General features: G+C 40.7%; 1 protein-coding gene across 2 annotated transcripts; it reads right to left on the reverse strand.

Annotated features, from left to right (window-relative positions):
* Nucleotides 1-7,669: 7,669 nt before the first annotated feature.
* Nucleotides 7,670-24,811, reverse strand: LOC129329685 (interferon-induced protein 44-like). Of its 2 annotated transcripts, none has more exons than XM_054979227.1 (8): nucleotides 24,602-24,811; nucleotides 21,512-22,016; nucleotides 21,380-21,431; nucleotides 16,566-16,761; nucleotides 13,142-13,294; nucleotides 11,914-12,085; nucleotides 9,105-9,205; nucleotides 7,670-8,071 (listed from the first exon to the last, which is right to left on the reverse strand). In XM_054979227.1, exons 2-8 carry the CDS (start codon nucleotides 22,008-22,010, stop codon nucleotides 7,874-7,876), a joined length of 1,371 nt encoding a protein of 456 aa, XP_054835202.1. In that variant the 5' UTR covers nucleotides 22,011-22,016; nucleotides 24,602-24,811; the 3' UTR covers nucleotides 7,670-7,873. The 2 variants fall into 2 exon arrangements, with proteins under 2 accessions (XP_054835202.1, XP_054835203.1); XM_054979228.1 differs by lacking the exon at nucleotides 24,602-24,811 and adding an exon at nucleotides 23,162-23,241.
* Nucleotides 24,812-72,089: the final 47,278 nt, after the last annotated feature.

Genomic DNA, 72,089 nt, shown 5'->3' on the forward strand with positions numbered 1-72,089 from the left:
TCAGGATAAGTGAGTATTCCCCACCATCGTTGGGAACCAGCTAATGCGAACGTCTCTGTATTTCCTACTCTGTATTTCTTAGATCTTGTATGTTCTCTTGTATGCTTGTGCAAGTTTAGGCTTACGCCACACTAAATACACGTGTTTGGAACTTATTTGTAGTCTGCCTCTTTTTCACTTGAGTGTCTGGAATCGGGACCTCTGTAGACATAGGTTAAGATCCGCGCTAATTTTAAGTTACAGACTGCTAAAGCTAATTTCCCCCTTATAATAAAAAGCAGTTCTGGTAACAACTGTTGAGTGCAATGTATATTAATTCTTTGTTAGTTTATCACCCATGTTTACAATGGAGTTTGACACCAAGGAACAAGGGCAACCCCCCAAAATGGAAACCTCAGAGCAGGATTGTCACAACTTGCCAAATCTACATGGGAGTTTTAGTGGGGGTCAAGAGCAAAAACTCAACACTGGGTGTGAAAGCCTCAGCTGCCAGGGTAATGGGAGCAGCCACCAGACTAACCCTAAGCTTACAAACCAAGGAACAAATTCTCCAGCCCTACTGTATATTAAACAAGAAGTTATCCATGGAAGATTAGGCACACCATGGGATGCTTCAGAGTGCTTGCAAAAATTCCTTATTTTTAAAAAAAATTTAAAGCACAAGCATGCACAACTAGGCCTATTTGACTATAACCTTTACCATGCCAGAGCAGAAAGTATAGTGGAATGTGGTAGGGCAAGACTTCAAATGTTTGTTTGAATACAACCCCTGATTGGTTGCCAGCACCAAGGCTCCCAAACAAGGCCATCCATCCCTCCATCTCTACATCTTCCTTACTCAGAAGTGGAAGACAGGCAAAGCTTGCAGTTGCTGAATGTTACAGCCTAATCAAACAACATATTGCATTACTCGCATTGAGTTCCAGCACAGTGTTTGGACACTGCTACGTGACATCCAAGGGAAAAGATGAAACTTAAAATAAAGCAAGTTCTTGTCAACAGTCTTGTGTAAAGCTGATGAATCATTAACGCAAACTATTCCTAACTCTAGAGGATGACTCTAGAGGAGTAAATTGTATCAATTGCTCGAATCCTGTTCATGTGTTACAGTGCATATGTGTACAATCTTCATACGGTGTTTTTCTTTGAATGCATGTTTTGTAAGTCATATGAAACCCAGATGTATCCAGGTACTGGTCCCTGTTTTTGTTTTTTCAGTGTATGAATATCAGCACTTTCTTACAAACAGGTGCATGTACATGCAGGAGGTATAAATATTTGCTGTAACATGTGAAGAGGGCTTCTAAGTTGCAATGTTGACAGGCTGACAGCCATTTTGCCATCATGTTCCAAAATATCATCATATAAATAATAGTGTTAGAACAGAAGAAAGACAACTAAAAGTAGGCACCTTCAGTTTTCTACTGAATGGCAGTTTGAATTGCAAGCCCTTCATGCCACCTAGTGGTTCTTGCAGGTTCCTAATAACAGTTTAAATCAGTGGTTTGCTCTTTGATGTACAGGCTTGCAAACATTTCCAGCATCTTGACATATACTCCTGCTAATTTCTATTTGATTCAGATGCTTTTCAAATATCTATCCCTCCACCACGTGTGGAAGTAAACAGAAACTCCCTAAACCTATCCCGTTTCTATGAGATAAATGCTAGATAGTGCTAAAGAGAAAAGTACAATTGGTTTGTAGAAAAGCTTTTCATGATTTGGCTATAAAAGCTGGCAGAGCATATACAGTTTTAGATGCAGTTTAAGAGGGGTCACGCTTCAAGGAGCAGCAAATTACAAGGGATTTTTTTTAGTGACTTTGTGAGAAAAGTGTACTGTGCAAACTTAAATCGCTTCTTGTCATCAACTGCTTATTTATCAGTGTGCAAGCTGCTCACATGAGAAACAAGCATGCAGACATTACTAGTCCCTAAAAACACATCAATGCATCCCCTCCATAAAGAAACTGTTTCTGCCTATCAGAAACAGCCATTTTCCCTAGCACGTTTGTAACTCTCTCTCAGTCTCTCTTAGTTCAAATAGCAAAAACGTTTAAACCTGGACAGCTCCAGGTTTAATAGTCGCTCCATGCCACTTACCAAACATACCAAACATGCAGTTAGTAGAGTGTCAACCAACCAGTCAAAATAGTTTCTGATAGATAAAGAGTACTGGATGGTTGTTGTGGGTTTTCCGGGCTGTATTGCCATGGTCTTGGCATTGTAGTTCCTGACGTTTCGCCAGCAGCTGTGGCTGGCATCTTCAGAGATGTAGCACCAAAAGACAGAGATCTCTCAGTGTCACAGTGTCTTTGAGATCTCTTTTGGTGCTGCACCTCTGAAGATGCCAGCCACAGCTGCTGGCGAAACGTCAGGAACTACAATGCCAAGACCACAGCAATACAGCCCAGAAAACCCACAACAACCATCGTTCTCCGGCCGTGAAAGCCTTCGACAATACAAAGAGTACTGGATCTTTAATATTTAAACCCAAGATCCTATCAAGCTACATCCATAACCTGCCAGGTTCTCCCAACTGGCCAGGTTCCATTCCAGCTCTTTTTCTGACACACCAATTCAAGCCTACAAAAGCATCAAACATTGTCAACCAAATTAAATGCATGCCTGTTTTTCACCCTCAAGTCCGCACCTTGTCTCTAAGAGAGATTATTTTTAAAGTATGGCGTTAAGGAAGTAAGTTACTAAATGTTTTGACAGTAAGTAAACGAGTGAGCACAGCCAAATGAAGAGATGACCATCACATATTCTCGTACTTCTCCGCTACTATATTGTTTGGCCACGGGGTTCCCACATGGGAGGAAGGGTACTTTACTGGGGCTTAGGAGTCAAGAGGGGCCTGGCAGTGACCCAGCAGTTACTCATTTACATGAGGAAAAAAATGAGAATAAACTGTTGTCCAGAATGGCCACACACCCACAGCTGCAGGACCAGTAGAGCCAGGCCATGCTCCAGCCTGGCTAACCCAGGCCTTTGTGGCCATGGGTCCAGCCAGGAAGCAACCACTCCTGACCCCAAACATCTGGCATGCCCCGGCCGAAGGGTGGAAGCTGGGGAAGGTGGGGCTCAGGCTGCCTCTCAGGGGGGTTATTGTGTACAGGGGCCCAGGGGAAATCCAACCACCCTTGAGCAACAGACAATCACCTGTCACTCCTGCTTGGCCCAGGTGAGCCAGGGGGAGTGAGGTGCCTTGGGGGACTGGGAGCCGGGTCAAATTGCTATAAAAGAGGTTCCTAGTGAGGCTAGGGAGGAGAAAGCTGGTGTGACCTGGCAGGTGGTGTGTCACTGTGCAGCAGGTAGGAAGAGGAACCAGGTGGTGCAACCCCCTCCCCTACCTGCCTGGATCGGGCCCAAATTGGGCCACACTGAGTTGCACTGATGAAGAAGAGACAAAATTATCACTTCGTCTTAAGTGCCAGCATGACTTCACCTCCTAATATACCCAGTGTTATAGGTCCCAATTCCCCATGAATCTCTTGTCCAGATTTGGATGCCAGGATTCCCACAGAGTAAGCAATAAGCATAGAATGTTAACATAGCCCAGACAAGCTGCAGATCATTGAGAGTTTCTGTTGCTGAGACCTGACAACATCAAAGCAGTGATGCAACATGCCAATTCTATTGTCAAAATGCCCATTCTGACCTATTACAGCAAGCTGATATGGAGTGACCAGCTCAATCATGCAGGTAGTTAATGCAAGAAACTGCCTTTGCCTGGTCTTGGCTGTTTAAGTTTTTAATTCAGGTTTCTAGGTCTGGTAGAGTAGAGAGCAACTTGATCACATTTTTGTTTCTTCAAAAAAAGCAAAATTCTAATAAAAATACAGAATTTTATTTATTTCAAATTTGTACTCCACCCTGCCTGCAGAATATTATGCTATTTTATTAAAAAAAGAAAAATTTTATGTCACATTTCAAACCTTAGTGTGCCTCGTCCATCACTTACATACACATTTTATTTAATATGTGCAACACTGCTATTTCCAGAGTACACTGTTCTTTAGGAAGCGGGGATTCAGTGAATATTGCCCCCCTTCCCATTAGCAGAAATCTACCACTGGATTCAACCCCTTGTCTCCCAGAAACTCACACTTGTGGATTAACTTTAGCAGAAACAGCATAAGCAATGGCATGTGCCAGTGAAGCCCCATCAACTCTTTCTAAGCACCATATTGTCAGTCGTTGTTTAGTAGCATTAATTTTGTGATTCCCTGTGGGTAGGGCTTCCCAGATTTTAAATACGTATTACTGATTATGCTTCTCTATTCCTTTTCCTTGAGGCAATTGTTCTACAATGGAGTTTCATCTGTATTCTCTGCTCTACTCACTTCTGTGACTGATTCTGAGGCCAAATGTGTATTCTGCAATGCAACAGAAGACTGGGGCCTTGCCTCATCTGCACAGCAACAGGTTTAAGTTATTGCCAAAGGTTGAAACCAAACCACCATAACTATGATGGGGCCAACGAAGCTGGTCCAGTAGTCAGCACCTGCCTTGTTGTGGTAAAATATATTTAATGTACATAGTTTCAGGTGGGTAGCTGTGTTGGTCTGCAATTGAAGAGCAAGATCCAAGTCAATAGCACTTTAAAGAACAACTAGATTTCCATGGTGTGTGCTTTCAAAATTGAAAGCTACCTTCTCCAAGTTTAGTGTATACACTTGTGCCTCTCTCATTAGCCCATGATGTTTGACACACCTGGCCTTATGCCCAGTATCCCCACAATGCAAAAAGAGGACAAGCAAAAGTAGCCCTCGCACTGTGTAAGGCTGAGACTAAGCCGGTAACTTTAACTAAGAGAGTTTCAAACCTCTAGAAGACTTCTGGACTTCATTAAGTTTTCAGAGTAAAAAAAAATCTAAATAAATTAATTGTTAACTGCAGGAAGCTAAAATATATATATTACAGAAGTTTCCCCCCTAATTTTACTTGTAAAGAAAGTTGTAAGAAACAATATACCTACACTGATGCAGAGGAGTTAGCCGTGTTAGTCTGTGGTAGCAAAATCAAAAAGAGTCCAGTAGCACCTTTAAGACTAACCAATTTTATTGTAGCATAAGCTTTCGAGAATCAAGTTCTCTTCATCAGATGCCTGATACAGATACTGGCCAAATACAGAAGAGCAGGAGAGAGAAGAGAGGCGGCAATTAGGGGGGGGAGAGGGAGGGAGCAATCAAAACATTCCTTTGCTAGTATATGTAAACATCTCCTTTTGGTGTGTGTATCAGTTGGCTTCAAAGGAGTTTGCCCTGTTAGTTTGTAGCAGCCAAACAGCTAGACCATCCAATTCCAATGTAGTATGGGCCTTCGACAACCACAGCTCTCCCTGCCAGATGCATCTGACAAAGAGATCTGTGGTTCCCGAAAGCCCACACCAGGTGCCACTGAGCTCCCCCAGACCCCACCTCTGTAAAGGAAATCTGTTACCTGTGGTAATGTGATAACCATTCATAGTCCCTATTCAGTCCCAGCTTGACAGAGTCAAATTTGCATATGAATTCCAGTTCAGCAGCCTCCCGTTGGATTTTGTTTTTGAAAGGTTTCTGTTGAACTACAGTGACCTTTAAGTCTTTGATGGAATGTCCTGGTAGATTGAAGTGTTCTCCCACTGGTTTCTGGACGTTTCCATTTCTAATGTCAGATTTGTGTCCATTTATTCTTTTGCGTAGAGGTTGGCTGGTTTGTCCAATGTACAGAGCAGAAGGACATTGTTGGCACATGAGGGCATATATCAGATTGGAGGATGAGCAGCTGTAAGAGCCAGAGACAGTGTAGTTGATGCCATTGGGTCCTGTAATTGTATTCCCTGGGTAGATATAGGGGCAGAGCTGGCATCTGGGTCTGTTGCAGGGCCTGGTACCTGTGCTGGTGATTCTGCTGGCCGATTCATGATTGTAAGTGAGAAGTCATTTAAGATTGGGGGGCTGTCTGTAGGCAAGGAAACGTCTTCCACCCAGGGCTTCTGAGAGAGAGGTATCATTTTCCAGGATGGGTTGTAGCTCTACCTACACTGAATTCTCTCTCTAGATTTCACACATGAATATTTTTTTTAAACTTTTGAAACCTTCGTTCCCCTTCTCAACATATTCAAACTTTGGATTTTCCACAACCCAGTACCAAGTTCATTCACAGGTAAGGTTGCCAGGCTGAGCCAGCAGGAGAGTTGGAGGCAGGGACATGGGGTGAATGACATCAGTGACATCACCGATGTAGCTCTAGGGACTGCTGGAATCAGCAGAGTTTCTGCAGATTCCTAGAGTTATCCTTTTTCACTTCTGGGTTGTACCTGGAAGTGACACAGCAGTCCAGAGACCTACAGCATTTTTATTTTTATCCCACGGTCACTTGGAACAGTGCAACAAGCAATAGTAACACCCTGGCAGGAGGCCCCCTACCATAGGGCCTGGTAAGCCTATTCACAGGCAAACATAAACAAAACTTTGTAAGCAGTTGTGTGCAAACAGGCTACTGAATATAAGAATTAGTAGCATGGGTACGAATGCCAATCCTGAGTGGCATCAGAATGGACTGGGATTTCTTAAATCCTGTTCTCAAACCATATATAGGAAAACATCATTAAAACAAAACCATTATGCTTCTAGAGCTTCCTCCTCCAAAATTCTTTGGAGCAATAAAGATGCAATAATTCTCAAAGAAACATAGTACGGCCCAGTGAAAGATCTCTGCTGAGGGACATTCAATCCACCCACCCAGAGTATGGCCTGGAGAGAACATTGTTTAGCATTGAAAAGTTTACTGGGGGACCTTGGGGCCAGGCATTCCCTCACAGGGCTCTTATGAGGATAAAAAAGAAAAAGAAAGAACGATGTATGCCACTCCAAAGTTCTTGGAGAAAGCGTAGAACAAATATGCATCAGATAATGGAGGGGATGAGTCTACACCTCACTGGAATTACATATCCAGACTTCACATGGGGAATCCACTGCATAGTTTAAGAGCCGCTGATGTGTCATATTTAAATATGTTACAAAAATGGATGTCATTATATTATAGCTTCAGGTGAATTACTGTTTTGGTCAGCAGTAGATGAGCAAGGTTCAAGGCCAGTAGCATCTTAAAGACCAAAAAAGAGTTTCCAGGGTATAAGCTTTGGAGAGTCAAGCTCTCTTCATCAGATGCAAGTAGGAGTGGAGATCAGAGTCTTTTTATTCCAGTCAGAAGGTGGGAGGGATGTTGCAAAGAGAGAAGATAGGATTGGGAAGTACAATATGATACATAATTAGCTTGATTGAAGCAGGAGAGGAAATGCAGAAAATCAGCGTATGTAGGGAGAAAAGAATCCTATGTCCCAATACATCGGGGTGGGGGGGCGGTGTCCATTGTTCTGAATTTGTTAATGAATGTGAGATTGCTGAAACCGAGTTCATGTTTTGGAGTCTTACCACCCAATAGGAAATTTATTCATGTGGCACAATACACTTCTATGTCCTAGACTTCAGGACACTGTGACCACCCCAACAATCTGTGAATACATAAACTGGCCACTCCTGCTTAATGTATCACACTGAAAGGATTAACAGAAAATAATTCTAGTAATTTGTTTCAGCAAATAGCAGCTTTGGAAAAAGCAAAGATATTTGCAGACAGCCCTGGTTCCTAGTGGGAGAAACTAAAGAATCAAAATACTGAACAATTCAATGCTGTTTAATATTGCCTTACATTTTAAAATATATTTTCCTGAGAAACCACAGATAACTTTCAATATAATGCAGCAAAATAAAATGTGGACTAAGCAATTCTATAAAATTAGTAAAGCAGCATCAGGTCTGAGCATAATCAACCTGAAGACATCAAAAACAGAGACAAAACTAACTTAAGGCAGCAGAGTCATGGTTACTTGTACAATTCCAAATCAGAATTGTTGTCCAAAGGGACATTGTCAAGGAAGCTTTCAGCTAAGCGTAGCATTTGCCTCACTGCCATCAGTATGAGGATATCAGCATCAAACTTAATGTCCAGCTCCGAGGAATAATTTTTAACAGGAACTATCTGCGATAGAGGGATGCCAAGTCTTTCTGCTGTTAACTGCATCTGTGTAGGAAATAAAATATAGCTTGTTATTTCACTGTTTTCTTGCATTATTACCTCTCAAGGAAGTTAATCACAGTAGTGTTTGGCAAATGCTGTCAGAATTGAGCTATAGTAAGGCTCTTTGTAACTTGTACAGACCCTAATCTGCTACTTGCTTCACAAACTGGATCTTTTCCATATCTTTCCTATCAAAAGAGCAGGTACTTTCTGCTATAGATACGGAAGTCAAAAGAAGTTGGGAAATATTTGAAGCACATATACTGAAAACATCAGATGCAGAGCCATACATTTTTGTTTGACTCCTACCTTTTCGTTGTTGTAATATTCCAAACCCATTCTTAATATTCTTAATATATAAAAATACAACTATCTATAATTAAATACTTTCAGTTGAGTAGCTGAGCTGGTCTACAGTAGAAGAGCAAGATTCGAATCCATTAGCACCTTATTTATTTATGTCATTTATACTGAGACTCAAGGTGGATTACACAGTGTGAGATTAGTCAATATCAAAGACATTTCCATAAACAATGCCATAGAGTAAATAAACACAAGTTTAACAAGATTTTCAGGGCAAGAGCTTTCAAGAGTCACAGCTCCCTTTGCCCCTATCTGATTAACACATGTACATCACATTCAAATACAACAAAAAAGAGATACATGTACATCCTCACACATAACATACTGTTTCCATCACTGGAGGCTTTCCATGCAGAGAACCAATTAAATCTGACGTAGCCTGTATCAATCTCTAAGGCTCTGCACCCACCCCCAAAGAGAGTATACGCATCTTCCAGTCCTGAGATTCAGAATTACTGCTGAACACAACATGCAGTTGAAGGCATATAAATGTTTAGTTTGTGTGTATTCATCCCACAAGCAGCCTGCAAGAACACAGCTAAGTGATTAGTATTTATTTCATACAGCTCTGAGAATGAATGCAAAAGCATACTCAATGCAGGTATCAATACAGCCTAAGTGATTTTGCCCATTCAAGATTACTAAATTAATATCAAGAATAACAACATCTTACCTGCTTCTCAACAGGTTTACTTTTGTACACGTATGAAATATCTTCCTCAAGACAAGGACAAATTTCATCCACTTTAGTCATTATAACCAGCTGTGGCACACCTGTAGCAAGACAGTGGGTTATGCAAAGAGTTGTATAACACGATCAGTTAACTGCCAAGCTCTTGTGTTATGAATTAGTTTCATATTTTTGTTTAGCAAAGAACAAAAGAATCCAGTTCTTTTTAGGACCACTTATACCATTTCATCCCAATAATCTGTCAGTGATTGCGCCTAGGGTTTATAGATATAAATCTGGACATGCGTCTAAGAAAAATGAGAAACTTGACCTGACATACGCATTCTCCTTCTATACGATTGGAAGCAAATGGGTCAGACTGTGGATAGCAAGTGTATTTCCTTCTGTTGTAAAGAGGCTGAGGGAACAGGCCTTGAGGACGGGTGTGCCATGGTCCATCTAGCCTGTTGTTGCAGAGTCTGCCTCCAGGGCCAGAGGCAGAAAACATCCAGCAACTCTGAACCAATGACATTGAGGACAAATGCAGAAAAGAAACTATCTAGAAAAGTAAATTGGAACTTAATGTGGGCTCATTAGTTTTTCCTCAAGTCCAAGTAACGAGAGTGGGTAAGAACTCTGATCAAGGCTCCAACATCTTCAGATCATTTCCCTGGCCTCCAAAGCTGTTGTTGACCCCTTCTGGAGGAGAGAACCATGCAGGTTACCAATATGGGGCCTCTGTATTCCTCCTGCATGACTCATAGAAACAGAGAGGGATGTCAATGGGAAAATGGTGCTACAAAAAAAGGATTCAGTCTTCAGAGACTAGATTAAAATTTTATTCCTGACTTATTCAGATTTGATTCCTGCTTTTTGCATTTTTAAAAAATGGGATAGTCAATGCCATTTAATGGGAGTAGAAACAACTCCTTAAACATATTCCATTGTTCGGCCACAATATGGCTTAGATGTCAATACACTAAAGGGTCTATGGTTCAGGGGCAAAGTACACGCCTGTATGTACAAAACCTCAGGCTCAATCTGTAACATGTCCAGTTAAAGGATCTCAGGTAGCAGATGCCCGAGACCTTGGAGAGTCACAACCAGACAGAATATGATGGTGGTGGTGGTGCAGATGATGACAACTGCGCTTATATACCGTTCTAGACATATTAGTGCCCACCCAGAGTGGTGAACAGCGCAGTGTTATTATTAGCCCCACAATGCGGCTGGGGCTGAGAGGAGTGGCTTACTCAAGGCCACCTACTGAGCTCATGGGAGTAGTGGGATTCGAACCAGTAGAGTGCTGATTTGCAGCTGAACCACTTAAAAATAGAAGTTAATGTTTATAAAAATGTTGTACCATATGTTAAAAGTGGATAGACAGAACTTCTTTCTCTCCTAAAATACTAGAACAATTAAGTTCCCAATGAAATCATTGGGAAGTACATTTGGAGCAGACAAAAGTAAGTACTTCTTATACAATGTACAGTTCACTTGTGGAACTCACTACCACATGAGGTGGTAATGGCCATTAGAGCTTTAAAAGCCAAACTCATTAGCCAAATCCATGCAGAATTGGTCCATCAATAGCTATTAGCCATGATGGCTAAAAATCTCCATGTTCATAGAAACAGTATCAGTTACTGGGGCAAAGACAGAGGGAAGCATTTTGTCCCTGCGTTTGGGCCTTCTGGGGCCTTTGTGGAATGGGTTGTTGGGCAAGATGGACTGTTGGTATGATTCTCTTCTTATGTTATTGTGGGTAGGCAATATTTAGTTAGTTGGATCATTTGCGTGCTAGCTTCAGTTGCTGATATATTTACACAATATGCAATAATACCCCTAATCATCTAACTCTGGTTAAGCAGCCCATTACCGGTGGGAGTATTAAACTTTGGGTGGAATGTTAACACAAGATGTAAATCAAAAACCCATCAGCTCACAATATATGGATAGCATTCTGATACAGGTGAAGGGCCTTCTGTTTGAGAAGTGCTGGAGACTTGGTAACATTTTATCGATAATGCTTTTCATATTTCATGTCAAGAAACTGGCCTTAGACCATTTCTTGGCTTTTCAAATATTTGGTTCAGGCTTTTGGGGCAGTTTAGGCTATAGAAGGCCAGTCTCAGGAACATTATAGTCACTATGACATTCCAGTTCCCAGAGGGATACGGTGTGAGACAGAACTAAGGCACACAGGGGCAGATGAGATCATGGGAGGAAAAAGACTCACAGCTAGGGACCAGGAGGAAGTTTTGCACTCACCTTCCATCTCATTAGTGCAAGTGACCCTGGGTGAGAGTAAGTTGATCTGATTGTGAATTTCAGCTGCAGAGGAACATGGACACATATCCTAGTAATACCCACTGATTGGTCAAGCAGGATCAGGCCACGCTGCGGGCAGCCTGGCATAAAGCAAGGTCTTCATTGTAGTCTAAGTGCTTGTTGCAGCTAGTGGAATACCTGCAGCTTACCCACTGTTTTGTGTTCTAGACTTGATGACAACGATGAGAACTACTACCACTATTGTTATTGTTTATTTATAGTCTTGATTAGTAGTCAGAAAGGCTGGAGACTTTGTTCCTTGGTCTTCATGCTTAGGGTTAGCTAAGAGGGATTGGTAGTGGTTCCCCTACCCTGCGAGGCGAGGATTCTCCGCCCCCACCAGTAGAGTGTTTTGTTCGGGCTCCCACTTCAAATCCCTCTGAGAATTCAAGGGGCTGCTGTGACACTTCAGTTCTGTAACACTGGTTTATAGAAACATTTACGGATCAGGCAGTTTGAAACAGAAATATACAAAACTGACCTAGCAGATTTGCTTTACGTCGAATTTCTCTCAGCTTTGCCGCTAGATTTTCAGGAAGGATCTCCACCTTGGACCCATCAATTACAAATGCAACACAATGAATCTGGTCTTTCAGAGTCGGGTTCCTGATGTAGCCAGGCGCATTTGGATGTATGATGGAGGAGGGATTGAACTGAGAAGGAAACCAATAATAGCAACCATAATAAAAGTGCATAATAAGGTAGATAGGAGTGGTCAGTTAATTTTCCAGCATGACAAAGGAGCTGTGGTGCACGCTGAAGCCCAGATCAGTAAAAATCGCCCATTTTGCAATTTTCCAGTGTGGCAGGGGAGTAAGTAAGGAGGTAAGTATCCTGCTGCACCCCTTCATCGGCCCCTGGAGCCCCTGGCAACCCCACACACTGTTTTACCACTACAGTTATCTGAGTATTTAAAAACTGGTGCTTTTTGAAATCTAATAGAGGCCCACCTATTTTGCAATTTCCATTAAAAGATATTTCTTTTAGTATACCAAGATTTGAGTCCAGTGGTGCCTTAGAGAAACAAAAACAAAAACAGAAACAAAAACAAAATTTTCATAGTGTAAGCTTTTCAGAGTCAGAGCTTCCTTCTTCTTTAGTGTACTTTCCCCTTTGCTAATTTTGCACGATCCATGTATCTAGCAACTTATCTGGCCATGTAGTTGTGCAAGAATCTCATTATTTTTGTTCACATTAGCTAAGAACAAAGTACAATAGCCTTGCTACCAGTTGTTACAGAAAGAAGAAACATGTATCTACATTCCAATGTGCACATCTCATAGTGGCTCAAGAACTATGCATAGGAGACAGAATGAAAAACGCTACATTAAATAGCAGGATGCTACAGGATGGAACAGAGTTATAAGTCAAACATGTGAAAATGGATCCATGGGCAGGTCTCTCAATATGCAACCTCTTTGTGAGAGCAGGTTTCCATGTGGGTCCAATAATTTTCAACACATGCCTGCGAGCCACATAAAAAGAGAGAAGTTGGTGACGTGTGGAAGGAAAACACTGTAACCTCATAGTAAGCCATTTCCCAAAACACATTGCCTCTATCTCTACTTCGAAGAAGCCACCGGATGTGGCTACAGTGAGGATGAATACTGAATCAGAGGAATTATAAATACTTAAATTAGAAATATAAAACAAAAAGTCCTCAACAAACATCTTTGTCCAAAATAAAGTACAGAACTGATAGACCATACCTGGTACCTATCAGGAACATGTCCTTTTAATATGTTAGGCACTTCCTCAATTTCCAGTCCAGCTCCTTGTTTTTCTTCTAGTCCCATGGTGTCACAAAAAATGATGGGCACTGGATTTCCATCCCTTCCATATTTAATTTGATAGGTCCTATACTATTTTTTAAAAAAAGATATTGTATACATTAGGGTGGATTATTGTGTTTTTTCTTTCACTTCTTTAATCCCAGCCCCACTACATTATGTTGTTTTAGCAGAAATCTTTGCTGTTTGACACAAATAGTTATCAAATGTTATCATATTTTTTATCACGATACTGATTGACTGAATACTACTCATTTGCCTTGAGTCCCAGTGAAAAAGACAGACTATACATGAAAATAAGTATCTACTTATTTTTCTTTTGTATAAGCAACTGATATGTATCACCTATTGATTCGCATAAAAAACTTCCAACAAGTGAATCTGCTAAGTCCAGATTTGCTGTTGCAAGAACAGAGATCTAGAGGCCTGGGGGGAAAATGAGGAATTTTTGGTGGGATGGGAGTTTCAATTTTACTAAGAAAATACTGGGAAATTTGGGGGGACATTGAAAAAGACTCCTATGAATTTTTTCCCTTTGAAATGCATAAAAGTCCCTTCGTCTCAATGTGTCTTTTGGGCAGTACTGAAAAAAACTATGAACTGTCCCTCCTCCATTTCTCAAACGAATGAAATGCTTTTAAGATCATTCAGGAGCTTTTCCTTGTCAGTTTGGGATATTATAATTTGGGCTTCTCTAAATATGTGACCCTCATCTATGTTCACCACTAAGTCCAGCTATTAACTGTTATTCTGATTCACAGTTTAAAACCACATTTTTCATACCAAAACAGTTCCTAGGTGTGTAGTGGGTGTGTTTGTATATGCACGTGTGTGCATTTGTGTGAGAATTGCAAAAAAATGTATTCAATGCGAATTCCTGTTAATATTTTAAATTAACATCAAAATGACAAGTTCAATGGCAGAAAAAAGGAAACCAATCCTGGAAGTCAGCACCAAACACCTTCTTAAGACTGTATGCGATTAAAGGTATTTGAACTGACCTTCTTAAGAAAATCAATTTTTCATAATGTGTGAATAAGCTGCATAGCACTGATTCCAGTAAGATCACAAGACCATGCGGATCATAATAACTAAACATGTGAATCATAAGAACTTACCTTTTTTTCCTACTCTTCCCCTCTTGGTTTTGGTTACTAACGTTGTTTTTAAAAACCCCAGCAAGTCTAAGTAATGGATCCCTTTATCCTCAAATTTGATGAATTAAAATAATTCTAAAAGTGAATCAAGCATGCTGCAGAAGCCACACAGATTCTTTCTTAGAAAAACTTATTCTGTATGTTTATCCATTATAACCTTTAAAATTCCTCCAACATAGAAGTTAAAATCACAACTCTGTAATTTCATTGATTCTTCTAGAATCCTTTTTAAAAACTCATTGTATGAATTATCAAACTTCTGAGAAGGCTGACCTTAATGATAATCTATTTAACCTGGATTTAAGGTCCAACTATTTCACATTTTAATTATAAAGGCTTCTTAGGGGGATGAAATCTAAACTCATTAACTTTTAATTTGTCAGTTAATTTGAGAACTTAATTTTTTTCTGTATAATTTACAATGCAATTCTACGCAGAGTTACTATAATCTAGGTGCATGGCAATAAATGGGCTTAGAGTAGAATAATTTTGCACAGATTTACAAATAGTTTTTTTCAGATACTCTCCATGAAAGCAATGGTTCAAGTGGGGCATTTCTCCAATTTCCTCTGCAACTCCCTTGCAAAAAAAACCAGTAAAAACCATCAAGCAGGAACAAAAGGATGTAATAATACTGCTGAAATTAGTGGGTTTGAGACAGAAATTTTATGTACTGTTAAAAGTATTTATATCCCACCTCTCTTCTAAAACTCATGGGATCTTTATTAAATACACAGTTTTGTGGAGCCATTTATATTACAATAAAATCAATAATTCTCTGGATTCTCGACCAAACTGAATGCATTTGCATAATTCCATAATTTTGATTCTTTTATAAATAAGTACAATGGGTGGAATGGGACTGGCATTTGCAGAACAACAGTGCAATCCTATGGAGAGTTACTCCAGTCTAAGCCCATTGACTTCAATGGGCTTAGACTGGAGTAACTCCTCATAGGATTGCACTGCAAGTTAAGAGCTCTGGGATGCTCAACCTTGCTATTTGAAAAGCATGCTGGTGTAGTGGCCAAGAGTGCCTTCTGTCATCAAGTTCAACAATTCTCACCCTTCTTAGAATCAGCTGATCTGACCATGCTGATCTACATTTTTATAATCTCATGGTTAGATTACAGCAATGCATTCTTTGTTAGGATGCCCTTGAAAACAACCTGGAAACTTCAACTGGTTCAGAATGTAGCAGCTTGATTACTGTCAGGGGCTAGCCAATGGGAACATTTATCTGTCATCTTAAAACATTGACTGCCATTGTGTCCAAGCCCATATTCACAATGCTGGTCATGACCTTTAAAGCCATCCATGGTCTAGCATTCAAATATTTAAAGGACCATCTCCTCACATATATGTGCCAACTAATTTCCACAAGCTGAAACCTACTGGCTGCTTCCCTACTTAAGGTAGCCCAGGCGGAATCAACCTGAGTCTGTGCCTTCTCCACTGGAGCCCCACTTTGTGGAATGGCATCCCTGAGAAGGTGAGGGAACACAGACTTTACACATTTTTAGGAAACCATTTTATTTACAGTGTTTTTGGATTGGGTATAAACTGCAGGTTTCTCTTGAGGGATGGGTTTATTTGGAGTTTTATTTTGTTGGTTTTAAATCACGTTTTTTTTATTATGATTTGTAAACTGGCTTGAGCCATGAGAAAAGGCAAGATATAAATATTTTAATGAATATATAGGAAAAACCAGTTGAAATGGAGAAGAGAACCATGTAGGCCACCCAAAGATCCTTGAGTAGGATAAAAATTTATTAAGTAGATTTCACCTCTAAGGGAAAAAAATCAAGTATCCTGTTAATGATACTGAGACAAACAGTGCAATCCTAAGCAGAGTTACTCTAGTATAAGGCCATTGATTTAACTCTGTTTAGGATTGCACTGAAAGATACTAAGGTCACATCTTAGAAGCACAGAATGAAACTGAATAATCTTTAGACTTCTATTATGATTTTAGGTAGTTGGGAGATTATGGACAACTGATTAATCTGACAGGATGATGATAGGATAGTTGAGGTGAAATGGTTAGTACTGTCAAAAGCTACAATAATTAAGATCTGATCAAGAAAAATATTTGAATTTGAAACATCACCAAAAAGAGCATTTTTTAAAAAAATATCAAATGGTTGAACGCATTTTAATTTTAAAATTTACCAGCATATAGCTACCTGCATAGTCACACTTGTGGAATCTGATCCTGCTATGGCTTGGCTTGTCACATAACCCCGAAATGCAGAATTCACAGAGTTGAAAAAGCTGGATTTGCCAGCTCCAATTGGCCCAAGAATCAGAACTCGGAATTGTGGCACTGAATTCAGGTAAGGCTTGTAAGTTCTTATTTCTTCCATCAATTTCTCTCTTTCCCTGTTAAATATTTTAAAAGAACTGCATACATTTATCTCACAACAGAGCCAAATACATACATAACACACACCTCTGCATGTGTGTGTCCTCCATGTACCCCAGTAGAACAGTAATATATAATCTAAGATACAGTAGTCCTTAACAAAGAACTGTTAATTTACAAAAACTGTGTATTAGTTTTAGGGTTTAACTAGATGTCACAACTGGTGATCCATGATAGCTCTCCCCTACTACTTTTAAACTACCAAATATCAGTTGCAGGAAATGAATAATTTGGAACTGAAAAGAATAATTGGGATGGGGTCCACAGCAGGAGAGAACATTTTTTTGCAAGGGGTAATCATTTCCCCTGCATGGAAAACACATAGTAACATAAGGAAACCTGTATATTTCATGAGGCAAACAGCAGCAGTGGGGGAGCAGGGGAGGGACTCAATTTGTGAAAATGACTCAGGAAGAAAGGGTTACGTCCTCACTCGCCTCCTGCCAGTATTTGCCGTTTAGATTGACCAGTTAATTCCTGATCATCTTTTGAACCTACCTCCTTAGATGAAAGCAGAAATTGGCTATTCCACTAAGCAGTATATACATCTTGCTGATCCCCAATGCTGCAAAACTTACCATAAATCACACTACTGGGGGGGGGGGACAGTAAAACACAACCAGAAGCATTGGCTTTACAGCTACTGTAGTTTATGTGTGGGGATTTTGTTTGTCACTGCTACTTATTCTCATTGGCTACTTGTTTTCAAAATCAAAAAGAGTCCAGTAGCACCTTTAAGACTAACCAATTTTATTGTAGCATAAGCTTTCGAGAATCAAGTTCTCTTCGTCAGATGTATAGTACAGAAACTGGTCAAATATAGAAGAGGAGGGGAGGAGAGAGAAGATGCAGTTAGGGGGGGAGAGGGAGGGTGCAACCAAAACATTCCTTTGCTAGTAAATGTAAACATCTCCTTTTGGTGTCCTTTTGGGGTCAGTTGGCTTGGGTGAGGCTTCAAAGGAGTTTGCCCTGTTAGTTTGCAGCAGTAAAACAGCTAGACCATCCAATTCCTATGTAGTATAAGCCTTCAATAACCACAGCTCTCCCCGTCAGATGCATCTGACAAAGAGAACTGTGATCCTCGAAAGCCCACGCCAGAGAAACTATTTATTGCACTCTATTCACTGAATTACAGAACAAGAAGGAGAAGAAATTCTCAAAACTCCTGCATGTAACAGGGAGAAAAAACACTCTGGATCCACCAAGCAACATCATTAATCTCTCCAGCCACAAACTGAGCCCAGCAGAGGAATCTGTCCTCTCACGTGGACTATCTTTTTGCCCAGCCAGACCCATACAAACCATACAACTTTGTGGAGACCTGGAGGCCTATTTTAGACGTCTAAGACTGAAAGAATTCTTCGACTACTCTGCTGAACGAAACGATGAACAAAGCACTGAACAGACACCATCACAGCAGCAAGCACCCCCCCCCAACCCAGCAATACACAATCATCATTACAAAACTCCAGAAAAAAGAATTCCACATGGATACCCCCTGAGGGCCGCAACTCCTCATTGGACTTTTACATTGAATGCTTCCGTCGACGTACTCAGGCTGAGATAATTGACAAACAACAACACCTAAAGCAGAACCTCAGCCATGCAGAAAGAGAGGCCATAAACAGCCTCCAAAATAATTCTGACATCGTAATCAAGGAAGCTGACAAAGGCGGAGCAGTTGTCATCATGGACAAACATAACTACATACAAGAAGCAGAAAGACAACTCTCCAACACAACATTCTATAAAATACTACCTTCTGACCCCACGGAGCAATACAAAAGGGAACTCAATAAAATATTAAAAACACTCCCCATGGACATACAAGAATGCATCCATACGGATACACCCCAGGAACCACGACCAGGAAGATTCTACCTACTACCCAAAATCCACAAACCAGGTAACCCAGGACGCCCCATTGTTTCAGGAATAGGCACTATCACAGTAGGAGTCTCAGGATACATGGACCCTACCCTCAGGCCCTATGCCACCAGCACACCCAGCTATTTACGGGACACCACTGACTTCCTCAGGAAAATACAGTCCATTGACAACCTACCAGATGACACCATCCTAGCAACCATGGATGTGGAGGCCCTGTACACCAATATCCCACATGCAGATGGACTGCAAGCCATACGGAATATTATCCCGGACAAAACCACAGCATACCTCGCCACTGAACTTTGTCACTTCATGCTCACTCACAATTACTTCAAATTTGGTGACAACTTATATCTACAGGTTAATGGCACAGCCATGGGCACACACATGGCACCACAATATGCTAACATATTCATGGTGGACTTGGAACAACGCTTCCTCAGCTCCCATCCACTGGAACCACTACTATACTTAAGATTCCTGGATGACATCTTCATCATTTGGACCCATGGGAAGGAAGCCCTTGAGAGATTTCATCAGGACTTCAATAACTTTCACCCTACTATCAACCTAAGCCTGGACCACTCTACACAACAGGTACTCTTCCTGGACACCACTGTACAACTACATAATGGACGAATAAATACCACCTTATACCGGAAACCAACAGACCGATACTCATATCTACATGCCTCCAGCTACCACCCTAAACATACCACTCGGTCTATTGTCTACAGCCAAGCCTTACGTTACAACCATATCTGCTCCAATGCTCTCAACCGAGACTCACACTTAAAGAGATTTACAACAAGCATTTTTGAGACTACAGTACCCACCAAATGAAGTGAAGAAATAAATCAACAGGGCCAGACTAGTACCCAGAAACAGTCTGCTCCAGGACAAACCTAAAGGAACTAACAACAGAACACCACTGGTTGTCACCTATAGCTCCCAGCTCAAACCCATCCAACGTATCATCAGTGAGCTACAACCCATCCTGGAAAATGATACCTCTCTCTCAGAAGCCCTGGGTGGAACACCTTTCCTTGCCTACAGACAGCCCCCCAACCTTAAACGACTTCCCACCCACAATCATGAATCGGCCAGCAGAGTCACCAGCACAGGTACCAGGCCCTGCAACAGACGCAAGCTCTGCCCCTATATCTACCCAGGGAATACAATTACAGGACCCAATGGCATCAACTACACTGTCTCTGGCTCTTACAGCTGCTCATCCTCCAATCTGATATATGCCCTCATGTGCCAACGATGTCCTTCTGCTCTGTACATTGGACAAACCAGCCAACCTCTATGCAAAAGAATAAATGGACACAAATCTGACATTAGAAATGGAAACGTCCAAAAACCAGTGGGAGAACACTTCAATCTACCAGGACATTCCATCAAAGACTTAAAGGTCGCTGTAGTTCAACAGAAACCTTTCAAAAACAAAATCCAATGGGAGGCTGCTGAATTGGAATTCATATGTAAATTTGACTCTGTCAAGCTGGGACTGAATAGGGACTATGAATGGTTATCACATTATCACAGGTAACAGATTTCCTTTACAGAGGCGGGGTCTGGGGGAGCCCAGTGGCGCCTGGCGTGGGCTTTCGGGGACCACAGTTCTTTTTGTCAGATGCACCTGACGGGGAGAGCTGTGGTTATTGAAGGCTTATACTACATAGGAATTGGATGGTCTAGCTGTTTTACTGCTGCAAACTAACAGAGCAAACTCCTTTGAAGCCTCACCCAAGCCAACTGACCCCAAAAGGACACCAAAAGGAGATGTTTACATTTACTAGCAAAGGAATGTTTTGGTTGCACCCTCCCTCTCCCCCCCTAACTGCATCTTCTCTCTCCTCCCCTCCTCTTCTATATTTGACCAGTTTCTGTACTATACATCTGACGAAGAGAACTTGATTCTCGAAAGCTTATGCTACAATAAAATTGGTTAGTCTTAAAGGTGCTACTGGACTTTTTGATTTTGCTACTACAGACTAACACGGCTAACTCCTCTGGATCTATGACCATGGAAAGCATTGTTTTCAAAAATAAGTGCTGCCCGGCTGTATTTATAAACAACAACAAAAACATTCAATTTATATACCGCCCTTCAGGACAACTTAATGCCCACTCAGAGCGGTTTACAACGTATGTTATTATTATCCCCACAACAAATACCCTGTGAGGTGGATTGGCCTGAGAGAGCTTCTAGAAGCTATGACTAACTCAAGGTCACCCAGTTGGCTTCAAGTGGAGGAGTGGGAAATCAAACCTGGCCATAAAGCATATGGTATCAGGCAGTAACAGAGGGCTGAACTAGATGAATGAAAGTTTAACCCTCTCTTCTCATGCCTAGTCTACAATCTAAACCACCCCTACAATTAGCTACAGTTTATGGAGAGCTACAATTAGCTCTCCATAAGGGGTAAAGACTGGCAGAAGTGACTGAATCTTTCTTTTCTTCTATGCAGATCTAACTGTAGGTTCAGACAGGTGTTTAAATCATGAAACAGGCACAGACAGAAAGGATCAAATACTCTCTTACTCCACAACCCATAATCTTCTAAACACCTATCTGGGGCCCCCACCTAGTTTTTAAAAACACCCACAGAAAATCTTAATTACAAATCTTTTTGATTTATCATCTGGTCCAAATATATGCTGAAGCAGTTAACCTACCCAAGTGTCCATCCAATCTTCCTCCATGGAACCTCCATAAAATCTCCAACATCTATGAAAAAAATAGACTGTAGTGACAATACAAAGAAGCTGACTTGAACAAGAAGACATTTTCTTTCCTTTTCAGCTTACCTTCAACACGATAGACTTCACATTCTATAAGGACCTGGTCATTCCCATGTAAATCTTCAGCATGGAAAGTGTAGGAGGCAACATCCGTGTTTGTGGCAACTGCCGCTTTGTTTTCTGACAACAGCACAAGTGAGCCAGCTCCAAAATAAGGACCATATTCACCGTTGTCATACACAGCCTCTTTGGCAATTTTGACTGGGATTTTTAGTGGGCTGGATTCATTCTCTTTCCCTTTCAACCGAAAGAGAAAAGCTTTGTCATCATTTAGATATGCCCCAGATGAACTGTAACTCTGAACAGTAAAGCCTCCAAAAATATAACCGTTTGCATTGTATGCCACTGCCACAGTCGGGCCTTGTCGGTTGCATATGTAATGGAATGTGTTAATATTGAAGTCATGAACAGAGGCCTTATAGAGAAGGCTTATGTGCTTGCTTCCCAAGAGACGCAGCAATAGTGTTTTCTCCTGAGGGGTCAATCGGGATTTGACATTAGCCATTCTGATCTGAAAAGAGAGGTTGCAAAGATGTCCTGTCAGGTTTTATATACGCACAGTTTGGATTTTCATTTCAACATCAACTACGGGATTTAGTTTCATATCAGGTTTATACAATGATCATTGAAATGTCCTTCATAAGGACAGCTGTGGGGGAAATAAGGAAAGATCAGCTCTATGCATTCACTACCTATCCTGTTACACTACTTCTAAGGTACTCGGGGCAGCATTAATGGTTTTCTCTCAACATTATCCTCCCAACAACCCAGTCAAGTAGGTTATGAAAAAAGAGCCCAATTGGCTCACCAGGTCACCTATTGAGCTTCAAGGAGATTTTAAACCCAGGTCCCACTGTACACCAGACAGTCTTATTATTACATTACACTGCCATTATCGGTTGCAAGAAGCCATACTATTTTTTATCAAGGTTAGTGGGATGATTTTGCCCATGCTGCAATATTGCCCACAAGAGCTCTGTTTTATTTTTATACACTAGTGAATAGAATAGTAGTTACCCCATTGGGCTAAGACAAAGGAGATCAGGATTCAATTCAGCAGTGACACTTGGAATATTGGGAGGATAAAAGGGGGATGTGAGATAAACATGTAATAAAATAAATGAATAATGAATATAGAAGATAGCTGAAGAAGGTACTTGAGGTGGATGCTAATCTTCCAATACCAGATTTTCCTTCCTCCAAACTTCTAGGATTGTAGCTGATTTTCAATGTCTCACAGAACTCAAAGAAAGCCACAGAAAAGAGTGCTGTGATGTATCTGTTTCATCCCTTGGTTTATACCACGTTCCACTGGGTGTGTGAGCAGAGCTTAGAAAAATGGCTTTTATTATATCAATGTGTGATCAAAGCCAGATTTCTACAACCCTTTACAGCTCTTGCAGAGGCAGAAGAGAGACAAATGTGCTATCATATTAAAGTAGAGAACATGGAGAAAAATAGTGGGTTTGATTATTTAAAAAATCAGATACATTATACAAACTAGGGATACCCTGAGGTGCATTCAGTCTTTGAAACTTTCCTAGTTATTAACCATAAGATCTATGGTTTAAGTTAACTACAGTAGCCCTCCCTTGCAGATGAGTTTCTGGAATATTTATTAATCCAACCTCAGAAATTTAAAAGTTGTTTACGCACAAGGTTGTCTGTTGTCAGTGGAAGTGGATTCAATACAGAAGGAAGGACACCATACTATTCAAGGGTTGGCCACCTGCTAAGACTCCGGACTGGTTCCTACTTTTTCACTAGTGCTAGAGGAAACTGACTGCCAAAGAACCTCTGCTGGGGATAATGGGACCAGAGTAGACAAAACGCCACAAAGGATGGTGCTGCAGTAAGGAGGGGAAACTGGTAAGCACCACTTTCTGACTAATGGATCCAACGCTGTGTGTATGAATACTGTGCATATCAAACAGGTATATGAACAGCATGTCTGTAAATAAATAAAAGACAAAGACACCAGAGGAATTAAATTGAAAATATACCACATTCACAAATTTAGGCAAATTTTCACTAGAATCCATATCCATGACATTAGTAGTAGCAGTTTTGAATTAACACTGATCCCAACATCCTAGTTACAAGAAAGTACATGAGGAGGGGAGGGAGCATAGTTATAGCTGGATCCTATCAGAACTTGTAAGCTAAGCTTCTCCCATCAGTACCTGGATGGGAGACCACCAAGGCCATCTCTGCTTTCACTTTCCCAGCCTCTTGCTGGGGTTGCCATAAGTGAGTTGTGCTTGAACAACACTTTACACACAAAGAAGTACATGAACCATAGATTTGAGGATGCTGGTGAGCATGGGAACTTCAGTCATGAGTGCAACCTTAAAGCCCTAGAATATGCACCAAGAAATCTGCCACATAATGAAGATAAACAGGAAGACTACACCCTTACATAGCCAATAGGGCCAGTGAATGGTGGGGCTTACTTTTGAGGAATACACATAGAATAGAGCTGTCTCTTTGTAAACTGTGTTAAGTTGCTTTGTTATTGCTGCTGTTTAGTACTTAGTGCCAATCAGTCAAAGATAAAGGCGGTGAATCATCATAAACCAAAGTGAAACTTAGAACAGGAAAGGGGGGCTTAAAATTATCTTACATGGTGAACTTTTAAAAATAATGCCTGGTATATATGCATCACAACAGCACTTAACTATCTCCCTTAGGTCCTAAAGATAACAATGCGGGGCTAGTTTGAAACAATTATTCTATTACGTTAAACTGCGCTGGGATTTTTTTTTAAGCAATCCGCCAAAAGGCAGCCCCTAAACTGCACTGCTGGAATACGAGTGCTAACAGGAAGCCGCGCAATACCTGACAAGTTCTATTTTATGAACTTATGAACCAAGAGCGGGCGGTTTGGATCCCGACCTATATACATTCATTGCCAGGGGCAAATAACAGTCCAGCAGCAAGGGCAGGGGAGCGGCTGAGGGCAACATCGCAGAGGGTAGCTTCGCACTCCCGAACGCAAGTGGGGTCCGGCGCCCCGGCTTTTCAAAAGGGCCAGGGAAAGAACTTGGGAGGTCCTGACCCAAGGCTCCCCGCGTCGCCTTTTTTCGGGATACTTACTTCTCGCTGCCCTTCTCGATGTGGTCCCTGGTGGATCTCGCTCTCCGTTGTAAGGCAGAAGCGAAAGCGAAATGAAGACCTGTTCCGAGAGCCCTCGGTTTGAGGAAATGTTCTCACACACAAACGGAAAGGGGAGGGGGGTAAGACATAGGATTGGAAATTCCCAAACGTTTCAAGAAAGGGCCCGGCAAGATTTGCTGCTTGCAAAGTGTTTCCTGTAACTGTCCGCATTTAAAAAAAAAAAAAAAGACTGCTTCGCTTTCACTTTCTCTTTCTGCTTTTCCAGAGCGCTTCTCTCTTTTTTTAACAGCTTATATAATAGACTGTTTAGTTTACATATACGGCTGTGTTCAGCTATAAAAGCAACGCTATCTCTCCCTATGATCGCACAAACTTGAGTTCTGCGTCTTGCTTCATTCGAGCAAGAGTCCCCAGTAAGAGCGCATGGGGCTTCACCCTGAGAGTAGCTTCAGCTGAAAAAGGCTCGCCGATTTACTGGCGGGCACGGTTGCGGCAGGGGGCAAGGCTGGTGGAAGGAGGCAAAGAGCTGTGGCTGGGGGCGCAAGGGGAAGCGCGCGGGCGAGGATGTGGGCCTCTCTTTAAGCCCGCGTGCTCTCTGCCGTACTGCGAGGCGAAGCGGCAGAGGAGGAGAACGCGCAATTTTGGTAAGGGGACCCAGTCCACGCACGGCAGAGTGGAAGATGAATCCGGGCGCCCTTCTCCAACCACTGTGCTGCAGATCCTTTGCGTGAGGCGCGGGCAGCAGGCGGCCTTGGTGTCAGGCGAGCCGCAGCCAGGGCTCCTGCCGGCCTTCTCCCAGGGCTACGGGATAGACCGGCTCAGGAGTCTGGGCTGCACGTGGCCTCGGATTTATTTATAGTCTGCCTTTCTCGCTGAGACTCAAGGCGAATTACACAGTCTGATTAGTTCAATCAACATTTCCATAAACAATGCCACCCGGTAGATAAACACAAGTTTACAAAGACATGCCATAGGGCCAGTCCCAGCTCACCTCCTGGCAGTGTGCAGGGTGGGATGTGCCTGCAAAGTGGTGCAGCTGCAGCAGGCAGCATTGTGGCTCACTTTTTCCTAGCGGTGGGCTGGGCGGGATGGGTATGTGCAATGGCATGGGTAGCAACAGGGGCCTTGGCTTCATGCTGGGTCACCCAGCCCTGCAGCAGAGCACCATCTGCCAGCGGCGGGCGGTATAGAATGGGCCCACACAGCAGTGGCGGATGGCCTTGGATTCATGGCGGGCTACCCTGCCCCGCCGCAACGTTACTTTACAGCAACAGACTGAATGGGATGTATCTGTGCAGTGGCGGAGGGTGACCTTGGCTTCATGGCAGATTGCCCTGCCTGACCTTCCAGCAGTCACCGTCTCCTGGTGGCAGGAAGGCCTGGAAGGGCTCACTCAGCTGCACGGTTGGCAGCAGGCGTACTAGTTTTCATGCCAAGCCGTCCTGCCCCACCGCTACATTTGATGGCCTCAGCTTCCTGCTGGGTGACCCGACCCAGCCTCACAGCAGCATGCTGTCTCCTGGTTGCAGGCGATGTGGGAAGGGCGGCAGTGGCAGCCAGCCTCAGTTTCACTCCGGGCCACCTAGCCTGGCCCTGCTGCAGCTCATTATTTTTACAGTGGCAGGATGGGCCCGTGCAGCAGCAACAGGCGACCTTGGTCTCCTACTGGGTCACCTGACCCAAAAGAAATGATGCAATGTTGCCTTCTTTGGAGAACCCTGACATCACATCTTCATAAGCTTTGCAGATCTGAAATATAAAAAAAATATGTCTTTAAAAATGTGGGACTTACACTTACTTGCAGAGATTGGTGGATATTATCAGATTACTGTATCCAGTGGTGTTTGACTGTAATGGTTTATCGCTACTATTTATATAATTATTTGTAAGCATTTTCTCTCTGTATGATATTTATTTATTGTACTTATAGTATATATTTATAACCGTGTCTGCACTGCTTGAGCAGTTTTTGCACTTTAGAATACATTTATATAAATCTGCTGGGTGGATTTTTCATTAGTTGTAGGACATTGCTATTTACCCTTCACTAGGCTGTTCCCCCCCCCTTTTTTTGACTTGGGTCACCTGACCCAGCTTCGCAGCAGTCACTGTCTCCTGGTGGCAGGCAGGGTTGGAAGGGCCCACGCAGTGTGGCACGCAGCCTTGACTTCATGCTGGAACACTCAGCCCAGCCCCACTGCGACTCACTTTTTCCTGCTGGGCAGGATGGGCCATGAGTGGCAGGCAGCCTTGGCCTCCTGCCAAGTCGCCTGGCCCAGCCTCACAGCCGTCACCATCTCCTGGCAGCAGGTGTCTTTGTTTTCATGCCAAGCCGAGGGCTCTGCCACTGCTCGCCATTCTGCAAGACAAAGCAGCAGCAGAGAAGAAGGAGCAATTTTGATAAGAGGGGTGCATTCACTTGTTCAGTGGGCTTGTTTAGCTCCCACCCAGCACAGAGAGGGAGATGACTCCAGGCGGAACTGGGGAAGGCCTTCTCCATCCACTGTAGTGGTCTAAGAGCAAGATTTGGGTCCAGTGGCACCTTAGGGCCAAGCTACACATGACGAATGACACTTGAACAGCAAGTGTATTTCTCCCTGTTCACTTGCCCTCCACTCAATCCACTTGCCGTTCAAGTGTCATTCGTCATGTGTAGCTTGGCCCTAAGGTGACCAACTAGAATTTCTGGACATGAATCTTGCTCTTGTGGTAGTAGTGTGGCTTTTAGAAATGTTCTTCCCAAAATATGTAGTAATAATTTTGTGTCCAGTTAGTTCATTGGGTTGTTTTTGTTCAGAAGTGTTTGGTAATAAAACAATTCCATTCAGGCCGAGGGGAGGTACTAAAACAAATGACAAATGAGAACAATGGGAGAGTCATGAAGGCCCATTAGATATAATTGGAACCATGAATTCCAATTGACTTGCATTGGCTCCATTGAAATACATTACAGCACCAAAAAGTGACAACGAAAATACAGAACAGAGTTGGAGAATCTTCCTCTGGGATTGGAATGACAGCTACCAGAGTGAAATGATGGTCCTTTGGACCAGCTAAACTACTATGGGGCTGGAATGACAGGCCCGGGTGGAATGACAGTCGTCAGGATCAGAATACTTTTCTCTGAGAGTACCTTAAATTTCAGTTAAGGTTTTGAAGGTTGTTCCATCATCCCCAAATCTACTCTGCCTTTTTAGTTAGCCTGTTTCTCTGCTGTTCTCCAGGGTCATGAAGTTAGTATCAGCAGCCTCATTCTTTGATGTAGACAAGTGTAAACCTTGCTCTCCTCTCCCTCACTTTTCTTCCCACAGTGTCCAGGTTTGCTTCCTTCACATCCTCATGTTATGTATCATACCTGGCCTGAGCTCCCTGGCCGTTTTTGCCCACTTTGTTGACTACTGACCAACTATACCCATCCCACAATCTTTTTGCAAAAAAAAGAAAAGAAAACCCCATCTAATAATCTAAGCAATGCATACTTTCATATGTAAAGAATTCAATATATAAAACTCCTTATAGCTATTCAGGCCCTTTACCCATTTTGACTAGTACACTGACTGCCTCTGCCTTTCCAATATATCAGGCTCTGTTTCCTTCTTTCCCTTTGATGCGCCCTACCTCCACCTCTCAGTGGACTCTTACCCACACCATTCGCTATGGCAATTAGAGGAAAGATGCATAAATGTAAATTTACCCACACCATATTATCTGTTGAACAAAACTGGTTTAATATTACCTCTAATGCTCACACTGTTTGTAAAAGAAATACATTGGCAGTTTTGTGGTGGCTGGCTGCATGAGGCCATCTTCTGCAGCTGCAACAGAACACTGTGCAGTCTTCTGATATGAATTTGCATGTTGACCATCTTTATTGGCTAATGACAAGAGGTACTGTTACAGAGGTTGTTCCTTTATGTGTACTTCAGAAGCCATGGAAAGTAGTTGGTGTGTAGTTTCTGGAAGGAACCAGGAAACAGCTTCTGTTCTGTGTTCATCCTGAATTTGCAAATGTTTACTTCTGTCCAATTTCTAGCACACTCACTGTGTATGGTACCATACTGTTCTCCTAAAATCACACTATAGGTGTTCAATGCCATGTACATTCCAAAGTAATAAGAATTGTTTTGTTGAAGTGTGTCCACCCATAACATTATTGCTCAGTCTTAAAAGGAACAGCTACTAGTTGCTAATGTGCCGCAGCAGCTGGTAACAAGATGTTGCCATGTGGTTGTGATCGACCCAGATCTTTTCCTGAATCTATGATGATAATTTCTCCTGTTATGAATATTATTATGCCCAGTACCCAGTGAGCTCCACTGTTGTAGAGTCAGTGGTGAATGGAAGTGATAAAATGTCCTTGCCCTTGTTGAAAGCCATCTTGTGACTCAGAAATAATTTATAAAATTATGCATGGGGTCGAGAAAAAGGGTGCTTTTTCTCCCGCTTCCATAATATTCCAACTCGGAGCACCAAACAAAATGGTTGGGAAATAGGCTCGGAAGAGAAAAATTGATACTTTTTTACTCAATAATTAAACTGAGAGAATTCACAGCCAGGGAAGGTAGTGATGGCCATGAGCACAGGTAGCTTTAAAAGGGATTAGATTCATGGAGAAGGGGTCCATCAATGGCCACTAGCCAGGGTGGGCTGAAGGGAGCCTCCATATTCAGAAACAGAAACTGTTGAATGCCACTGATGGGAGGCAGCAGCAGGAGAGAACCTCAGGCTCTATGCCGTTTGTCTAGCCCTCCAGGGGCACGGTGTGAAACTGTATGCTGGACCAGATGGATGACTGGCCCAAGATTCCCCATTAAGCTTCTAGCCGTGCTGGGGACTTTAACCTGGATCTTCTGGATTCTAGTTCAATACACTAACCACTACACTATACTTGCTGTCAGTCAAAATAGTACAGAGTGTATTTTCCACTGTTTCTATACATTCTTCTGCGTTAAGCAAGGGTTTGAAACAAAGGTGCATCTTAGGATGGTGTACACCTGCAGTAAAATGAAGTAGAAAGTAGAAGTAGAAAGAAGTAGCCAAATAAAGTGAGATAGAGGTGAGGTGGCAGAATGGGCTGTATCACTTCAGACTGCAGATGGATTGCATTTTCCCCTGCTTAAGTAACTGTTGTTAAGTGGAAAACTTGTATAGTAAGCTTTTCTTTCCAGTGTTTTGTTTTTATTATTATTTGCAGGGAGTTTTTCATGGGAAGGCATGTAAAACTTTGCAGTTACCTATGATATGGGCATGTTCTTCGCTTACAGCAGATCAAGAAAATATATCCTGGAGATAGTAGTGTGGAGCTCAGGGGTCTAATATAAAATACTTGGAACTTCAAACTGTTTGAGTGGGTCATAAAATCCTTACATCTCTTCAAGATACTATGTGTGTATTGCAGTTGAGGTAGGGACTGAGGGTCAAAAATATGTGGCTTGCTTAAGACCAGTTCTGGGTTTATGTCAGAAGCAGGATTTGAACTTGCGATTCCTGCTTCACCAATCAGTTCATTCTCTGCTGGTTTTCTGCTTGCAAGAAAGTTTGGGTTCAGGGGAACATTCAAAATTATGACTCAGTTTGCAGTCAGATATGAGTACATTGTACTATCTATTATGCTGTAGTATAGAGCTGGGTCGAATCCACATTACTCATTCTAAGTCGCATGTTCCCCGCATTCCCCACGCAATCTCGAGTGCCGGTCACATTACCTCATTAAACAGACGCATTTCATTCGCATTTCTCCCGAATATGTGGTCACAGGTTTTCAACGGGAGTTTCACGGTGGCCGTGAACGGGCCAATGCGCAATTTATGTGGTTTTTTAAAAAACCACCCCCCTTCCTGTCTCTCTGGCTGTTCCGAGAGTTCCTATTGGCTGATTCAACTTGCAAGTGCTCCGTAGTCTGCAAAAGACTGTTTTTGACTTCATAGCATTGGATTTATTGATTATGCTGTTTCTGAATCAAATCTGGTAGTTTGAAAAATCATTTTGGGGTGAATCCATCCTCAGAATGGACTCACGAAACTTCCTTTTTAACCATTTTTAATTTTTTTATTTTATATTACTGTAATATTGAAATTACAAAATATCGAAATAATGACAGTCCAAGGAAGTGAAACTTCAGTAAAATTCAGGCACTGAACTGTCCTGCATAGGAAATGCCCACAAACGCTTCCCACATGCTTCTAAATTTCCAAAAAAGAAACAGGAGAGAGCCATCAGTGCTGTCAGTGGGGGAAAGAGAGGCATCATTATCTTCAATGATGTTTCTTTATAAGGCAAGATCGAAATAACGGAAAAGTGTGCTCAAAAAAATTTTAAAAAATGGGCGGGAAAAAAGGTCCCGCCCAAAAAAGCGGTTTTCGAGCGGCCGTGTGATCGGAGGGACGCGCGAGAAAGACAGATTGGAAGCAGGAATGTGAACGAAGAGGAAAAAATATTGGATTGAAGGCAAACGGAAGATATCCGATAAACATGCGGGTAATGGGTGAATGTGGATTCGACCCTGGTTGGGGAGTTCACTGTACAATGAAACGAAATAATATGGCTTAACCTCTACATGCTTCACCAAGGAAATAGACTATCAATTCTCAGTTTTGGATTCTTCAGCAGTGAATAAGGTGACATCATAATCCATAAAGAGAATCTCCTTTTCTGCTCTGCTGATAGATCTGCCTCCCTCTTTCCTCTTTTTTCATTATGAGTCATAAAGAATAGAACTGATCCATTTGTCTGTGGTTGAGGGTTTTGTATAATGGCTACAAACTGGAGTATATGAAGCAAACAGTGCTCTGAATCAAATCTGTTCCTGGTTCTCCCTTATTTTGTAAAGATAATTGCCCACTGTCAAGATAATTGCCATCTGACAGCAATGCTGATTCTGTGAACTTGGGCAGATCATGAGGGAGAGGGGAGAATAGGTTACATCAGTGCTTAGTTCTCACGGTGTTCTTACATGCCCAGGGTAATGCTGATCGCCACCTTGGGGGTCAGGTAGCAATTTTCCACAGGCCATTTTGGCTAGGGATCCTGGAGGTGTTTTGCCATCTTCTGGGCATGGACAGGGGCATTGTGCTGGTGTTTTTGGATTAGATGAACATAGAATCAACCCTATGATTCTATAAGTCTTAAAGCTGGATGTTGTCTGAGAAACAGTTGAAGCTTGCTATTTAAAGCTGATAAAGATGTTTGTCAGTAATATGAATGTATATGATACATTTATTTGGTTCGGCTGCGAATCAGCACTACTGGTTCGAATCCCACTGCTGGCATGAGCTCAGTAGGTGGCCTTGGGTAAGCCTCTCAGCCCCAGCTCTTCAGCTGTATTGTGGGGATAATAATAACACTTTGTTCACTGCTCTGGGTGGGGCACCAATCTGTTTAGAAGAGCTGTATATAAGCACAGTTGTTGTTATTGTTGCTGCTGTTATTTTCCCTTCATTATAGAGATATACTTTTGCATTGTGAAAATAGCATTAGGAAATGTTTGATATGAAACTGGAGAAGTTTACTCATTCCCAGCAAAGTCCCCGTTTGCATCCCATTTGCAGTTACGCTTTCTGGGCCTTTTATCAGTTGTTTGAATTGCAATTCAACGGATGAAGCCTTGCCCTTCCCTTCAGTACTATGTCAGTTGTACAATATCAGGCCAGGTCTCTCTCAGCCTCCTAATATGGCACATATCTGAAATCAGCCCAAGAGTGGTGCCATGAAATTCTCTTTTCCTACCACTCTCAGGATGAAAAAGTAACAGAATATTAGAGTTGGAAATTAGAGGTGATGTATTTTAAATTAACCCAAGAGAAAATATAAGAAAAAGCTTTTAATATATTTATCCTCAGACAGTACAGTTCATAACACCTGGTTAAATCTAATGGAAACTGTGGGTGCAAAACACTCAGTAGGTGTGTGTATATATAATTATGTTAAGAAAAAAAGCAGTAAGACATTTTTAAGAACAACTTACATACTCTCTCTAAAGGACATTTTGTGCCATCTTGATATTTCCTTCCTGTCACATAATGTTTCTTGGGTACAGAACGTGCATTTTCTCAGTCTTTGGCTTTCATTTACTTGTTCAGCTACTTTTGTTTTGTGTTAGGCATCTTTGGCTTCTTCGTCCGTGCTGTTCCCAGACTTATTTGTGAGCTTTGATTCTTTTTTTTAAAGGTACTGTAGGTGACTCAAGACACTACTTAGTTGATGCTTCTGCCAAAAAACATAATCAGAGATGGCATGTTCTTGTTCTGTGAAGCATACGATAACAGAACATTCAGGAATTACTATTCCCTAGCCAGTGTCTCTGTTAATCATACATCATCTTCTGGGAGTTATTACTTTTATTATAAAGGTGCCCATACAGAAGGGACAAAACAGCTATTCTTTTCAATAACTGAGCAAGTCTGCTTTGGTAAAGTAGTTGCACCATTTATCAGGTGTACTTTGAGCATTGTGGGTTTCCTGTCATTTTTTTCCTGCTCCGTGAGGATAATCAAAACTGATCTTGCAGTTTCCAGAGGGGAGAAATGGAAGATGCAGCAATTGGTTTCTTTCATATCGTTTCCTCCCCTTTCCCTCCTGTCAAATAACCTTCTCTCAAGAAAGCATTGTTAGGACAAGGGGCCACTCAAGAATATATATTTCATCATGCATATTGAAAAAAAATTCAACCCTTTTCTAAGTAATTTAGATTTATTCAGAAGTTTTAGCTCTGCAACAAAAATTAGTTTCCAGGTATGCTGAAAAGCCAGATTTGGTAAGACTTCTTCAGCGATGTGGCAGTGATTGTTCCAGGGCATTCACCTACTTTATACATTCTTGTTTAAAGATTCACAGTTCATGTAAGTCATTTGTTTGGTTTTATTAAACTCGTTAAGGAGTTTAGAAAACATACATTTATTAACTTAATTTATAGCCTGCTTTACTACTAAGACTCAAGGCAGATTACAAAATAGGAAAACAACTCATTCCGACAGCATAAGGCATCCATTCAACAATGCAGTAAGACTAGGATTACAGAACTGATAATCAATACAAACAAACACCTGACATACAAGCAACATTATGGCATGACGTACCATAATGCAGAAAGACAATGCAGTAAAATCAAGGCAATACATACAATAAATATTGAGCACAGATGTAAGAATCGGCATGGGCAAATGGATAGTGAGCCAGGTTTGGCCTGGGAATGACTCGGTCAAGCCTCCCCTCTGCCCCAGGCCTATCCTTCCTGTTGCAGTGATCTTTTATCATCACAGGAACCAAGACAGGAGCCCTATCACTGGATACACAGTCACGCTGAAATATTGGACATTGTTTTGTCCTTTGTTCTGGGGGAGAGGAGAAATACCTGGAATAACCTTCTCCACCCAGGTGCTGTCCTGACCTTAGATATGTGTATGGCCTTGAAGAGTTCACTTTCCTCTGGCTTCTCACACGGTATTTTATGAACATGATCCCAATAAACAGCAAAAAAGTAAGCCAAAAGGATGAAAAGTAACAGGTAGATGAACAAACTGATATAGTATTTGCAGTATGTCTTGATTTTTTTTAGAAACAAAATTATGACAATGGTATGTTTGTGTGTGCATGAGAGAAAGAGAATTATGACAGCGGAGTATGCATGTGTAATATTTAGTTCATTTATACCCTGTCTTTCTCCCCAAAGGTAATCCAAACCAGCTTACATTGTTCTTTCTTCCATTTTATTCTCACGACATTCCTGTGAGGTAGGTTAGGCTGAGCATCTGTGACTGTGTATAAAAGTATATCAAGTTTATGAAAAATTCTGCAAAGTTCAGTAGTTCCAAAACTGTTTATGTCTCTCCTCCTTCATAAAAAATAACATGATGTCAAAACCTGTTTTGCATTCTAAAGGACTAGGACAAAATCTGGAGAACTCCATTAGGTACAAGCAGGGCTCATTTCGAGGTGGAACGTGTAGGAACGCAGTTCCAGCAGTTTCCCAAAGAGATCACATGCCAGGTGGCCCCGCCCACCTGACTCGGCCATTTTGGGCCCATTTCAGCCTGGGGCCAAAATGGCCCGGATCGGGCCTCTGATGGGTGGTGGATCTCTCTCCCGCTTAGCAGCAGCCCAATCCTGACCATTTTGGGCCCCTTTTTGGCCATTTTCAGCTCCTTTTTGCCATTTTGGGCACAATTTCGGCCCTGAATGGCCAGGATTGGGTCCAAAACAGCCAGGATATGTGATGTCGGGGTGTGGCATATGCAAATCAATTATGCCAATGACACACTTCCGGTGATGGCAAGGGGCATGGCATATGCTGATGAGTTATGCTAATGAGTTATGCTAATGAGTTCCTCCAGCTCTTTTTCTACGAAATGACCCCTGGGTACAAGCAAGCCAGGCACATTTTCAACAAAATTCTGTCCTTTTTCCTCCTAACAACAGTTTTTGCTGCATTAAAGACTGCTTCAGAAGTTGCCCTGAGTTTCAAGAGCGCATTGGCAGAGAGCTCTGGCAGAAAGGGATTACTTCCCATACCAGTTTTGCTGCTTAGGAAAGCTGAGGCAATGCATATATGGGAAGAAGCCAACAGTGATCAACTTGTTTCCATTTAACAGCTGGAGGGCAACCATCCACCACTGTTCTGCATTTATGTTTGCACACTTCTCTTTTGGCAGCTGCCAAACATATGGCAATCATTTTGCAAGCAATGGAGCTGAGATAATCTGTAAATACAGTACAGGTCCCCAAGGCCAATATCAATCTATTAACAGCACTTCCCAGAGGAAAATACTCCTCCTGACTGCAGAATTTAGAATTGAATTTTAAAGAAATTGAAGGATCTACAGGTTGATAAAATGTTATATCTCGTGTGACTGACTTTGGTTAGGATCAGAGAAAGAATTCTGCACAATAGTGTTTTACAAGGGCCATAATGCACTGCTAGAGCACTTGTGTTGCTTGAAGAAGGCCTGAGGGTCAATACCTGTTTTTAAGTGACTATTGTCGGATCCAAAGAAGATAAGACAATTTAGATTAAAAGGCTGCCTTCACCTGATACTATGAGAGGTAGCAGCAGGGATCAGTCTCAGTGCTTTCCTAATATTTTTGGCAAAGTTATTGCTGCCTTGTTGAGAAAACGCTGCCCAATGATTCTCAAGAAACACTGAGGCTTGCATTGGTTAGATTGTTTAAAGGACAGAAGGCACGGCTCAGAGGTTGTGGCTCCTGGCTTTCTGCAAACTATGCAAAACTGAATTATTCAGTTAGAATTAGAGCCAAAACACACGTTAAGAAATACCTAGGTTCAGCACGTGTTCTCTTACCTCAAGGTTTGCTGGGATCTGTAGGCATCCTGGAAGCTTAAAGTTTAGCATTTACAGAGCAGCAAAAAGGGGAAGGGAAATACAGGCGCCTGTATTTTAAGCTTTAAGCTTCCAGGACACCTTTAAGCTTCCAGGACGCCTACAGATCCTTTAAGCTTCCAAGACTTTAAGCTTCCAGGACGCCTACAGATCTTTAAGCTTCCAGGAAGCCTACTTTAAGCTTCCAGGACACCTACAGGTCCCGGCAAACCTTGAGGTAAGAGAACACGTGCTGAACCTAGGTATTTCTTAACGTGTGTTTTGGCTCTTATTCTAACCAGATTATAGGGCTGAGTCATGAGAAATGGCTTGAAGAGGTGCCTTGGTAGGGACAGGGACTAGTTGTTGTTATTCCACTGAGATCCAAGGTGGGTTTCACAGTGTGTGAAAATTTAATATAGTAGGACATTCGCTGAGCAAAGAACAATGATTAACAACAGCTAGAAAAATTCAGGGATACAGACACAATAGGGAATGTATTGTCGAAGGCTTTCACGGCCGCAGTCACTGTGACACTGAGAGATCTCTGCCTTTTGGTGCTACACCTCTGAAGATGCCAGCCACAGCTGCTGGCGAAACGTCAGGAACTACAATGCCAAGACCACGGCAATACAGCCCGGAAAACCCACAACAATAGGGAATGGTAACAAAAATTTTAAACAAGCATAAAGCTAAGCACAGAGATGAAATCTATCTGAAACTTGAAACCCCCCCCCCAATAGAATCTGAGATATTTGAGCCAGTAAAGGGTCAGTCATTTCAGATATAAAGCTCAAAAAGAGATTGGCAAAAAAAAGTCCAGTTATTTTTATTTTATTTTTAGGAGGCAGGCAGGTGTTATGAGGTAGTGCCTGAAGGCAAAAGATTTAGGCATTTAGTCTCCAGGCTCTTTGCCTGGATACTGCTATGTCCAGACACTAGGTCATGATTATTCACTCAATACACATTTTTTCCTTCTGACTAACTGGAATCTCTATGGATCATTTTAAAGACAAATTGCCTGCAGTTATGAGGTATGTATGTGGAAACTCCATTCCCAAAGAGTTTTTACAGTATCTTCTACAGAGAAATAACATTAAGTATCCTTCTCTTGGCAGTGAGTTCCAGCACGGGTTGTAAAAATGACAATAAACTCATATGTCCATTCATTGATGTGTGTAAGAATTTCCCTCCCAGTAGGAATCAATGAAAAACTTTCGAGGAATCTCTGACTGGATTCATGAACTGAATCTTCAGAAATGTGCATATTGACAGCCAAGATTCCTGAATGAATACTAGTCATGGTATTCAATTAATACCAATCCCATGGATGTCTACTTAGAAAAAAGTTATAGTGGGTTAAATGGGACTTAGCTCCATTTAAATGAACATGGAATTATAATAGCCTCTATCTTTTTCAGGTGGATAAATTATGGACCTGTGAAGATCAGATAGAGACACAAACTATTATGAAATGTCCCCATAATCCAAGGTTGACCATGCTGAACCAGTCATTTGTTTACAATATATACACCCCATCTTTTTGCTATCATCAGGGGACTAACATTAAAAAATACATAATAAGAGCACATCTTAAAAACCATTAAAACTAAACAAAATGCATAATCAAAACCAAGCTATATTACACATACAAAAACATTAAAATAACAAAATGGCAGAAAGTAGGGGTCACTGAGTGAAGGCTGAACAAAACAAAGTCTTTACCTGCTAGTGGAAGACAACAGGAGGGTAGAGGCAAGTCTCTTGAGGGAGAGAGTTCCTCAGTTATGGTACCATGACTGAGGACTCAACTGGATGTTATGGTTTCCACAAGTCCAGCCTTTGGACACTGCTGTCATTTTACATTTAAAAGCAGGCCATTTAAAAATGCTGTGAGGGCACACTCCTGATCATGCCAGCAGCGTGGTAGGACCAGGTGCTTTGGTTTCCTTCCCCTGTGCCTTTTCAAGAGCCAAAACAGCTGTGCAGGACCTCAGAAGATGACTAGTGGTCAGATAGGTTCATAAAGGAGTAGGCTGTCCTTCAGGTATGCCTGTCTAAAGTCATATAAGACTTTAAAGGTCAACACTAACACTTTGAATTGTGCTTGGAAACAAAGAGGGTGTGCAGATGGGCCGAGATCGGAATGAAATGGTCACTATGACTCATTCCAGTCAGCTTCCTGGTGTTACAGGTTCTAGCCCCGTTTCAGCTTAAATTGTCTTTGAGGTGGATAAGATTAATTAGGAAGTATTTTGTCTCCATTCCTAATTCATTCTCCCACCTTTAGGATTCCTTTAGTTTCAAAGTCAGCAGAGCTCTTAAAAGCTTCTGGCACCCTGAACAGACAGGAAAGTCAGTGAGCTGAGCTCAAAAGGGTGTAACTCTACTTATGATTGCCTGACACGGATTTCCCCTTCCAGGAAATTAGGGGCTTGAGCAGGTGTCCACGACCAAACAAGGGGTACAAAGACCCCAACAACTCTACAAGGAGCCAGCAAAGAACTTGTTTCAATTTCTCTTCCTCAGGAGTCGAAAAAACAGAGGAACACCTTAAATACACAGGCCTGTGGGCTTTTGGGCTTTGTAGGCATCATGTTGCCACAACAGAGATTCTAGGAGCTTTATTGTATTTAAGGTGTTCCTCTGTTTTTTCGACTCCTGAGGAAGAGAAATTGAAACAAGTTCTTTGCTGGCTCCTTGTAGAGTCGTTGGGGTCTTTGTACCCCTTGTTTGGTCGTGGACACCTGCAGAGAAAACGCACAAGTCAAGCAACATTAAGATCTAAAGGCTTTGTCTTCAAACAAGATCTTCAAAGATTTCTACTGCACTTACTTTGCACCTTAAAACGTTGCTATGTTGCACTGACTATTGCTGCCTGTGTCTCCCTTGTGTTTGGGGGCTTCATTTCATGTTTGGTTCAATTTTGAACCTCTATTCATCATTGATATATTAAATTTTGTTATATTTGGTATATTGTTGTTACATTGTTTGCCTTTGTATTATATTGGTAGGTTCACTACCTGGAGGCTGGCAACCCTAGTGCCAAGGTCCATCCTACTGGGAGGGTAAGGAGGCCTGGGCAACCCTGCCTACTTTTCAGGCTGTGGAAAACACAGAATGGCCTGACTGCCTCTGTGCAAGTGAAGCAAGCACCCTAGGCTAAAAGTATGCAAAAGCCCATCAACTCTTCACTTTGCCTCATAGAACTGCATGGCTATGAGGCCCTCCGAATTTATATATATATTTTAATTGCCACAAGGTGGCTCTCTTTGTACAACCTTGTATATGATTACAATGCAAAACACAAAAATAGAGTGCATGCAAAAGGATCAGACTTCAGCTTATTTGAGGGCTACTATGATTTGCTTCACTTTCATTTGCAACCAGTTCTCATATGTTCATCTCCTCTCCTGCTTTTCAGCAATGCCAGGCTTCAGTTGGCCACGCAACTAACGCATCTAACTTGTGAAATAAAAGCATATTCCAGGAATATCATCTCTCAGTTTAGAAAGAACAACTTTTCTTTAGTGCAATGATTCCCAGTATGGTATCTGTCAATGTCCATTCGGTTGCCCACTTGCTTCTTGAGTCTTGGGGATAAAACCTATAGGGTCTCAAGTGAAACAGGGAAAAAAATACTGACCCCTGTTGACTCCCCAGATGCTTTTAGTAAAGTGTTGAGTTCATTCTGGGAAGGTACATTGACTTGGCCTTAGGCTAAGAAACCTCTCTCCTTGGCAACACAGGGAGCAATCCCTCCTAATTGTTTAGAAACTGAAACCATACATAAAGAGGTATCTTCCACAAATTAAAGAGCAACTCCCAGCTTTCATCTACATCCCCAATGCAGGAGATGCTTCAAGAATAGGCATTTACATCTTTGCATTTGCAAGGAGTACCTGCAGCAGCCTCCATAGCAAGAGAGTGGTTGGTTTGGAACTTCCTACCATTTTGAGAATGGCCCTGTGTCTGTGGAAGGCTTGCTTCTTTCTTTCTCTTTCTTTCTTTCTTTCTTTCTTTCTTTCTTTCTTTCTTTCTTTCTTTCTTTCTTTCTTTCTTTCTTTCTTTCTTTCTTTCTTTCTTTCTTTCGATGGAGAAGGTTGAAGAACCCTGCTTTAGTGTTTACACATTTTAAAACTCAGATTTCAGGCCAACTAGTCAAAATTTCACATAAAAGTTTTATAAATTATATTTGGACTTGCATTTCCATAATTTCATCTGGATGTAATAAAAGACTAGTTGAAACTGCCAAAAGCTGAATCAGTATCTTAAAGGATATTAGAATACTCTTAGTCAAGAAGTGTAAGAAAATTCGACTAAAGTTTTATGGAATGCTGAGGAAAGGGTCAATACATCTATCACTGCCATCAGGTATTATTTTAGTTTCAAAGTGATGCACTTGAAACACTGACAAGAGTTTGCGGCTTTGTTAAATTCACACAACACAGTTGTGTGCATCTGTCGTCATCACAGGAACGGTGGCTTCAAAAGTGCATGGTTCATTTTCCTGCAGCTTTGGGTGATAATCCAGATTCTTACAAGCTGGGCATCCAGCCGGTGCAGGAGAAAGAAAAGAAAGGGCAAGGTGCAAGAATGGAAAATGCAGCACAGCCTATCTGGATGCCTTGGAATGTATAAAGTTGTAGGCATTATCTCTGCACAATGAACTGAGAACTATTGTAATAGTTTGATTTTGTTCATTTTTTAACAATTGCTATCTTAAGCAGAGTTATACCACTTATTTCAATGGCTTAGAAAATGTAACTTGGGTAGGATGCTACTGTAAAATCCATCCCAGTCTACAGTCAGCTCAAAAAGACCAAACAATTTAATAATACAACAGATATGAAGTGAGCAAAGACATACTGTTGTACTTTTCCTGAGGCAACAAATATTCCCCAGAGTGGCTTCTTTTTGGAACTGATCTAAGCTCACTTTCAACTGTATGAAACTAGTTTTTAGCAAAGTTACACCCTTTTACATCCATTGAAAGTAATGGATTTGGAATTGGGTAACACTGCCTAAGACTGCACTGTTGGTAAATATGACATTAATTCACTGAAGGCCTCTGAAAGATGGCTCAATCACACATTTATATCCTCTGTTGATGACCGAAAGATGAAGCAAATACTATGTCTGTGAATGAACTGTTATATAGCAAACACCACTGAGAACTTTCTTATCAGGCTACATAATCTCAAACATGGAAGAGGGGAAGAGAGAATTATCAGCTGCCTTGGTGGTCCTTGTGAGGGTTGAATAAAAATACAGTAGATAGAATGAAGCAGATCAGAAAGTGATGCTTTTCAGTGGAACCAGTAAATGATCACATATTAGATAATCAAGAATTCAAACAATGGGTATGCATGTGGAACTGGCCTCAGAGAGAATCTTTTTATTGGAAAAAAAAGGCTGTACATCATCACATAGCAACTAGAGCATTATTTAACCTAATTGCTCAGAGTAGGATGAAACTAGACAAAATGCTGGGAAATCTGTGACTGGCTCACAACACAGGTTTTGTTTAATTAAAAGTAGCCATGGGGGATTCGGACTGGCAAGGAATTTAATCCATGTCATTAATAGTGCAATTCCTCCCTATAGTACCTGTCTGCTTTCCCCTGTGGGGCAAATAGCACCTGGGGTTCACTATGAAAGCAATATGTGGAAGGAGGTTTATCTCCCCTCCCCACCCCCCAGTTATGTTTCTGATTTGCTGGGAGTGTAGGCACATTGTCACCTAATAAAGACAGAAAGGAAATTTCTCTTCTTGGATTTGCTGGTGAAGATACCACTTGAAAATAAATGCATTCAATTATGTCTTTTCAACATTTGCTTCATATCGTGCTTCTAACCTCCACACACATGCACACACATATGAGTGCTCATCTTTAAAGTTCATAAAACTGAATCAATAGCATCATAACTCTCAGATTTTATTAGAGTTTATCAGATTTATTTTACTGTGAAGCCACTAGATGAAGTGCCAGGTACTTTTTACATGGCGCAGAGTGGTAAGCAGCAGTACTGCAATCGAAGCTCTGCTCACGAGCTGAGTTCGATCCCGGTGGAAGCCAGGTTCAGGTATCCGGCTCAAGGTTGACTCAGCCTTCCATCCTTCCGAGGTTGGTAAAATCAGTATCCAGTTTCCTGGGGGTAAAGTGTAGATGACTGGCGAAGGCAATGGCAAACCACCCCGTAAAAAGTCTGCCAAGAAAACGTCATGATGTGACGTCCCCCTATGGGTCAGTAATGACTCGGTGCTTTCACAGGGGGACTACCTTTACCTTTACCTATAAAAGGACAAACAAAATGGCAGCTACACATTTTCTTCAAACCTGATTTATCCTGTAGGTTTCTGGTTATAGAGCACAGAAAGTGATAGAAGCTCAGATGGCTGCTTAGAGAACAGAGTTAACTGTTTAAAATCTGTTCTCTTTTAAGCGGAACAAATTTCATAAGAAGCCACTAGGTGTAGCCAGTGTCAGCTCTCCTCTGTGCCTATGTACTGTATTGCATTTCAAAGTAAAATTGCATTCTGGTAAGGCAGATCAATGAGTGCAACTACTGGAGAAATCTACTGATGTAGACAGCCTAGGATCCAAGATTATCCGTTTCTCTTAGACTCTCCCTTACAAGAGCCAGAACTAACCTCAGATCATTTGATCTCTCAGATTGTGATTGGATAGAAGATACCATTTTTACACAGCCTTATTTGTTTTCACACACTTCTCTGTGACCTCTCCATGCCAGCTATAATTTAGAGCTTGCTTTCATTATACTGCATAAGGATATGAGAAATTCATTTTTCCTTCTCACTATTGTCTTTCAAGCAACCTCAAAAGACTATAGTATCCAACTGTGAAAGCTAAATTATATGCACCCATGTCATTTCTACAAAATATTGTTAAAGATCAACCATTTTAGTGGCACAAGATTTCATGGACTAAAGCGCGCTTCATTCCATCTTGGCTTTTTCCTTCACAGTGCATTTCCACAAGCTGAGACAGGAGGTAGTGAGAAGATAGTTGACTTCACATTCTCTTTCCGAATAAAATAAAGGGTGATTATGGACGCCTGCATCATCACCATGTATATTAATCTAAAGTCACCATATTTGCCTAAGGCAAAAACATTCAGTGATTAGGGAAATTTTGAGGAATTTTGAGGGAAAACACGTTTTGTTGAGAGAAGTGGAATTTCTCTGGTATAATTTTTCCATTGTGAAAATTCTTTCTGCTATAGCCTGTTATTCCATATACCCTCTTCTTCCCTCTCCCTCCACCAATTGGTGCCCTCCTACACAAATCATGCATGTGAATAAGAAAGCTTATAGCAAATCTCCAATGAACAGTTTAAGCGATAACCTGTCAAAATGTTAGCAAATTTTAATCAAATGTGGTGTCTTTAATTTGCATAGAAACCTGCATTTTACTCTCAATGTAACCTTCACTGACACAACCATTTTGATTTTCCACTAGCCTCAATAACAGATGAATGCTCAGTTCCTGTATTCACTAACTAACTGAACCAGGAGAAAGTGGATTAATAACCTGCATGAATTAAAAACTGCCTAGTTCTGTGCTACCAGATCTGAGGCTGAAATGATTTGAGGATTAGATTATGCCGGCTGCATGAAGAAGACTATAACATTTGATTTATATACCACCCTTCAGGAAACTTAACTCCCATTCAGTGGTTTAAAAAGTGTGTTATTATTATCCTTTCAATAATCATCCTGTGGAGTGAGACTCAGGGCCAAACTACAAGTGACAAATGACACAGGTTGGACGCTTGTCAGCTTCCTTCAAGTTTTGATGGGAAATGTAGGCAGCTTGGCGGAATGTTGGACAAGTGACAGTTGAAAAGTCCATTGGACAGCAGTTGGAGAGCCAAGCTGCAAGACTAGGATGCCTACATTTCCTATCAAAACTTGAGGGAAGCTGGCAAGTGTCCAACCTGTGTCATTCATTACTTGTAGCTTGGCCCTCAGAGAGCTCCGAAGACCTGTGGCTGCCTCAAGGTCACCCAGCTGGCTTCAAGCGGAGGAGTGGAGAATCAAACCCAGTTCTCCAGATTAGAGTCCTGCTGCTCTTAACCACTACACCAAACTGGCTCACAAGAAGACCATCTCATTCAGCCTGTGGTCACATTCAAAGGAAGTTTATGAGGATTTAAAGGTTATATACTCAGTAGAGATAAAGCATTAGTATGCCAGTGACAAATCCAAGACTACAGAGCACTGCCAAGTTAGTACTAGTGCATAAGCATGTGTTTCTTCATTTTCTGTTGATTTTCTTTTTTTAAAAAAAAAAACAACTTGATTCAATTTTCTGGAATCAGTTAGTAGAAGTTATCCCCATTTTATAGGCAATTTCCTAGTGGGCACAAGATACGCATTTGGCAACCCAAGAAAATAGGTAATTGCCCCCCTAGTTGGAATGAGAGTCAGACACAAAGGTTTGGGTAAAATGGGCCGCTTTATTAAATGAAACAGCAAAACAACAATTACGGCAAGGGGCCTAACTAGCGGTACAGGTCAGGCTCTAGGGTCATTCCTTGGACCCCGCCCTGACCTGTCTGGGCGAGCACCCGCTGCCATGGGTGCGAGCCATCCCACAAATGGCTGTAACCCATCCTGGCCAGGCAGAGTGGTTCACCCCTGAAAAGCTCCCCCAACCCGGCCGAACGGCAGCGGGGGGAGACCGGCTTGTCCAGGGGTTCCCCACCCAGGGCGTCTGACCTTGCAGTTGGGCCGAACGGCAGCCTGCTGCTCCCGAAAGACCCCAGTTCCCCACCAATGGGGAGGTGCCAAGGGTGCTCACTGGCCCGCCACAAATTTATCCCTAGCTAAATCCTGCACCCATGGCAGCAAATAAGGTCCACCCCTGCATTACCAAACTACACCCCTTACCCAGTGCGAGGTAGGCGAAAAAACTCACAACCCAAGACCAATCAGGGCAGGGAGACAAGAAATTCCTACCTGGCCCCATAAAATAGCGACCGGCTAGTCCCGCACTGAAGTAGGGTGAGGAGGGTGGGCCAAGCACGAGGCAAGACTGATCTGTGGAGGGCGGAGCGGCAGCCTGCTGCCTAGAAGCTCCGCCCACCCAGCTAAGCCCACTAAGCAGGGCTGTTATTTACTGCCTCCATCCTGCCAGGGAGGCAAATGGCTGCCACCAGCCTAAGGGGCTTAAGCCCCTGGCTGGAATGGCAGTATAGCTCAAATACATAATAATACTCTTGTATTTTCACAAGTTTGCCCATTAACATGAAGAAGCAAGTAGTAGGAGGTCAATTTTTGAGCAAAAATTGAGTTTAGAGGCAAAAAGCACTAAAACCTGTCCACTACTTCACATCACTACATTCAGGGGCCAGAAGTAATTTCCAAACCAGAGGTGAGCCTGATTAGGAGGGGAGGGGGAATGCTTAATACAAGGAAATGCAGCAGGTTTGAGTGTCAGATGGGGCATATTTAGATCCCCTTGCCTGAATACTCAGGTTTTTTGTTTGAAAATAGGCACATACTCTTTCTTTACATGTCAAGGAGTGAACAACACAGTTTATGAAAAGTGCACCTGTGCTGTCTTATTTGGCCCTTAATTTATTGAATTAGAAAGGTTGCCTTACTTTTTTTCCTTTCAAGGGCAGAATAACAGCTGTGACAGGAAAAAAAAATATCAGGGGAATGATATGGGGTTATCCCCTTTGAGCCTACCCTTCCTGTGACTGCTAGGAGATATCAAGAGAGCTCTGATTCTCATTATGGCTGTCTCAGTTTGTCAGGTTTTACCCCAGGTCTGTCTGTCTCTCGCGTTCTGTCACTCCAGTGCAGCTGCTGCTGGTTTGGGGGAGACCAGGATAGCATTTTGCAACGACCACCCCCCAGCCTGCAGCACTGATTTACTCTCCGTCAGCACATGCAAGCAAAATATTTGTTTCTATTTGTCTGCTTTGGCAGGACTGCTTATTGCTTACCTGTCTTCAGTGGGGCAAGTATAGCTTTTACAATATCCCCACCAGACTGCAGTGCTTGCCGTATGCCAATGTATACTGGACATAACAGAATAGCAAACTAAAAAGAGCCACCACTTATATTGAATCAAATAAAAATTCTCCCTAAACTGCAATGACCCAGCAATATAATTGGAAGCAATACTGTGGAAATAGATCTATATCTGCTCAGAAAGCTGTGCGTAACTGCTGTTGGAAACATCCCTTTCAGTTGTATACTTGTTGAATCATTTCCTGCCTCTGAATAGTAAGCCATCCAGACAGGCTCTAGACTAACACCCACATTTGAAGATTTCTGAATCTTCTTTCATTCAATTCAGATTAATTATAATAATGTACTAATAGAGAAAGCATTTTTATTATTTAATAATTAAATGCACATTCCTAGCTAAGTATAGAGGACTGTGTAGATTGATGGTGCTAAATTAATGCCATTTTATTTATTTCTGTTTACTTGGTTTATAGTTCACCTTTCTCACTGAGAAGACGTATCTACACAGAATAAATCAATGCAATTAATAGGAAGAGACTTCTAACAAGCAATGTAATAGGTCTAGGATTAGTGCAACCTGAATCAAGGCATAACTATTAAACATGGTCAACAATGTAGAAAAGTGGTACTACGTAAATATAAAAAACAAAGCAGTGAGAGCATAATACATACAACAAAAAGATAATACATACTGAACACAGCAGATAATAGCACAAACACAAAGTAATATGTATTGTTCACAGTCTCACTCCCTTTATAGAAATTTCTTTCTGAACCACTTTGTTATGAACAATAATAATATGACACTCATCATGTGGAATGCATCTCCATGCATTTTGGGATAACAAAAGCATATTATTTGCGTTTATTGCATATACACATATCATGGCTTTTATCTTTGGGGAATTTTTTCAAGATTTGAATCGAGACTAAAAAAGCCACTACCATGACTCCCATATTCCAGCCAAAATATACATTTCCAACCCAAGCCCTTAGGCACTGGCATATTACGCAACATTTTCCCACAAGATTTGGATCTTACTTTAAGAAAGTTCACTTGCCCCATAGTATGTATGTTTAAATTGCATGAAATGAGAAAAAGAGACAATAAATCAGAGTACTACATACAAATGCAATCTAATATTTTGATGTAAACTTTTCATTGTTCATTTCCAAGGCCACTATACAGCATCAGTGAAAGCAACTTATAATAACTGATACTGTAAGTAATTCCTTAGATTATTATTCAAATACTTAAAGCCATATTACTCTAGCTCTGGGGTCCCCAATATGTTGCCTGTGGCACAATTGCACCTGCCAGTATCTTTCATGGTGCCTGCCAAGTGTCTAAAAAAGGATCTAGAAAGTGGGTGGGCCCATGTGGGGCTTTTGCCAAGCATGACTTCTGTTTGGCCGTTGGAGATTTGATTGGCTGTGCATATTTTTAAAAATGTTGCTTTACCAGAAGCCACTTCCATAACATAAGGATCTTCATGATGTGACTGAAGGTAAGATGTAGCAGCCACTTTGTGGCTGGTTCTGCCTCCTGTGGCAGATCTGGTAATGGCTCAACCACATAGAGGGGCCCTGTTCATAGGAGTCTTTCCCACAAAACAAGCTCTCTCACACAAATTAGAAGGCTGAAATCTATGCTATTGGCTCATCCATATTATCAGTCATTAAATATTACCCCAGAGATTATTATTATAGGAGTAACGATGATGATTTCCCAGCAGCTCCAGTTAACATTAATGATGGGAAAGGGAGATTATGGCCAAGCAGTGATTGACTCATGAATGTTTTCATGTGACGTCTTCATCATCTCGCATGTGTGGATAAGCCATCACAATTGAACATCACAAAAGGCCTTTCATATTATTCAATGCCGACCCAAACACAATTATTTTCAGTTGAATCAATTCATATACATAGCCGCAGGTTGTTGAGTAATCATTATGTTAATTATTACTGTTATTATTGTGCCTGGTATTGTACTAGGCACCAACTAAGCAAGGTCCTTCACAGGAAATAAAGTCAAATAAAGAACACTTATCGTTGTGTGCCAGATAATTCATTCCTTTATTTTATGAAGTCTCTCATCATATAGGAATGATATCTGCATCTGAAAATTCACAGAAATTCAACTCTGGATCTTTTCACACAGCCTTTGTAACTCAGTTGTTATTTGTTGCTGCCCAAACTCCATGTAAAGTAATATGAGGATGCTAGTTTCAAACAAAATTTACATCTGTTTATGAATCATATCTGAATTGTATGTGACTTGTAGTCATTTCAAACAGCACCACTTATTTTGGCCATGTAGCACTTATTTTTTTAATGATTCAAACATTAGCGCTATAGTGTCATGCACTAATATGGCGATACCGTGCCATAGGTACAATACCAGTGTTCCCCATTGTAGCACTATAGCGCTATGGTGAAAAGCACTATCCATTCACAAAAAAGGAAAAAGAACACATTGGAAATGAGTGGGAAAATTGAGGCAGCAATGGTGGAAACACCACAGACATTTCAAACAGTAAACCACAGTGAATTAGAAGTAGACATGGGCACGATCGGAATTACGGTCTGAAAATTGCCCTGATTTTGGCGTTTGCGCCATTGGGACTGGGCTGATCGGTTCCGTCCACGGCTCCCGGTTCAGCGGTTGGGTGGGGTCTCGATCGGATCGATCGGTTTACGTTCGGGATTGCAGTCTGCAGACAGTCTGGTGCCAGCCATCTGTTCCCGAGGAAATGGAGCCCCGTGGAAACGGAGCCTGGGGAATGCCGGAGCTGTTTGCCCTCCTTCTGTCACCCTGGAAACGCGAATGGAAGCTCAGCTTTCCTTGATCAGCAGAGCTTCCTTCCAACCACGGAGCAGCCAGAAAAGCGCGCCCCCATCTCGTCCATTTGGGAGAAGAGAGGGGAGGGCGGGGGAAGGGGGTGTTCTTCTGTAGTTCGGGATTGCAGTCTGCAGACAGTCTGGTGCCAGCCATCTGTTCCCGAGGAAACGGAGCCCCGTGGAAACGGAGCCTGGGGAATGCCGGAGCTGTTTGCCCTCCTTCTGTCGCCCTGGAAACGCGAATGGAAGCTCAGCTTTCCTTGATCAGCAGAGCTTCCTTCCAACCACGGAGCAGCCAGAAAAGCGCGCCCCTATCTCGTCCATTTGGGAGAAGAGAGGGGAGGGCGGGGGAAGGGGGTGTTCTTCTGTAGCCATGGGCACTCGAATCTCATCCCTGCAAAGCCTGAGAGGCAGCTCTTACGGCCAAACACAGCCCTCCTGCATAGCTGACCCAGGCTTTATAAATAGCCATGTGCTGCGCAACAAAGTTTCACTTTCCGCTCGCGGGTGGAGTGGGACAGAGGCGAGCTCTCACTTGCCACTTTTGGAGAGAGAAAGCGCAAGAGGGAGAGAGAGGGAGCTTTAGCTTTGGGCTTCAGCGGATAGGGAATTAGAGAATAGGGAGCTATCTCCTCTGGTTCCAGGGCTGCCGCCTAGCTCTGGAGCCAAGCTCGGTGGGCACCTCGGCTGAGGGCTCAGGTCTGGGGGGGAGTGTTACAGCTGGGGTTGGGCTCTATTCCTATTCTCTCTCTCTGCTTCCAGGGCTGCCGTCTAGCTCTGGGGCCAAGCTCAGTGGGCACCTCCTTGGCTGAGGGCTCACACAGTATTACACACTCTAATGCCTGGTCACTCTGGTCTGGGGGAGTGTTGGTGGTGGGGCGCCCTCCCGCGTTGGGCTTCCTGATTCCTGATTCCCGATTCTGTATCGGAAACGGGACTTGATCGGCGAGGTTCGGGTACCTTGGTTCAGCGCCGCCGCGGAATCATGATCAGCTAAATCGGGATTATTTTTTGGATCATGCCAATGTCTAATCAGAAGCACACAGAACACTTGAGAATGGGATAGTTTGTGTTTTTTAGACAACCCCACATTGTAAACAGGATACAACTGGCTTTGTATAAAAAGGCAAAAGAAATCCATTAGAAACCAGCATCCAAACCAGTTGTATCTGAAATGGCACAAACCACTAACAACCAGCAGCCAAAATATTGTATAAAGGCTGTGTGAAAAGGGCCTTAGTTTGAGTTCTAGTATGTGTGTACCATGACTGAAAACAATCATAGAATTATAGAACCATAGAGATGGAAGAGTCCTTACACACCATCTAGTCCAACCCCTGCCTGTCATGTCTGTACCTCATCCATGCCATATGTAACGAAATGGTTGCCAGGGGTGAAATGAGTGCTGCTAGCAGTTAATTTGTCTTGGGACGGTGGGAGGCAGATAGTGGTGCTAGCAGGCCATTGACGGCAGCTCAGTTGCCTGGACTGAGAGCCAGCGCCTGTTCCGCCACACCATACTTAATGCAGACCTGCTGTTCTGAACCAATGTTTCATGCTATAACTTGATGTCATATTGCCAAATGCCATAACTGTTTCCTTTCACAGGCTAATTGAAGCTCCAGGTGCCTTATCTAACAGACTGTAGAAACATTCAGTGCTGCTGACCTTGTATACTGCTCACTCCCATGCACTGCTATGTCTCAACTTTGATCTCTTGCTTTCTCAGTATCTCGACTTGATAGTACAAATATGTGAGATGTTCTCAGGACAAGTTCACACCAAAAGTCCTGTTTTATTGTTTTACTGTTGGGAGGGGGAAGGAGCAAAAGTGTGGGTTAAGGGAAAGGATTTTCCCACAGGTCACTATTCCTGCCAACCTTCTCTTACTACTTAGATGCTTACCTTGCTTCTGAGTAATTCTATGGACATATCTGTGGAAATGATCTGATTTCTAAATAAAGCCATTTAACCAAGAGCCTGAATTTCTTGCTACAATGGTACAGGGATCTATCTGCCATAGCCTGTCATTCATAGCCTGACACTGCCCAATGCTGGAACAGCCTAAAGCATCCCTGACGACCAGGCCCCTGGTCATCTAGGTTGTTCTCCTCTACACCCATTCCAATTTGTTCCCATTTGTTTTGAAGTGAAGCCTCCAGAACTGCACACAATACTCCAGGTGGGGGCTGACCAATGCAGTATATAGTGGGAAAATGATGTCCTGTGATTTGGATATCATGCCTTTGTTGATTTCCCTCAAGACTGCGTTCACCTTTTTTGCTGCTGCATCATACTGACTGCTCATTCACCTAAGATCTTGTTCACACACACTGCTACCCAGAAACATATCCCTCATCTAGTATGCATGTTCTACATGTGAGAAATAAACCAATTTACTGGTAAAGCAGTTCTAGGAATAAATTGTTCTCCTTCAACAGGTTTCTTCTGCAGCCACTACTTGTTTTATGAAATATTGTGCCTCTTACTTCACAGCATCTGCCCAGGTCCTGGCCTGTGTTCAACAGTAAGTTTCATCCCAACCTAGAGACTGGAGCAGGTGCCACTTATTTCCATTTTGTTCTGACTGTATCCGCAATGATGACATGCACACTGTGATGCTCTTGGAATGTCTGTTTAATTACGGGGCCATACAAACATGTCCAGAATAAATTTGTTTGTCCAAAGGACTACAGCCAAGTGGGCAAGCCATTTAGACCTTCATAGAAGCACAAATCCTTTATTTGCTGTTTCTATGAGCCTCACTATACTTCAAATCATTATATGACATTATATCATTAGGACAACATTTAAGTTAAAAATTAACCATGATACTCTTGATAAAGCCACCTGTGAAGAAAATGAAAGGTTAGAGAAATGCTTGTAGCCTCTAAAAGTGGAACATTTATAATTCCAAAGTTCTTCATTGTGTTATGCTTAGATTGTTTTTACTACAACTGCATTTAATATATTCTATGCCGATGCTTATGGGGGAAGCATCACTAGCACCAGGCTTCTAAGATACTGTTGTGCCTTCTTGTTCAGCCTTAGGTATAGCATATTATAGTGCTTATAATCTTTTTGGTGCAAAATAATACACAGTTTTAATATATTCAGGGATATCATGAAACAAAAGAGGTACAAAAAGACTTGAGGGACACAGACATCATGGTGGCCCAGAGGGGTAAGGTTCTAGGATGGACCCCCCCCCCCCTTTACTCTCCCAATTGCAAGGCAGATTTTCCCGCCAAAATTACGTTTTCCTGTTTTGATTGAGCAGCCCCAAGTAGTGTATTAATATTTGTGGTTTTGAAAGTCTGTTTGTCCCACCCTGACATGGAGATATAATTTTGGCATTTTAGCACAGCCCAGGAACTTGATGAAAAAAAGTAGGAGCCCTCTTCCTTTTTGTTGGAAATGGCACTACAGACTGTCTAACAGTCAAAAAGAAATAACTTTATTTAACAGGCAGGGGCTGAGTAAATGAAATAGGGGATAGAAATGCAGAGGTAAAATTTTGTTGGTATTACAGAATACACTTTGTGTAACGTGTAAAATATTATCATTGAAGCTTATTTTTATATATCCTTGGCTTTAACAGTGAGAGGTGTTTTACTTAGTAATTTACGTAGGTAAAAAAAAAGGTAAAGGTAGTCCCCTTTGCAAACACCAAGTCTTTACTGACCCATGAAGGGACGTCACATCATCTTATTCTGTTCTGATAAAGGATTATTGCTCTACAGTTAACTGTACAGCACACACTACCACAGTACTATACTGTTCTTTAAAATCTGTCAATGCTTGCCTGAGAGCAAAATCTCAGAAATAACTCCTTCACCCAGCATATTGCTTTCATTTTTTCCTATTTTAGTCAAATTAATTACTTCCTGTACTTTACCCCTTGAAGGTGCTTGGGAACTGGTGGTGGAGTCCCCTTTACAGCAAGACATAAATATTGTTTATAACTTATAAATTTTATTGCAACTTTTTAAAAACTTTATTGCTACAAGCTGCTTTGCTACAAAGGAGAAAAATAGTACTTAGCTCATGAGAAAACCTAGCATTGTAATTGCACTTTAAGTAAAAAGAAAAAATCATTAACAACAACACAGAAACCATGGTCTCTGTTGAGAATGCTATAGTCAACAAGCTGACCATGATATTGTACTTAGGTCCCCCCCCCCTCTCCTCAGAAAAATCTGATAATTAACATTTACTGTTGAGTGCCAAGGAAAAAAATGGCCAACCAGCAGAGATCAAGAAGTAATTAATTCAGCTGGAAAAAGAGGGATGAGACTTAAAGGAAGCATGGTCTCTGTTGAGAACGCTATAGTCAACAAGCTGACCATCTGCCAAAAGAAATCCTCAACAAAAGAAGAGAACTTAAACTAATCACAGGAACTCTTAGAGAAGCAAGAATTGAATACAGATGGTCAAGCTTTACAAAGCTCCGAGTCACACACAAAGGGAACACTTATTTGGCAGAAGACCAAGAATCAGGTTTGACCCTGCTGAAGAATATGGATCTGGAGATACCCATAGACCAAGAGACTATATCTCTTAAAAGGAAAAGATCTCAGCCTCCTACCCCCCAAAAGGGTAGTAAAATTCCAATCAGACATACTTAATAGTCATTTTCCTCATTGTAGCCTGCTTATAATTCTAACTTTTCTGCATAGAAGCAGCTGTATATATTCTAACAAATACAATGTTCTAGTTTACTAATTAAGGTTCGGGGGTGGGAAAAGTTAAAGCATTATGTTATTTCAGGTTCAGCTCCAGGAAGTATTATGGCTCTTCTACCTTGGTAAGCGATACCAAGTACCTGAGTGGGGTATATACCCACAAGGTATAGAGAGCTGTTTAAATAACATGATCAAGTGATTTAAGTTTAACTGTAATTCTTCTCTTTTTTTGTTTAGTGCATAACACTTGATTAGCGAATCTAGCAATTTGTATTTATCTTTGTAGGAGTAGGGGGAGGTTAGGGAGGGAAGGTTTGTTAAGGATGGAGGGAGGGGGTGGGCAATTTCAGCAGGAGGGACGGTAGACAACTGTTTACGTAAATGTTAAGGCATGTAGAATCACTCTCTGAATCCTTTTAATTCCACACCAATCTGCATAGGACCTACATTCACTTCCCATATTCTATTTCAAATCTTTAATACTGGCTGTATTTTTTTTAAAAGGAAGTAAGCACCTTGAAGGAAAAGCCCATCATGACATTTCTGTTGAGTAGGCTTCATTCTGAATAATTTGGTGTAGTGGTTAAGAGTGCGGGACTCTAATCTGGAGAACCGGGTTTGATTCCCCACTCCTCCACTTGAAGCCAGCTGGGTGACCTTGTGTCAGTCACAGCTTCTAGGAGCTCTCTCAGCCCCACCCACCTCAAAGGGTGATTGTTGTTGTGGGGATAATAATCAATGTAACAGACAAAAAAGGGTTGGTCTCAAACAAGCCACACTAACAAAAGGACCCAACAATAATTAATATTTTTTTAAATTATGGAAATGCAAGTGCAATGTGTGCTAAAACATTTATCTACGTATATACTTATTCACAATACATCTCTACTGATCCAATCATTGGGAAAATGCAATCAATATACTTAAACCAAAGCCAAATGAATACATGATATTTCACAGTTCATCAACTGTGTTCATGAGGTCTACCCGAGTTCATACAGTATAGTTCACAAGATAAGTGTCAATATCCAAGTTTACAAAGATTAGTATTGTTTCTTCTTATTTGTAGGCAGAACGCTCCGGGAGTAAAAAGATGAAGAAAAAACCTCCCAGGCAGTTGGCAACGGGTGCACTAGCTCTGATTACATCCCATTTCGTGTTGCTTTGTCAAGCCAAACATTTACTGCATGTTCATTATCAATATGTTCCTAACAAGCATTGGTAAGTTTCTTCGTAGTGGTTGTACCACTTGTTAGGAACTTACTGATGTAATTCATTTGGCTTTGGTTTAAGTATATTGATTGCATTTTCCCAATGATTGGATCAGTAGGGATGTATTGTGAATAAGTATATACACAGATAAATGTTTTAGCACACATTGCACTTGCACTTTCATAATTTTTAAAAAATATTAATTATTGTTGAGTCTCTTAGGACCGTGTGGGTCCTTTTGTTAGCGTGGGGATAATAATGACTTACTTAGTAAACCAGTCTGAGTGGGTGTTAAGTCATCCTGAATGGTGGTATATAAATCTATTATTATTATTATTATTATTATTATTATTATTATTCCTACTTCTTTTATGACATTTGATCATCACAGCTGGCAAATGTCTTAAAATCCAATATGGTTTCATAGGTACTTGGCTTATTTTAGCACATATACATGCAGAAGTTCAGGCAAACTCCTATTAACACTTCAGTACTTGGGAACATGCATTGCAAAAATTACCTTTTCTGTACATTTTAATGATTTATCATCTTTACTCTCCTTTCAGAGGCAGTGTTTCCAAATCATGTAATCCACCTTTTCTTGGATTGTTCCATATGAAACTGCAAGTGAGGGATCATATGTTTAAATGTAGGGATGCTCAAAGATCCAACAGTTCAACTCATATCCTGTTCACCAGTGACAAACAGGGAGCGAATTTTTTGACAGACTGCTCACCTCTCCATTAGTAGCTCTTCAGCAGGTGGTTTCTTCATACTCCTTCCTAACAATGCAATACTGAGAAATCAATTTTTCATTCGGCCATGGCCACCATTTTACCAGCTGACACCAGGGGGCTTTAAAAAAAACCCTAATTATTATTGCATTATTGCACCCTAATTTTCTAATGATCTATTGCCATTATCTTAGCATTCTCAGCGTTCATTTTTTCAAGTGTCTTTGTGTTTTTCATTACCAAGTTATAAAGGGAAATGTGCAGACTTCACAAGGCCCTCACTATACATCATGCCAGGATCAACTTTAATAATACACAGGAACAGGTATAAGTGACAGGACCAACTATTACACCCTTCAGTGGTTGCATTGGCCCTACTCCTAAAGCATCTACCTAAAAGCAGCTCTTTTTGGCCCTTTGAAAACTTAGCTACTCACCTGTTCCTTGTCCTGAACCTGCCGTTTGCCCTCAGTGTAGCTAGACAGCTCTCCTGTTGCTTTAACAGCTCCTAGCTCTTTGCTTTGTTGGACTTGTCCTGTTGCTAAGATAGGGACAAGAAGGTAAATGATCATATATAAACTTTAAAGTACAGCTGTGTAGCTTGCATTACAGACAGGGAAGTTTTTAACATTTTGTCTCCAAGCTATTCTCACCATCTTTTATTTGCTCCATCAGCAGAAGGGAATGCAGGATGTAAACGTTCAAAATAAATATCCAGTAAATATCTACAAAAAGTGCTAAAACAATAATAGAAACCTTCATGTTGTGAATGCATACACCACAATACATTTCTCTCCATGGAAAAGCAAACTACTTATTGATCATGTGAACTATCCCTAAGGCAACAGCATTATTTATTCCCATGCCATTTATAGCCTGTGTACAGCAGGGAAAAATTAATAATGGTTACATAAAATTCTTTTTGTATCAAGCTGACTCACTATATATAGCAGAAAGACAGAAAAGTTGAGAAATGGTAGCTTTGACTGTGTCACTTCAGATTGCATTTGGAAGCTAGTGCTTCTGAAAACATGATAAAAACCTTCCTGCAGCATGAAAACTAGCACAGCAAAGAAAGGGACTGGGCTGGAAGCTTTCTCCCTGAGGTAGTAGTTTTATACCTGCAGGGAGTTGTTTTTTAATTAATTAAGAGGAGCATTTAAAATGGTAAACATCTGCTGCAATCCAAAGCATTACCCCGTGAGGGGATTTATAGTCACCCTCCCTGAAGTTGGGAAGGGCTTTCCTTCCCAACATCCCCAAGAGGGGACTTGGACACCCCTTTTGTCAGCTGAGCTTTTTCTTGCTGACACCAGAGAAACCACACGTGGGAGATTTCTCTGTGGTGGTGCAACCAAAGTTGTTCTCCATTTTATCCTCACAAGAACCCTTTGAAGTGGGCCACTGTAGTGGAGCCTTCTGCTCCACCAGATGGTCAGGGGCCCTAAAATAACTGAACTTGGAGTGGAGGGAAACCAGATTGTCAATCCGCAAGGTCCAGTGACAAGTAGGACAGCGGCCCAGGTCGGAGCCCCTAACCCAAGCAAGCACACATCACGTCACTGAGGTGGGATTCGTTGGCCACTGCCCAAAGAGGCTCCCTCTGAATAGGGTAGCATAAGTCTCCTTCCCCCAAGGTGTGGAAGACATCCTTTCTATCCCTCCCATGCCTTCCATTCCAGCAAGGGGCCTTTGAATTGCTACACGATCTCGTGTTGCAGAGTTGGCTCAAGTACATCCATTCATTTCCCATCATGGGGAGTTGGCCCCCCGCCCCCGGGGAGGGCATCTGTTGTTGATGCAGCCCCATGTAGGTGGGTTTTGTGGGTAGCCACCTCTCCTGGACAGGAGCACAAGTCTCCCTCCTTCCACCAAGGGTGGGTAAGGGTCAGTCAGAATAGGGGAGGGAAAGTTGTTGTTTGTCTAAGTCTTTGGAAAAGTGATAATTGAAGAGTGTTACATGAAAACTTGAATTGGGAAAAGTCTACTCAAGTGAAAATCTGTGGGAAAAACAAGGCCTACTGAATTGAACTGGTTCTTGAACTGGGCTGGTCCATTTAAAAGTTCATGGTCCATGGTCCGTGAAAGTCCACGGACCACAAACCGGTAGTCCGTGGCTGACTCCCGGTCCATGTCCATCTCTAGTCCCAAGTCATATGGACCTCTAAAGGTCAATAACAACACTTTGAATTGGGGCCATAAGCTGAGTGAGTGCAGGTGCAGCAAGACTGAAGTTGCTGTTGCATAATGGCTAAGTGATTGCATAATGGCTAAGTGAATCAGCACTCTGCTGGTTTGAATCCCACTATTACCATAAGCTTCACACATGGCTCTGAGTAAGCCACTCCTCTCAGCCCCATTCCCTAGCTGGATTGTGGGGATAATAATACCAATGACTTTGTTCACTGCTCTGAGTGGGGCACGAATCTGTCTACAAGAGTGGTACTTAAGCACAGTTGTTGTTAGATATGGCCCCTATGACCCACAGCAGTCAGCATTCTAATTGCAGCATTCTGTAACAACTGTGGCCTTCAGACACTCTTCAAGTGCAACACCGCATAGATTACATTGTAATAATCCAATCTAGATGTTACCGGGGCATGACCACAGTGGCAAGACGTTTTCGTCTAGAAAAGGCAACAGCTTTCAGGCTGAAGCTGGGGAAAGACACCTCTGGCCACGGCTGCCATCTGCTTATCCAACATAAAATAAACTTTGTATTTGTATGCCATTCAGATTATTTGATCCCAGATCAGTAAGGGTGCTTCTCTGCTGTCAAGGATTCGCAGAATACAGTCAAAAATCTGGTCTGTCGGGGAATTCATGTGCTTCCCCATGAGGGTTGCCATCAAGCCTGGAGAGAAGTGTCTTGCCCCTTTAATAGATGCTTAATGGCAGGAAATAGGCAGGTGAAGCTTTTCATGACATGGAGGTAGATTATATACCCAGGTCAACAACATCTCATTAACCCTTTGTTAAAGGGACAGGATATTTTTATACAAGCCCATTGAAAGATCTTCACACTCCTAGCTGTGAGCTACCTTTTTGTTACCACTCAGACCACTCTGGTGACCATCCTTTCACATCAGCATCATGCCTCTGAGGCACTTCTCCTTGACCACAGCTGAACTGGAGCTTAAATATCTCCTGGCCAATCTTCCTCCTCAACAGGACTGCCCCCTCAGCTTCCTGGTTTCAGGCCTGTGGATTTGGATCAGTAAATTGCTGGAACCATGATTGCTGCATCCCCCATAGCTGAAATGGCAACAGCCATTGTAGTCACCAGCAGCCTCTTCATAACTTTGAAGCAATCCAGATTGGTGGAGATACATGGACTGCCACAGCCTTATGAATGCAGTTCTTTCTTCCCTGTCATTGATGTGGGTGGGGGGGGCATACTCAGGGGCTTATACAAGCTCCATTTGGCAAAGCTTAGATAGGCATCTAGCCTAGTGAGCCTGCATAGGTAATCTGTGCTCAGAATACAAAATGAGCCTGTGTGAGGTAGTATTGTTTTCATGGTTTATTCAAAGAAAACACAAGTCTAGTTTTATTGACTCAGGCTATATTGCAAGCAACCATAGAACAAACAGGCAACAACTACAACTCTACCCTTAGTTCTCTAATCTCTGGAAATAGTAGAGTTGCCAGACAGGGTTTGGAAAAATACCAGACCTGTCTTCAGTCTTCATGCATGCACTTTGCATGCGTGCTCTCCCAGCTCCAGAAGAGACATCATCGTGCCGGTCACGCAAGCCCCAGCACACAGCTCTCTTAGCTACAGGGCTGTGTAGCCAGGGTCAGGCTGTGTGGAACCAACCTGGCCAACCCAGCCCTCCTGGGGACACCCCTCAATGGGAAACGGAGAGGTCAGGGTGCTGTGGGTCCAGTCTGCAAAAGGCATTGGCAACCAGGCCAAGTCCTGGCTGTTCTGCAGCATCAAGCGGGCTGGCTTCTTGCACACTGGTGCCTTTCCCTTCTCTTCCTCCTGTTCTCCTTTCTCCTCTTCCACAGCCAGGCGTTTGGTATTTTCTCCAAGACAGTCCAAAAAAATACTGGACTGTCTGAATGAAAACCAGATAACTGGCAACTCTAGACAAGAAGCTGCATTTCCAGTTTCTTACTGACTTCATACTGTCTTTGTTTCAGCTCCCTCTGTTGATAAGGATAAATATTCAAAGTATGAAGCTTCAGGTCTGGCTGGGCCTTCTACTTTTGTCTGGTTAACAGAGCAGAACCTTCTGCTTTGTGTCTCACTCACATTATGACCAGCCCGTGGTTACTTTGTGAAGTTCATGGTCCAGTGGGGATTTAAAGCCAGGGACCTGGTTCAATATTCTAACCACTATACAAGATTGCAGCATTTAGGCCACAGCTTCCTTTTTGAGCCAATTATCTCAGGCTATGTCTGCAATGCCCCCCCCCTTCTCTTAGCTTACTTTCCTTCAATGGGGGAATGACATCAGGCCTTACATTTCTGCACTAGATTCTACATCTCAACTGAAGCATCTGTTCACTGACATAGCAAGTTTGAACCATTAGATATGAAGCCCATATCTTACATGTGTAGATGACTGGGTTTTAAATTCAATTTTAATTTTTCTTCTTGCTCAATTTTCCAATTGACCAAAAATACAAACTCTGATGTTGATACTGAATGAAAGAAAACAACTGGCAAAATTTTTTAAAGTAAACTGTTTTATGGAACATTTGATTACACAATGTCTTGGACTGAATATTAGACTTTTGTAACGAAATCCAATGTTCTGAGACAAATCTGTTGAAGAGAAAGTATAGTGTTCCAAGTTAATTGCACAAAGGGATCATTGTCTTTTGTTCTATCTCTTCTGAAACTTCCTTTGCTGTTTCAAGGCCAAACTAGACTATACATGGCTACAAGTCCACTACAGGGACACAGCACCTTTCGGAGACTTGATTTTTCCTTTTCAAAATGCTGGAGAGGTCCTATCCAACTAGAGGCTGTGGCGTAGGGGCTGAGGGCCTCCTGTTCCCCAGCTCCATTTTCAAGATCTTGAAAACAGCATGGGAAGTGATTGGGGCCTCTCATCTCCCCCACCCCACCCCATGGTCTCCAGCAAGTTCGGACCCCAGCAGCATTTTGAAAAGTAAAAAAATCAAGGTTTTAAAATGGTGCTGTGATCCTGTGACAGAATGGGGAATGTGGTATTGTATAGCTATCTGTCCATCAGAGGACTGTGGCTAATTGCCACTTATATATTTGCCAACTTAGTGATATAGGCATCTTGCTCTTTTTGCTATGATGATAGCTTTAACTTTAAAAGTGAGCCCGTGTGGTGTTAGCTATCTCTGAAGACCTGATGTGGAGGTACTCTTGCACTACAGATATTCCTATAGGAGTACCTCTTTGATTTCTCTATGTCATAGTATACTTTGTAAATAAAGCAACTACCAAGTCAACAGAAGTTTACAGGCTTCTTTCTTATCTAAAGGAAACCATAGCCATGCCCAGTAACACTGCCCCTGAAACTTGTCACCACTCAGGGAAAGGAGGACTATATAAAAATAACTATGTGCAAGAGTAGTCGGGAGAGGTTTTCAGCTCCCTCTTTTGTAGGACTACTAAGCTAATAGCTCTATTACTTCTAATACTTCAGAAATTCAAAAAGCTTATAAATAGATTGTAATTATCAGCTATAGCTCAGCGGTACAGAAAATCTGAAGCTTATTTGCAATGGTGATACTTAAACATCAAATTAAAGTAGCCAATTATTTTATTTTATTTGCAATATATATTCCATTTCAAGAATGTATATATACTCATAAATCCTACCCAAAGATATACTGCTTTTTATACTTATTTAATTTTCTATAACACTATAGCCAATCTTTGATTTCTAATAATTATTTTAATTTGTAAACAATATTTGGTTTTTTTCTCTGTGAATCAGCACTCTGCTGGTTTGAATCTGTTATAAACATACAGCTTAAAATAAAGGGATTTTAATAATACATGGAGATTGCTACCACAACTGGTCCTTTACCATACCTTAAACTCTTAAATAAATAGTCTGAAATAATGTAATACAAAAGGAAATCCATATAGGATTTATATTGGGTTTGTGTAGGAAAATTTGTTTGGATAAGAAAGTGATACACTGATTGTAGTGCTGTTGATGTATCTATTTCTTTGTGTAGCTCATAGATGATAACAAATCAGGCATATAAAGCCACAGGCTATGAATAATCACATAGCATCAAAACCATTTGCTATAAAAGGGGTAAGTTTAATAAGAGCACTGCTATTAATGCTATGGGTGATATACTGTGACCAATTTTAAGCATGAACCTATTAGAATAATTGAATAGCACAAATCTTAGCCATGTTTCTTCAAAAGCAAACCCCTAAAGGATCAATGGATCTATTAAACATACATTCTTAACAGAAAGTATTCTACTGAACTCAGCAAGACTTCCTTTTAACCAAACATGTTTAGAATTGGATTTAGTCAAAACTTCCTATCAAATATGATCTGCCAGCCGGGTGGGGGCCGGACTCTTCATCAGACTTAAGCTTACCAGCCTTACTTCAAGCTATAGAGTCTAATATCCTTCAAAAAATCCAATTTAACACAGCAAATTGCAGAAATTAAAATAGACATCAATAAAGCAGTGCTAAAATCTGAAAATACAATGGATCTTAGCATTGCCTTGCAAAGAGATGTGCAAGACTTACAAAAAGAGAATGACCACATACAAAATAGAATTCAAACCCTTGAACTTGCAAACCATCAGCAGAACTTAAAATTTAGAGGGATTGAAGAATCTGAAATAATAAATGCATAATTAATCTCTTCCCTCTCTAACTGGCTAGCCATATGCCTTCAATTAGAAGAGGGCATCAGCCCTCTAATTTTGAAAGAGTATCGCCTTGGCTACCCTAATCATCCCAAAAGGAGAAGTCTCAGGGATGTTGTAGCAACATTTGTTGACTGGAGAACAAGAAAAAAAATCTTGGAGGTGGTAAGATCACAAAACACCTATACATACAAAGGAGCTTCTATCTAAGTGTTAACTGAACTGCCAAATGACATCTTAAATAAAAGAAAGGAACTTAAACCAATTATGGAGGCCTTAAGTAAAGCTAAAATCAACTATAGATGGATAAACTTTACTAAACTCCAAGTAAAACAACAAGGAGAGACCTACACAGCAGACGACCAAGATACTGGTTTATACCTGTTACAGAGCATTAACCTGGAACTGCCTATGGAGTTAGACAACATATCTAACAAAAGAAAGAGATCATATCCTTCAACCCCACAAAAAGGGAGCAAGATACCGATTAGGCACAATTAAAGTCTCAAACTCTGCATTAGAAATAATAGAAGCTCTAATTCCAATAACTGAAGCAAATGCCACTCATAGCATCAAAATATCAACAAAGGGGGATTATAAGATACAGTAATTTAATTAGCTTCCAAATTAGAATTACCCAGATATTCTGGAATTTTCCAGTAATTCAGGAGAGAAGTTTATCTCTTGAATTATAGAGGGTTATATAGGATAAGTTTCAGTTTTCTCCATTTTTTTTCCTTTTTGACTTATTAATTGAATTCAAGTTCGATCCTCTGGGTAGAAAAGTACAAAAGTTGATCCTCTGGGTAGATATATATTTGTAAAAGGAACTGTAGGCAATCAACTTCTTACAGTGCATCCATCTATGCACCTAACCAAAGGCAAATGACCTTTATAGAAGAACTATTAATTAATCTAGAAAAATTTCACGAAGGCAAACTGATTGTGGGTGGAGACTTTAGTTTCATAATGAATCACAAATTAGATAGATCAGACTATAAAAAATCAATAAGAAAAAATCCAATCAGGAAAAAATTATCCAAGTAGAACAGCAATTGAAAAAGAGGCCAGGTAAAAAGAAATTGTTGTATGAAATAAAGTTATTGCAAGAACAAATCAGGGTTATGGAAAATAAAGAAGTGGAGTGGGAGTTGAAGAAAATGAAGCAAAAATCATTTGAAGGAGATAATAAACCAGGGAGATATTTGGCGTGGCAATTGAAGAAAAAGAGAGAAAAAAGAATAATAAGTAAAATTATGGAAGAGGGGAAGGAATTATATGATCAAGGACTGATTGAGAGAGCATTCTATAAATATTATGCCAATCTATATCAGAAAAAAACAGTGGATTATGAAAAGATAAGACTATTTTGACATGATTGACTTACCTAAAGTGCCGGAGAAGTTGAAAGAGAAGCTTAGTGCTGAGATAACAACAATGGAAGTGGTACAAGCAATACGGTTGGTAAAGCTCCAGGACCGGATGGAATTACAGCAAAATTCTATAAAGTGATGGTGGAGGATTTAAAACAACTGATGGAAAAATTGATGAATGAGATACTGGAGGGGGCAGAGATGCCAGATACATGGAATGAGGCTAATATTACATTGATACCAGAGACATTAGACTTAAGTAATGTTAAGAACTATAGACCAATATCTCTAACTAATAATGATTATAAAATATTTGCTAAGATATTAGCAGAAAGACTTAAGGCGTGGTTAGTGGAATTTATTGATGAAGATCAAGCTGGTTTTTTACCGGAAAGGCAAATAAAAAATAACCTACGAGTGTTGCTGAATACCATTGAGTATTATGATAAAAATCCAGGGAAGCAGGTTGGCTTTTTCTTTGTGGATGCGGAGAAAGCGTTTGACAATTTGAACTGGGATTTTATGTTTGCAACAATGGAGAAGATGCAGTTGGGAGAGAAATTTATACAAGCAATAAAGGCAATATATAAAAACCAATCTGCAAATATAATTGTTAATTCGGATGTGACAAAAAAGTTGGACATAAGAAAAGGAACAAGACAAGGGTGTCCGCTTTCCCCACTTCTGTTTGTAATGGTACTGGAGATTTTACTTCGGCAAATAAGAGAAGATAATTCAATAAGAGGACTGAGGACAAAAGGATTTGAATATAAAGTGAGAGCTTTAGCTGATGATATAATGGTGATAGTGGAGGATCCAATAGAGTGCATGTCAAAATTGATGAAGAAAATGAAAGACTTTGGAGATTTAGCGGGATTTGTAATAAATAAGGTGAAGTCCAAAATATTGTGCAAAAATATGACTAAACAACAACAAAAGGAGTTGATGGATAAGGTGGAATGTGAAGTAGTGAACAAAGTTAAATACTTGGGAGTGGAAGTGACAGCGAAAAATATTGATTTATACAAGAATAACTATGACAAGTTATGGCAACAAATAGATAAAGATATGATTAGATGGAACAAAATGAACTTGTCATGGTTAGGTCGTATTGCAGTAATTAAGATGAATGTACTTCCAAGAATGATGTTTCTACTACAGACAATAACTGTTGTTAAGGATAGTAAACAATTTGAAGAGTGGCAGAGAATGATGTTAAACTTTGTTTGGGCTGGAAAGAAACCCAGAGTCAAAATAAAAGTACTTTATGATGCAAAAGAAAGAGGAGGTTTACAATTACCAAATTTTAAACTATACCATGATGTGGTATGTTTGGACTGGTTAAGGGAATGGTTGTCATTGAAGCATTTGAAGTTATTAGCATTGGAAGGATACAATAAATTATTTGGATGGCATGCATATCTATGGTATGATAGAGTAAAAGCAGATTCTATGTTTCTACATCATTATATAAGAAGAAGCTTGTTTGTCGTATGGACTAAATACAAGAAATATATGGAAGTGACTATACCAATGTGGATTATCCCTGCGGAAGTAGTAAACCCAAGAACAGAATATGCAGGGGAAGACTGGTTGATATATAAAGAGCTTCTTGAGATAAAGCAGAACAACTATTTGCTCAAAGGCAATGATGAATTGCCATTCCAATATAGATGGTTTCAATATATGCAGATAAAAGACCTGTATGAGAAAGACAAAAGGAAAAATGGTTTTAGATTACAAAACTCTGAGGGCCAAGCTACACATGACGAATGACACTTGAACGGCAAGTGGATTGAGTGGAGGGCAAGTGAACAGGGAGAAATACACTTGCTATTCAAGTGTCATTCGTTATGTGTAGCTTGGCCCACTGATTGAGAATTGTTTGCTTCAGGGGGGGGGAAGAAAATAATTTCTAAAATATGTAAGATATTATTGAAATGGTTTACAGAGGAGGAGGTCGTTAAAGTTCAGATGGTTAAATGGGCAATAAATTGTAATAGGGAAATTCCAATGGAAGCTTGGGAAAAGGTATGGAAAAATACAGTTAAAATTTCAGCATGTACCACGGTGCGAGAAAATGTTTATAAAATGATGTATAGATGGTATTTAACACCAAAGACGTTGGCCAATGGTAATAGTCAGATGTCTGATAAATGTTGGAAAATGTAAACAGCATGAAGGTTCATTCTGTCATATGTGGTGGACTTGTGATAAGGCAAGGCAGTTCTAGGGGGATATAGTAAAAGTTATGTCGGATATTTTACAAAGGAATATAAATAAAACCCCGGAATTGCTGTTATTATGCATGAACCTAGAAGATTTTGATAAAATGGACAGAGTTATGGTGTTTTATATGATCATGGCGGCCAGAATGTGTTATGCACAGTTGTGGAAGACTCAGGAGATACCATCTATGGAAGATTGGATTCTGAAAGTTCTGAATATGGCAGAAATGGACAAGTTAACAAGGAAATTGAAAGAACAAGAAGAATTGGACTATACATCAAGCTGGGAAAAATTCAAGAAATATGTGGAGAAAAAGTGGGACATGAAGGGGAAATTGTGGTCTTTGGAAAATTAAAGGGGAAATAGAAACTTACTTAAGGTCAAAAGGGGGTATATTTTACTGTATCCTATTGGATTAGTATAGAGTTATAGTACTATAGTATTAAAAGGGTAAGAGTAAGATAGTATATTTATAGGGGAAAGTATAAGATTGAATAATAAGATTGAATAGGTTATAGGGAGTATATATGATATTTTAGTGATGTAATAGAAAGATTAGATCTATAATATAGATAATAGGTATCTAAGGAATAGTATATTACACATATATATGTTTTGTTTTGTTTTAGTTAGTATATGTACTTACTATATACTTATATAATTTTTATACTTTTAATTAAGATAAGTAGTATATTAAGCGTAGATAGTTAAGATAAGTAAAGAGATTAGATTAGTATGTATAACATAGATATATATTATAGACTTTAAGAATTTATATGATAGATTCTTTAGCTTAAGTTGGGTATGGAAAACTGCTGGGAGTCACCAGAAAAGGGGGGGGATGGGGAAAATGCAATGGGGTGGAAAATGATAACGATTTTTATGTTTATGTTTGTAAACCCATCCAATAAATTTTTTTAAAAAAAATAATAATAAACAGAGCGGTAGTAAAAAAGTATACCAGAAACTAATAAATGAACGCAAACTTTTGGAAACCATAGAATCAGATAATATTTTAAAAAATCTCATATATTTAAAACAGAAACACTGGTTCAATACACCAAAGACTTTACATATTCTCTCTTGGAGAATAAAAGAAAAGAAGGTAGCAAAATTAATCCAAGACAAAAAAGGACAAATATACACTAAATTAAAAGACATAACTAATATCTTCAGAGATTACAATAATCAACAATACACATCAAAAACACCAAAAATAGAAAATAGTGATTGCATTTTTTGCAATCACTTAAAAATCTTAAAAAATTAGAAAAAGCACATTAATCATAATTGGAGAATCCAATCACCACACAAGAAATTGCAGCAGTCATACAAAAATAAAAAAATTAGAAAATATCAGGACCAGACGGATTTCCTGTGGAATTTTATAAAAAAATTGCCCCACTTCTGTTACAACCCCTTACTGAAACTTGTAACATGTTACCAACATCAGGAATACAGCCTCCTTCGTGGTCGACTGCTTCTATTACAGCCATTCCAAAGCAAGGCAAAGATCATAAAACTCCAGCCTCATTTTGCCCAATTTCTCTCTTAAATCAAGATTACAAGATATTTACTTCAGTTATAGCCAAACGTCTTAATTCATTTATTACTCACTATATACACAAGGACCAAACTGGCTTCATGCTCGGCAGGGATTTAACTCACAATATTTAAAAAACTTTAAATTTAATGTCTATATGCACAAGACAACATACTGAAGCTCTATTCTTATCATTAGATATCGAAAAAGCCCTAGAAATATCTTATTTAAATGAACATTATACCATATGGTCTTTGGAGATAATTTCTGACGTATAATAAAGACAATCTATTCACAACCCACAGCGCATGTCAAAATAAATGGCAACACTTCAGACAAAATCTATCTACATAGAAGAACAAGACAAGGCTGCCCTTTGTCACCTGCTTTATTTGCAATTGCCTTAGAACCACTAACAATAGCGATCACGGAGAACAGCCAAATTCAAGGAATCACAGTTAACTCTAAAACATATAAACTCAGTGATTTTGCAGATGATATGCTGCTATACACAAACCCACTCTTATTGCTTCAACACTTATCAAATCTTTTAAGTTTATTTGATCAAATTTCGGGATTAGAAGTAAACTACACCAAGTCGAACATACTTCCTTTAAACACAATAACTACAACTCAATTGAATATTAAACACATATATAAATTCCAGTGGGAACCAAAAAAACTACCATATCTGGGTATAATCCTACCATCTGAACTCAACCAGTTACTAAGATTAAGAAACACACAAGGATGCTTTAATTTCCCAGATATTGATCTCTATCAAAAGGCTGCACGACTGAAAAATGTAATTTCTATTAATACAGAATGAAGATCATATGGATTGAATCAACCTTTTACAAAACACACAACAAAATGAATCCATTCAGGATCTTCTATGGAATTAACAACATGCCCGTCCCACAAACACTAAACAAAACATCTTTTTTACAGCTATCCTAAAGGTATGGGATGCATATAGATATAAAATCACCCCAAATATTCCAGGTTTTTTTCTTTTCTTTTTCAGGATTGGTTTCCACCAGGTCTCTCACCCGCATTCACTAAAAAATGGAACCAAAACAACATAATGCTAACTGATATTGCCTCCCGAGAAGGCTTACTAGATAAACAAGAAATAGAGCAACAAAATTATAGTAATATATCATGGTTTATTTATTTTCAATTAAAGAATCTAGCCTCTTCTATAAACTTAAAGGACATTATGAAACAACCAAAGACTGCATTTGAACAAATTATAGATAGGGAAGGTCTTTCAAATAAAGGAGTAATCTCCAAAATTTATAATATTTTGCTACAAAACATTTAACTTAAAACCTTAACCTATCAGTCAAAATGGCACCAAGACTGTAATAAAATATTATCAAAAGAACAATGGGAAATATTATGGTCCTCTAAAATATTTAATTCATCAACAGTTAATATTAAATTACAGTCTTATGAGATATTAACAAAATGGTATCTTACGCCAAAAAAATTAGCAGCTATTTACTCTCACAGTTCATCTTTATGTTGGAAAGGACGTGGGGATACAGGATCATATATACATTGTTGGTGGAAATGTCATTACATAGAAGAGTTCTGGAATACAATCTTGCACCAAATCTTTTTGTTAACTGGCTACAAAATACCAAAGAAACCTGAGCTGATATTTCTGAATCAATGGGATGATATGGAGATCCCACCAATTCAACGAGACCTCATCAATATCTTCTTAATGGCAGCAAAAAGTTCAATTGCTCTAAAATGGAAATCACATGCTGTAGTGACAATTATATTAGTACAGGAAAGAAAGCTTATACTTCATATAACAATAGCTAAGTTGTCTCCTACAGTTATTTGCAGTAGTGAACCTTTCTCTCGTTGGATAATGGAACTAACAGACTATGACAGAGACACAATATTAAGCCACTGGCATGTTTACATTTAGAAATTTCAAAAGTATGAAGATTTTCAGAGTAATTTGTCTATAATATTGGCAGGGGTGGTGGTGGCTACAGTTTCCCAACAACATACTTTTATCCAACTCCAAAGAAAGGACCTAGGGTTTAGGGTGTAAATTACTTCTGCTCTCACTCGTCCATGCACTTCCCCATTTCTGTCACAAACATACATCCCTCACCTAACAGAAAAAGTCTGAGGACAAGAATGGACTAACAGACATGTGGTTAAATCTCATGGAAGACTTTCACATGAGATGTGAAAGTGCAAGTGAAAGTGCACTTCCTGTGCAAGTGAAAGTGCTAAAATTGCTGTCTGCTTGCCCTAAGTGAAAGTGATTGTATCTCCACTATCTTTTCTACATATGCAAGATATAGTGCAAGATATTGTTCTTCAAAACAAACAGGATAAAATCATGTAAAGTGTCCGGTATATATTCCATTACATTGTTACTTCGTTAAAAATCATATTGAAGTGCTATATATCACTGCACCCAGTGCACTAGTGCTTGCATAAGTGAAACTGTACTAAGTACATTTTTCTTTCCTACTCAAGAATCAATGGATCCAATATTTATATCTCAGGGCAGCGCTCAAAACTTTCTAAGCATCTAAATGGCAGTCAAGATGAAAGTTGAAAGTGCCAGTGGTCAGATTGTCAAAATAAAATCTGAGAAATCCAGGTTCTTGTTCCCACTCAGTTATTAGGCTTACTGCGTAACTTCAGTCTAACCTATTTAACAGAATAGCAAGCCATTTATGCTACCCTGAAGTTCTTGGAGGAAAGGGATAATAAAAGTGTACCAGAAAATAGATGTCCATTGTTCTGTGTGTGAATGCCCTGAAGATGGACTGGGAATTTGGAAAAGGGGGGTGCTGGATATTTGAGATTCAGAATAACAGGTAGGACTCTGAGGAATGTATTAATGTTTGATCAGCTGCTCCTACTAAATACCAACAGGCTTTTAAATTTTCAACTACTGTCTCATAATTTTCATGCTGTAGGCAGAACTGACAATCTTCCATTTTCTCATAACAGAAGCATGGTGACAGGAGAGAATAGAGTGTATGTTTATTGGGGAACTTACTGGCAGATTCTTGCCTGGACTTTCCAAAACTAGGCATCAGCTTACCTCTAGAACTCTGTTTCAGAGTTAGTCTTTCTATTGGTCTCTGCAAATAAACTCGTCCATCCAATCAGACCTCACTGCTATCAGTAAAACAACATGTGTGAGTGATTATTTCCAGAAGTTAACAAGACACCTAGATTCTTATGGTACAAAATATATCTGTAATTTACAAAATTTGGAACTTACATAATCATGTCTGCATTCCTTTTAAATCACGTACGTCACAAACACAATTTTATAGACCAAATATGCTTCTAGTTCTTCCAGAGGTCAGGATGTTGAGTCCTCAATATTTCAGCTTCATAGCAGAGACCAGATATGTTTGGAACCAGAACTTTCATAAATTTTCAACATCCATTTACAAATTCAATTCCAAATGCAATTTTTCTCAGAATTGGTTGTTGAATTACTGTTTTAAATTCCATTGATTCTTTTGATGTGTTTTGGTTTGAAGTTCCTTTCAAACCAATGCTGTTCAAACTGAAGGGTTTTTGCCTGAAGGCCTTGGAAACAGAGAGCATGTGTTGTTTTACATACTTGTCTCAATGCTGTGTCCTTTATGTCATACTACCACGTTTTTTCACCTAATCCAAAACAAAAAGAATCACCACATTGCATAAGAAAAAATAGCATATGGCAAAATGGAGAATTTCCTAATCTTAATACAAATCATGGTATGTGGTTCAGTTTTATCTGTTAAATGCAGTCAACCTGTTTAAAGCTGGTGAGCTGCTTCTCCCAACTGTTTTTGTTACTTTGAGTGAGTGGCCAAAGGATGTGCATTGAGGAGATAGATTTTACTGGTTGTGTTAGTTTAAAGACAAGAGTTGCTTGCTTTGCTGCTTGCTAGTGTTTTTTTATGCATTATTAACAGATGTTCTGCAGGCAAAGTTGTTAAAGCAATTGCTTACTGTTTATTTACTTGTTTCTTCTTGTGGGGATGAATTGCTTAAGCAATTGCTTGCTTACTGTTTATTTACTTGTTACAGTGTCTATTGCTTCAGTTTGATTTTGGTGGGATTTTTTGGTTTGACATTGGTTCTAGTGGGATTCTCCAGTTTGATGTTGATTTCCTTGCTTCAATTTGCTTCTGTACTATACACTGACAGAGATTCGTGTATATAGTTATTGTTCTAGTCTAGACCCATCGAGTTTGTTCTGTAAGGTTTAATCTAAATGGGAGAAATGAATGTCACAGACCCGTTGGTTTTGTTATGCCTTGTCTCTGGTTTGGTACTGATTCCCTTGCTTTAATTTGGTTCGGTTAGACTTTGTTAGTTCAGCTTGCATTGGGACTGTGGCTTACACTGGGAGTGGCTTTTGGCCAGAGATTGCCTTTGCTTAATGTTTATTTAACCCTGGAAAGCCTTGGACTATTCCCGCCCCCCTCCATGGAGAATGGCTTGGGGCAGCTTGCTCAGGGGCCCATTGAATTGTACCCCTGGGCCCAATCTTCCTGAAAACTTGGGGATGGGGGACTCTAGTGGATAGGAAGGAGTAGATTCCTTGCAAAATTGGTGGAGATTGCTTGAAAAATGACCCCAGCCCCTCCCCGGATCATGTTTCCCATGGGGAATAATGGCTAAATATATTTCAGATTC

Source organism: Eublepharis macularius, chromosome 5 (genome assembly GCF_028583425.1).
Source record: "Eublepharis macularius isolate TG4126 chromosome 5, MPM_Emac_v1.0, whole genome shotgun sequence".
NCBI classification, from domain to species: Eukaryota; Metazoa; Chordata; class Lepidosauria; order Squamata; family Eublepharidae; genus Eublepharis; species Eublepharis macularius.

Excerpts from the sequence above, each read along its gene's own strand:
- LOC129329685 (XM_054979227.1), bottom strand. The coding sequence starts at position 22,010 with ATGGCTAATGTCAAATCCCGATTGACCCCTCAGGAGAAAACACTATTG. Across the intron at positions 21,432-21,511 it reads TGAAGTCTATCGTGTTGAAG|ATGTTGGAGATTTTATGGAG; the intron begins GTAAGCTGAAAA and ends TTTTTTTCATAG. Across the intron at positions 8,072-9,104 it reads GTAAACCTGTTGAGAAGCAG|ATGCAGTTAACAGCAGAAAG; the intron begins GTAAGATGTTGT and ends TTTCCTACACAG.